The following is a 72,089-nucleotide window of genomic DNA, read 5'->3' on the forward strand; positions in this document are numbered from 1 at the left end:
GTCTGCTGCTACAACTACCAATGGCATCTTTGTCTTGGTCATGCATCAGACAGTAAAATTCAGCCTTTAACTTCTCGTGGCTTGTTGGGATCTACAAAGTTTGGGTTATTTGATTGTTTACATTGTCAACTTGTAAAACAACCTGCATTGTCTTTTAATCATAGTGATTCTATTTCAGATAGTCCCTTTAGCTTAAGTCATTTTGACATTTGGGGTCCTTCCCCTATTTCTGTTGAAACATGTGAGCTTGTCTTGGAAACAAGCACATGGTTTCCAGCAGTTTTCCATAGCTTGTAAGTCCCCATGTAGTATTTAATTTCTTGTTTGACTTTGTACAAGTTTCTATGTTAGTGGCATTGGGAACTACTAGCTTGTAAGTCCCCATGTAGTATTTAATTTCTTGTTTGACTTTGTACAAGTTTCTATGTTAGTGGCATTGGGAACTACAACTTTTGTAATCTCCTTCTCTATTTAAATCAAATGTTAAAGGCTGAAAATATAAGAAAAAAAAAACATATTTTCCAGCCATTTCCTCTCAATTTCTCTTCATCATTTCCATATTTCTTAAGAACTTGAGCTCAGATTTAGCTCAGTTTATAAGAACTTTAGCTCAAACCCAGCTAAGTTCTATTTCATTTCCGCATTTACAGTGGTATCAGAGCTCCTGTCCTACGGACTGTGAGGCTAAAAACAGAAAATCTAGAGAGTTAAACACGTGAGGGAGAGAAATACCGAGTGTTTGAAAGATTTGTGAGATTTTTTGAAAAAGAAAAAGAAGAACAAGAATAAGAACAAAACCAGAAAAATGGCTTCAAGTAGCTCATCAGCTCCAGCAGCTCCTACCTTCAACGGATCACTTTATCATTTGTGGTCGGTGAAAATGAAAACTTACCTCAAATCTCAAGATCTATGGAAAGTGGTTGAGACAGATGAAGATCCTCCTGCTCTCAGGCCAAATCCAACAGTAGCTCAGCTCAGAGACCATGAAGAACAGCTCATCAGGAAAGATAAAGCCTTGACTTGCATCCACTCAAGTTTGGCAGATCATGTTTTTACCAGCATCATGGACCTGGAAACACCCAAAGCTGTTTGGGATTACCTCAAAGAGAGCTTTGAAGGCACAGACCGAGTGAAAGCTGTGAAGCTCTTGACGCTCAAGAGAGAATTTGAGCTGCTCAAGATGAAGGATGACGAGCTAGTGAAAGATTATTCATCAAGAATGATGGATCTTGTAAACCAAATTAAGCTGTATGGTGAAGCTCTACCTGATCAGAGAGTGGTGGAGAAGATTATGGTCAGCGTACCAAGAAAATTTGAAGCTAAAATTTCAGCTATTGAAGAGTCATGTGATTTGCAGAGGCTAACAGTAGTTGAGCTAATTAGCAAATTAGTAGCTCAAGAACAAAGAAGCTCAATGAGAGATGAAGAGACAGCTGAAGGTACTTTCTTTGTTTCTCATAAAGGAAAGAAGCCAAACAGTAGAAATAGAAGAGGTACTAGCTACAAAAATCGAGCTCCAGAAAATTCGAGCTCAAAACAGGGCAAGCTTCCTCCTTGCTCCATTTGCAAGAAAACAAACCATGCTGATAAAGATTGTTGGTACAAAGATGGTGAAAAACCAAAGTACAAATGCAGCTTTGCAACAAGATTGGCCACACCGAAAAGTTTTGCAGAGCTAAGAAAGCTCAACAAGCTCAGACGCAAGCTCAAGAGCAGGTCGTTGCAGTTGAGGAGGAGAAATCACATCCAAGAGAGCATTTATTCATGGCTTCTCAAGCTAACAAAATAGCTCAGAATTACACTTGGCTCATAGACAGTGGATGTACTAGCCACATGACACCAGATACTACAAGTTTTACTAGCCTTGACGAGTCAATAACAACCAGAGTGAAGCTGGGAGATGTCTCAACGGTTCAAGCTAGAGGAAGAGGCTTAATTTCTATTTATTCTGTTTAGTATAATAAACAAATGTTCAACTTTATAACTATATTCTATATTCTATAATATATTCTATAATTATAAACACTAAGAAAGGTATCAAAGTTATCTCATATGTTCTTTACATACCTGAGCTCAATCAAAATTTGCTTAGTGTGCCTCAAATGATTAGAAAAGGTTATGGTGTCTATTTCAAAAATGCATGCTGCTATATTTTAAATACCTGTGGTGTTGAGATAGCTAAAGTCAAGATGATTGGTAATAGCTTTTATTTGAAGCTAGATGTTATTCAGACATGTGCATTTAGTGTAAAAGAGGATGATAGCTTGAGATGGCATAAGAGGCTAGGCCACTACAATTTTAGAACTTTAAAAGAGACGCATGATTTAGAGCTAGTTTTGAGTCTGCTTGAAATTGTAGCTCCAGAAGTAGAGTGTGAGGGCTGTAAGCTCGGAAAGTCACAAAGAACTCCTTTTCCAAAAGGCGGAGTCACTAGAGCTACTGAAAAGCTAGAAATTGTGCATTCAGATATTTGTGGTCCTATGGCAACACCTTCTTTGAGTGAAAACAGGTACTTTGTGCTCTTTATTGATGATTTTTCAAGGATGACTTGGGTGCACTTCCTCAAAACCAAGTCCTCAGTTTTTTCAATTTTCAAAAATTTCAAGAAGCTAGTGGAAACTCAAAGTAGCTGCAAGCTTAAGGTGTTGAGAACTGACAATGGTAGAGAGTACACTTCACAAGAATTCAGCTCCTTTTGCTAAGAAGAAGGCATCCTACACTAGCTCACGGTTCCATATTCTCCACAACAAAATGGAGTCTCAGAAAGAAAGAATAGAACTGTGATGAAAATGTCTAGAAGCATGTTGTTTGAGAAGAAGCTACCAAAGACTTTTTGGGCTGAAGCTGTAGCTACTTCAGTATATTTGTTGAATAGAATTGCAACGAAGGTAGTGGAAGGCAAGACCCCATATGAAGCTTGGAATGGTGTCAAGCCTTCAGTTGAGCATTTCAGAATTTTTGGCTTAATATACTATTTTCATATTCCTTCAGTTAAAAGAACGAAGCTAGATCAGAGAGCTATGAAGGGTATATTTGTAGGCTATTCAACAGAGTCCAAAGGCTACATAATTTTTGAGCTCAACAATAAAAGAATTGAGCTCAGTAGAGATGTGAGCTTTGATGAGAGCTCTTTTTGGAATTGGGATTCACATGAAGTCGAGAAGCATGAGCTCCCTTCCTTATTAGCTCCTACTTTTGAAGTGGAAGAAGAAGAGAACGTCAATGACGAGCTATTTGATGTGCACAACACTAGTGACACTCAAGTGCTCAGAACAAGACCGTTAGCTGAGGTGTATGAAAGATGCAATTTTGTCTTCGCTGAGCCAGCTAACTTTGATGAAGCTTCCAAGCATCCAGAATGGATTGAAGCTATGAAAGCTGAAATTCAAATGATAGAAAAGAACAACACTTGGCTGCTCACTGAGCTACCACAAAACAAGCAAGCTATAGGAGTCAAATGGGTGTTCAGAACCAAGTACAATCCTGATGGCTCAATCAACAAGCTCAAGGCCAGATTAGTTGTGAAGGGTTATGCTCAAGTTGCGGGTAGTGACTATGGAGATACCTTTGCTCCAGTAGCTAGACATGACACTATCAAGTTGTTATTGTCTTTTGCAGCTCAAATGGGTTGGAAAGTTTTCCATCTCGATGTGAAATCAGCATTCTTGAATGGTGAGCTCAAGGAAGAGCTCTACATAGAGCAACCAGAAGGTTTCCAAGTGAGAGAAAGAGAAGATGAGGTGTACAAGCTAAGAAAGGCTTTGTACGGGCTGAAGCAAGCTCCAAGAGCTTGGTACCAGAAAATTGATGCTCACTTGATGCAACAAGGGTTCAAGAGAAGTGATAATGAAGCCACTCTTTATTTGAAGCAAGAAGATGGAGAGCTCAAGATAGTGGTTTCATTATATGTTGATGACCTTCTTGTTACTGGTAGCCAAGAAGAAGCTGTTTCAGAACTCAAGAAGCAAATGGAAAGTGTTTTTGAGATGTCCAATTTGGGCTTAATGAACTATTTTCTTGGGATGAAAATTCATCAATGCTCCTCAGGAATTTTCATATCTCAAAGAAAGTATGCTCTTGATGTTTTGAAGAAGTTTAAGCTAGAAGCTTGTAAAGAAGTTGCAGCTCCAACAGCTCAGAATGAAAAGCTTTCGAAGAATGATGGAGAAAAGCTAGAAAACCCAACTGTGTACAGAAGCATTGTTGGCAATTTGTTGTATCTTTCAGCTACAAGACCTAACCTAATGTATCCAGCTAGCCTTCTTTCAAGATTCATGAGCTATCCTACGAGTGTGCATCTAGGAGTAGCTAAAAGAGTTCTCAAGTTCTTAAAGGGTACCGTGAAGGATGGTATTTGGTATCACAGGCTTGACCAAATTGAGCTACAAGGTTATGCTGATAGTGATTGGGCTGGAAGTGTGGATGACATGAAGAGCACCTCAGGCTATGTGTTCTCGCTAGGCTCAGGTGCAATTTGCTGGAACTCAAAGAAACAAGAAGTTGTAGCTCAATCAACAGCTGAAGCTGAGTATGTGTCGATTGCAGCTGCATCAAATCAAGCTATATGGCTTAGGAAGCTCTTGTCAGATTTGTGTGTTGAGCTAGACAAACCAACTACAATCTATTGTGACAACAAGTCAGCAATTGCTATAGCTAAAAATCCAGTTCAACATGGACGAACCAAGCACATCAATGTGAAGTTTCACTCCATTAGAGAAGCTGAGAAGAATTTGGAGATCAAGCTCCAGCATTGCTCTTCAGAAGAGCAGTTTGCTGATATCTTTACCAAACCATTATCAAGACCAAGAATTGATTTTTTGAAGAATCAGCTAGGAGCTTCCAAGACCAACCTCAAGGAGGAGTGTTGGAACATGTGAGCTTGTCTTGGAAATAAGCACATGGTTTCCAACAGTTTTCCATAGCTTGTAAGTCCTCATGTAGTATTTAATTTCTTGTTTGACTTTATACAAGTTCCTATGTTAGTGGCATTGGGAACTACTAGCTTGTAAGTCCCCATGTAGTATTTAATTTCTTGTTTGACTTTGTACAAGTTTCTATGTTAGTGGCATTGGGAACTACAACTTTTGTAATCTCCTTCTCTATTTAAATCAAATGTTAAAGGCTGAAAATATAAGAAAAAAAAAACATATTTTCCAGCCATTTCCTCTCAATTTCTCTTCATCATTTCCATATTTCTTAAGAACTTGAGCTCAGATTTAGCTCAGTTTATAAGAACTTTAGCTCAAACCCAGCTAAGTTCTATTTCATTTCCGCATTTACAATTTCTTCAATGAATGGTTTTCGTTATTTTGTGTTATTTATTGATGATTATTCTCGCTTTACATGGATTTATTTTTTGAAACATCGTTCCGACTTACTACAAATTTATATTTCATTTGCTATTATGATTAATACTCAATTCTCTTCTATTATTAAAATTCTTCGAATAGATAATGCTATAGAATATAGGGATTCTTCTTTGCTTCAATTTCTCAATCAACAAGGCACTGTGGTTCAACGTTCTTGTCCTCACACTTCCCAACAAAATGGATGAGCTGAACGAAAGCATCGTCATATACTTGATTCTGTTCGTGCTCTTCTTCTTTCTTCCTCTTGTCTAGAAAAGTTTTGGGGCGAGGCAGCTCTTACTGCTGTATATAACATTAATAGAGTTCCGACCTTAATTCTCCAAAATTTCTCTCCCTTTGAGCAATTATTTGGTAAGCCTCCTAATTATTCCATCCTTAAACCTTTTGGTTGTGCTTGTTTTGTTCTTTTACAACCCCATGTACGTACGAAATTAGAACCACGTGCTCGTTTATGTTGTTTTCTTGAGTATGGAATCGAACATAAAGGGTATCGTTGTTGGGATCCTATTACAAATAAACTACGCATCTCTCGTCACGTTACCTTTTGGGAAAATACCATGTTCTCATCTCTTTCTAAATTTCACCACTCTACCAGTATTGACTCTTTGTTTTTCACTGATTCCTCAATTGAGTTGTTTCCAAGTTCTGATACAGGAAATTCTGATATGGTCACTATTTGACCTTCCCCACCTGCTCCTATTGATCCTGCTCCAACTGTTGATCCTACATCTGTACCTACACCTACTCGACACCCCTCTTCGTCGTTCTACCCGGGTAAGAGAAACTCCGCATCACCTTACTGATTTTCATTGTTATTCTGCTATTTCAACCCTCCATGAGCCTCGCTCTTATCATGAGGCAAGTACTAACCCTCTTTGGCAGAAAGCTATGACTGAAGAAATCCAAGCTTTAGACAAGACTCATACCTGGGACTTGGTCGATCCCCCTCCTAACAAAACTCCCTACTAACCCTCGCTCATCACATTTTTTTGCCGTTCTTCAGATACTTCGATATATTAAAGGCACTCTTTTTCATGGCTTACATTTCTCTGCTCACTCCTATTTGGTGTTATCTGGCTATTCTGATGCTGATTGGACTGGTGATCCCACCGATCATCGCTCAACCACTGGTTATTGTTTTTTCTTAGGTGATTCCCTTATTTCTTGGCGTAGCAAAACACAAACAGTCGTTGCACGTTCCAGCATCTGACCCCGCATGTGTTCAGTCTGGTCAGGAGTTGTATCTTGATGATATGTCACCTGTTCATTAGAGGGAAACAGGCAGAAAAATTCCATCCAACCCCACTTTTCAAGGCTCAAAGGTCTTCTTGTAACCCTTCCCCCTCTAATAAGTCAAGGGTCAGTAACCTTGATATATATTGGAAGAGACAAATTTAATGTAGCTATTTGTTGAGAAAAAGAAAGGAAAAAACAAAGAAGCACCTTGTCTTTTCTTTTTTTGAGCAATCTTTCTAGGGTTTTAGAAACTTGTTTTTTTCCTATTTTCTTTTAAAACCCACTTACATTTGATTTTAAAAATAAGAAAGGGTAGCCACTTGAGGGCCAAAATCTCTTCTTTGTTTCGATTTCTTCATCTTTTTCACGTTTACTGCATTTCTTTCTTTTTAGTTTTTGCCTTTTGATTTTTATTTATTGTATCTCTTTATTTTCTGCCATTTTGGTTGAGAATCTATATTTTTCGTTTCATGATGTACGTCATCATTTCAAGGCTGATGGCACTTAAGCCACTGACCCTGAGTGAGGTCACCCCTCCGCACGCAAGGCTAGGTAGCCCTAGCTCAAAATGACGCCGTTGTTGCTCGAAATGATATTGTTTAGGGAGTTTCAGGTTCTGGACGCCTAAGCTCGCACGAGGTCAACCTCTACACGCGCGGTCCAAGAGCCAAATGATCCCAAACAGTGAGTTTCAAGTATTTTTTACTTTCTACCTTCAATTAAGGCACTATCCTTGCATGAACGGACCCTATACCCGCATGGGTTCAGTCCTAATTCTCAAACAAAAGCCTAAGCATCCTAAAAGGATGTTGTTTTCCTTCCGCGCATCCTAAGAGGACTACCCCCGCATGAGGTCATCCTCTACTCGCACGAGCTCACCCTTATGATGAGGCAAAAAATCAATTTCTTTAATTTTATATGTTTTATTTAATTTAATGCTACTTAAATTCTACCTTATTTTAATTCTTTCTTTTGTCTATTTTGTATTCTATTTCGTTTGTTCTTTTATTAACTATGTCATTTGTTGTATATTTTTGTTATATATTTTACATGCTAATTATATTTTGAGGTCATTTTAATACTAACCTTGAAAGTGCAAGATCAAGTATTTTTAGAGGAATCCTTTTAAAAATTAAACATGTTTCCCTATATAGGATTATTAATCTTTGCATTTATTATTCATATTAATTCCCTTAAGGCCATTATTTGTTTAAGCTCCTCATAAGTGCTAATAGCACTTACTATTGAGCTTTATTTTGTATTAATTTACACCTTTAATTGAGTTTTATTTATTTTTTCAATTTGTTTTTCAGTTCTTTTAGGCAATCTAAGGATTGTCGAGGAGTAAAAGAAATCGACAAGCAAAAAGCATATATATATATATATATATATATATATATATATAAGTCAAGTTGTAGTATCCGCATGGGCATGACACGGGAAGATACACCCTTGTGCCACAATAAGAAAGTGAGTTTGAAGTAGACAGAAACTCAGCAGACTCACACGGGGAGGCCACACCGTTGTGTCCCTTCCGTGTGAGTCACTTGTGGAATGGACAATTTAAGGCAGAAATTTGGCAGACTCACAGGGGAAGCCCACACCCCTGTATGGCTACTATATAATATAGGCAGAAAGTGGCAGAAACTTTGGAGTTCCACATGGGAAGCTTACATCACCATGTGAAGCTATCTTTACTTTACTATTTAAGGATTTTTTGTTTATTGCTAAGGGGATACAATTTTTACATAATTTTTAAAGAGAGAATAGCTTAGAGAATCATTCTTAGAGAGTTTTAGGGTTTTTTTTTTAAGATCTTAAAGGAAGAAACATCAAAATTTACATTTGTCTTCAAGAATCAAAGTGGAGGATTTCCATAGCTCTCATCCATTAATAGTTTGAGATCTTCTTTCCCTTATTCTTCTCTCGTTACTTCAATTTGTAGGAACTAATTCTTTTGTTATATGGGTGTTAATGAACCCTAAACCATTTTGTATGGATTGAATAAATTTTTATGCCATTAGATCATCTTTTGAGCTGTCTTATTTTTATGATTGCTTATTGTCTATTTCAATTGATAAGTCAAGTATTAATTGAATATTGCTTTTAAGAAATTGATTAGAGATCACTTTTTATGATTTGCTCACACTTAGAAATAGAGAATTAATTGAGATACTAAAGATAGATCTATAAGATTCTTTGGCATGATAATTTCCTAAACTTAATGCATGACCTACATGAATTAGCTAGAGAAGAGATTCCTTACTCTCCTCTTAGGAATTAGGGGTTTAATCACTTTAGAAAGATTTTTACTTAAAAATTTGAGAATGTCAATTCAACATTTGGGTTTGATTTAATTGCTATTTGATTTATGAAATATATAAATTATTAGGATAATTCAACACCTAAATAGACTTCTCTTTAATCAATCTTTTTATTTGCTTTAACTCTTGTTTTTAATTCGTTAACTTTTTAATGCCAACAATTCAAATAACATTTTGTTTGCTAAACATTAGTTAAAGTTTGAAAATAGTATTCACAATTGGTCTCTAGTGAAATGTAACTTGTACTCATTATTATATTACTTAATACGACCGGTGCACTTTTCCATGTGCGTAGCGCATATCGAATTTTTAGTGCTATTTTTTGGTACTATATTATGATAATATTAGTAATTAAAAAACTAGTGATTTAGCATTTTTAGTTTTATATTTATTTGATTATTCTTTACTTTGGTTTGTGGTTTGTGTTTTCTACAACTACTTTGCTCTATTCATCATTCGAGCTAGTTCTTTGAATCTACTCATGTACGACCCTGAATTGGAGAGAACTTTTGAGGAAGCAGCGAAAGAAAGAGAGAGAATGGGTTTTAGCTAAAATGGTGGTGGGTTTACAAGGTCAATAGGTTAATAATCAAGAGATTTTTGAGGACCTAAATCCAGGAGAGGAAAGGAACTGGGTTAGAATGACAGCTCCACCAAGGGAAAGAATCATTCAAGAGTATGCACACCCAACTTTAAATGGGGCTACCTCAAGTATTGCTATACCAAATGTGGCGGCAAAGAACTTTGAGATTGAGCCCACCCTTATTTAGATGGTGTAAAATAACAAAACCCTGTATGATTACTAAGAGTAGTTTAAGGATTTGTTGGGGAGTTGTCCACATCATGGTCTACCCCTATGGCTACAAATTCGTACATTCTTTAATGGACTGAATTACATAAGTAAATAGTCTATTATTGCATAGCAAATGGATCACTTTGGATTAGAAGCGGCTATCATAGTAGGAGAAAATCAGTTGATGGTCTACAGGGACTCCATGCTAGTAATTCAATAAGGCATCGAAGAATGGGACGTGAAGGAAGAGAGGTTCAAACTATATGTCAATTATCTTAGGACTTTAGTTTGAAACTTCTCCAAGTGTTCATTCATACATTTGCCTAAAGATGAAAACTAGATAGCAGACGCATTGGCTACTCTTTTGTCTATGTGGGACAACCCTGCACAACTCCTAATGAAGCCATTGGTGATTATAAAGTCTAGAGTGCATTATATTATAGAGAGCGGATAATGAAAGTCCAAATGGAACTAGAAGAGAAACCTTGTATTATGACTTGCAAAAGTTTGTGGAAAGCAAAGAGTATCCAGAGGAGGCGTCGACAAGGGATAGGTATGCATTATGGTTTCAAGCCAGGAACTATATCATCTATGAAGGGGTACTATACAGAAAAAAAAAGGCTTCTAGTATCCAACTCAAATGTCTGACTAAAGAGGAAACACAAGTGGTGATGGAAGAAATGCACAAAGGGGTATGTGGGCCTCCCATAAACGACATGTTTTGACCAAGAAGATCATGCAACAAGGTTACTATTGGTTAAGGAAGTGTCGTGAATGTCAGTTATACACCAATTTGAGTCCTTTGCTTCCTATTGAACTTCACAATCTAACATCTCCTTAGTCTTTTACAGCTTGGGGAATTACTGAGAAACCTACAGAAGTAAAAATATTGGAGAGATAAAGCCTCCTTCGAATGGGCAGAGATTCATAGTCGTGGCGATGGACTACTTCTCTATGTGGACTAAGGCTGAGTCGTTCACTATTGTGGGGGCAAAACAGATGCTTGGTTTATGGAGAGAAACTTGATCTGTAGTACGAGGTCCCACATCACGTTATGACGGAAAATAGCGTGCAGTTTATGGGTGAGACGATGGAATTGCTAAAGAAGTATAGTACAAAATCATAAAGGATTACCCTTCGTACTTTAGGCATATCGAACAACTGAGCGAATGTCAACAAGAAAAACTCCATACTCCATGATTTAAAGGACCAAAGCGGTCATACCAGTCGAGCTAGAGCTAAAGTCTTTAAGAGTTGTGCTGGATGATAAAATACCAAAGTATGAGTAGGTTGAGTGAAGACATCAGTAGTTGGCTTTGATGAAAAAATGATAAAAGCCTTATATCACATGCAGTTGTATCAGAAACGGATAGCCAAGGCATTCAATAAGAAAGTAAAACCGGGAAAGATCAAAGTTGGTGACTTGGTGTTAAGCACACGAGACTTACTGTATTTGATCCAAGAGGAAAGTCAAGCCTAATTGGGAAGGCTCATACCTTATGAAGAAAATCATGCCTAAAGATGCTGCCAAGATTCCAGACCTAGAAAGGAATGAATTCTTTGAGCCCATTAACTTGGATCGTCTCAAGATATTATGTGTAAAAATAAAAATAGAAAAATTATCTACTAATCAAAAAACCTGAAAATGCTGGTTAAGCAAAAGAGAAAATGTCCAGCTTAAAAATCTGAAAGAATTGGGTGATAACAAGAGTTGTAGTATGAGAAATCAAAGTGTACCCATTTGAATCTTTACTAAATGAATAAATTGTTTAAAACTTTTATTAAACATGTATTTGTCTTTTTGTTACTTTATGCACTACTAAAAGAAAAGGCAAAACTAAATCCTAAGTAAAATCAATAAGATTTAAAAATTAGAAGCATTTAACTCTCAAGTTCTCTTAAACCTTGAAAATCTAGGTGTAGTGGTAGTGTGAAGCTGAACTCAAGCTTTAAAGTTATCATCTGTGGTTAGATTGCCTTCAGCATCAATGTTGCGCTCCATAGTCCAATGGAGCCACAACCTCTCCATCTTGTCTATGAAGTCCTACCTCAAAGAAAACCTTCAAATTCGGAAAGGAATTCCAAGATCACTTGCTTTTGCTTGTATTAGCGCCAAAGCTTGGAAGGTGTGCAGAAAGTAGATGCTCGTAAACTACGTAAAGGAATGCAACCGCCATATACCAAGAGTTTGACATGCTTAATTCCCCATCAAATCTAATGGATGAGTGTGTGGAAAATGTCTTTCATCCAAAAAATCCAATTCTCGTGACCTCAAGGTGCAGCTATAAAGCGAGCTTGCACATACTTCGGCTCATACTTGTTAATGTCCCTTAGAATGGTCAATATTATAAGAAAATAAAAGCTAAGTTGAAAATCCAAAAGGATGGCTTAGGCAAAAATAGAGTTTGCTAAGTCAAAAACGTGAAAGGACGGCTTAGGCAAAAATAGAGTCCACACTTAAACAAAAGTAGAGTTTGCTAAGTCAAAAACCCCAAAAGGGCGCCTTAGGAAAAAATTAAGATAATAGCCTGCTATGTTGAAAATCCGGAAAGACAACTTAAGACAAAATTAAGACAAAGAATTTAAAGAAAAAAAGAGATTTGGTTGCATACATGGAGGAGAATAAGGCTGCTACCAAACTATTGGTGAGTTTATACATGTCCAACCCAATAATAGTTTCAAGTAAAATAACTAAAATTGGATCAGCTTCATGCTCTACTTAATCAATAATGTCTGCAATTCTAATATTTCCCTCTCTTTAAGGAGAAATCAATATAAAGGCAGAAGCTTAACATCCTAACCCAAACATGTGTACTCCTCTATTTCTTCTTACAGCAAAGGATTAAGTGATATATTCATTGATAAAATAAGAAAATACATAAGTTGGGGGCATAGAATAACTCTACCAATTTGCTAGGAAAATGCATCAATCTATTGGACACTAGAAGTTAACAGCCGAGTGAGTGAAGAAAGTTGTAGTCAAGCTTAGTATGTTGTATCCCTTTGAAAGTAGAAATGTAAAATTTTCCAAGTTTGATCCACTCATCACCTGTAAAGTCCTGATTTTGTACTTCTTTGCTTCATGGTTAGATCTAATTATTATATTCATGCAGTTAGGTTTCAAAAATCACTAAAAAAGAACCAAATCTCCTGTAAATTTATTTTTGATTGCTTTAAGATAAACTATTCTATACGTTATATCATGATTTATACACATAATAATCACATTTGATTTATTTTATGCATGTGAATTGAATTTCGAGCAAAAAAAAAAATCTCATGCAGAGTCAATCCGCTATATGTTAATCCTGCAGACTCTATGAGGTCACCAATTCACCATTCACCTCAGAATTGTTTTGTTTCATAATTTTCAGCCCAAATTATCATTTTTAGCCTTTTTAGACCTAATTTTAATTTTTTTAAGCTTTTTAATTGTAAAATTAGTTGTAATAATTTAAATCTACTGCTTTATTTTTACTTTATTTTTACATTATTATGTGAATGGATGCAAATATGTGATGCTTTATTGAAAATTAAAATTGAACACTCAAAAAATAAATTAAAAACAGACTCTACATATAAACTATAGCGTATTAGATTAAATATAAAAGGAAGATTTGGCATCAAATCTTAGGTCCAAAATTGAGAAAAAGACGATAACATGTCCATCATGTGGAAATATGATGGAACCCAAACATATCAGCTATTTAATCCTTAGTTACAAAGCCTTTTTCCCACCAATCGAGTCTTAAGCAAAAATCAATGACAAATTACGAATATGTAGATTCCCCTGCTAGGGTGCTGGGGTTAATAACATACCAATACCACCATAAAAAATTTCAACAAATTTCTCGGGCATCAGTATCAGTAGGAACTCGGCAAATTACTGGGGAATTAACATCGCAATCTTTAAGGATGACAATTTTTCAAAATAAAAACATTGTAGTAATTTCACATTGAGGGAAACACCTATAGAAGAAAACTTTGCAGCAGTATTTACCAGAGAGGTAGGAGTTCATCCTACACATTGTTATCTTAGGTCCCTGGGCAAGTGATACAAAGAAGACCTCTAATGCATCCAATAAATACATCGCATAAATACATCACAAAGTCAATATTCTTCACAACCAACTCCAGCAGGTATTGTAAGGCAGTACAAGTGGATGGATGTGTAATCATTATGAGAATATGCTCCACCAAAGTTTGGCAAGACAAAGTACACTTGTGCCTCAGACAAGTACTCCAGTTAATGCTAGTCAAACAGTTAATAAAACTGCACAAGCTTATGGACTGAGCACCCAATTTCATCCAACTAGATGAGGATTATTGTGTGCGAGTATAGATTTACAAGAACATTCAAAAGGAAAATCTGAACAAAGAAGAAGATCAAGACATGAGAGCAGAAGATATGAACCTAGAGCTGAAGATTGCGAATAGATTTAGAAGAACGTTCAAAAGGAAAATCTGAACAAAAGAGGAGAGGATCAAGAGATGAGTGTAGAAGATCTGAAACCTAGATTTGAAGATAGAGATTTTATTCCACTCAACACCTTAAGGACAAATATCCTACTCTAGTTCAAAGAAATAGAGGAGAAATAAAATACCCGACCTCTAGAGAGAGCAAAGTGCTGATGTCATGGATAAAGGAAAAAAATTTATAAGTTCCACAATGAGCATGGGCATAACACGGGCAGAACACAGAAGATTGCATCCACCTAAAGAGGAAAATTGAGAAGCTGATCCAACAGGCTAAATTGAAAGAATTTGTTGATCAAGAAAAGGATAAGAGTGAAAAGAGATGGAGACCGAGGAGAGAAAGGAGAAACATCGCCAAGGTCCTTTAAAAAGTAGGAAAAATGGGATAAGTAACCTCATTTAGGAGGAATCATGTTTGTAGCCAAGAGCACTAGAAGGCAATCAAAAAGAACAAAGTAATGGCTGCTAAACAACTAAAGCTCCAAAACATATTATTCAACAGAAAAGATGCAGGAGTGGAAATTCCCACTAAGATGCTTTTGTAATTTCAGGATACATAAAAAATTATTGGGTCTAAGTCACACAAGTTGTATAAGTATCCAGTTCGATATTCATACCTTGTTCAAGTGGGCCCTGATATATCAACAGAGCAAGATCACATAGACTAGCAAAATTTCAAAAGAAAATAAAAATATATATAATATATAATGTACAAGAAATGACGTTAAAGAGGAATTACCTGCAATACAGACGGTTGGCTAAATAGCTGTACTAGGGGATAGATTTGGATTTTCCTATTCCACTATACAAGTATAAATTAGAGATGCTTTATATAGAAAATTTTACATTAAAGAAGGCCAACCAGAACCCCTCAAGGTCGGATCATGAATCAGCTATGTACAACATTATACAATCAATATGATCGACTTCACCAGAAAGGACACCACCTGAAATAGGTAAAAGACAAAGGCAGCAACAATTAGAGACTAAAACTTCCAACATTTTGGGGCAAAGAAAGTATCAAGTGTTTCATTGGACCTCTATTTAATTATAGTTATGCATTATTAAATAGAATTTTCCAGCAAAGGAAAAAGATAAAATTTTTTGTCTCTGTATAACAAGAATTGACCTTAAAACTAGATGCCAGTCCAGAATAAATAGAAGCTGGGATTTGATCAACTCATTATAACACTAGAAATGGATATGAAACAAGAGGAACAAAAATTAAAGAAAGGTAAAGCTATAAGATCATACCCAACATAATTCTGGCACAAATTTTCATGTGAACTGGCTTGTATAATGAGCTTCTGAACTTGCAATTTAACAGATAATGCATGATCCACTTCACGAGTATCTCCTGAAATTAAGGAGCTATGGTCTACTGCATGTTGGATAGAGCTGGCAGAAATTGAAGATGATGGAGAGAAGTCACGTCCAGTGAGTTTATTACTCATTCTCGCCATAACAACCACAGCACGCTCATTCAAAACCTCATTAGCATCACCAAGCTGATTAACAGCCTGCACAAACCCAATTCCAATAGTGAACATCATAAAATAGCACCATGACAAACTTTCTGTTATTTCAGATATTGTGATACCAGAAGAAGTTCCCTTTCACGAGCACCGCGTTGAGGTTGCGGCAGCTCTCTGTTTGGAGCAGATTCCTCAGCATTTACAACAGCAGGAGCATGAGTGTTTGCAAACATTGACATTTGGGGAACTTCATTGAAGTTGAAAAGACGCCAATTGATGAGAGGATCATGGACAAATGCCTGAGAAAGACAAAACCAAGATTACATAATTTATTCACCCACTCTGGTAAACAAGTATATTTATCATAAACTTTCATTAGCCGAAGCATGGAGAACTAAAAACTCTGGTCAATGTTTTTCTAGAAAGAATGATGCAATCTCTGCATTTGTAGTGATTTTTAGCCAGTACCTATGTCACTTTCAAGGTTTGACCAATTATTGTATGTTGGCTCCTCCTAGTGACATGGCTTATAAAAGCATAAAATAGAATAAGCCACTTCAAATCCTACCTCCATCATGGCCATAACGCTATCCTTGTTTATCCGAAGAACTTGCATCACATTTTCACAAGTCGAGCGGAAATTGCCTTCTATACCACTAACCTCCATTGCTTTCACAAGCATTCTCGTCAAACGGAAAGGTACCTACATCAAAGAAATTCATACAACTTTACTTCATTTAAAAGCACAAGACATTAGGCCATAGTGAGCATCATTTTTAAAAACTGCACCTTTTCAGGGAACTTCTCCCGGTTCATTGAAGCTTCAAAACAGTCTCCAAAGTCAATGTGCAAGATCTTCCCACTGGAAAACAAAAAACATAAGATAAGATCCATAGATTAAAACTTACATGACATTCTTCTGATCACTACCTACCTATAGCGGTGAAGCATCAGGTTACTTGGGTGTCGATCTCCTAAGCCAAGAAGGTAACCCACCTGAAACAAAAACAATGTTTAAAGTAACCTATCAATGAAAGGAGTACAAAGAACTATGAAAGGAGTAAAAAGACAATGAAAGGAAGACTTATACAAGGCAAAGAACCCCTGATTTTCTCCATTGACCAGTACCTTGGACTGGGACAAGGGTGCAAGATGGTCACTACTATTTGACTAGGTAGGACCCAACTACTTATTCTATGTGCATTTTCATTCATCTCACAAATGCAACAGAAAGTATTCTAGAATTTTTTCTTCAGAATAATCCAACAACAGGGGTAGCTTATGATTTTGGATCATCAGAAGATGCTTAAGAATGCATGTACGGCAAAGAGTTAAAATGCTTCTAAACACAGGGCCAAACCCTTCAGCAGAGATTTGGTTATACCACAGGAAACAGCATTCTCATTTTCCTTTTTCATGTATTAGGTACAAAATTACATAAGATAACCAAAGGCTTATCAGCCCAGATTGTTGTATACTGAATATCACTGTAAGTTTCACAAAGCGATGGCCTTAAATTTCATCATAGAAGACGTGACAATATGAAATATAAACACTTACCATACTCATGACTGCTAAACTTCTTGTATAATTTGTCCTCCTCTCCAGCCATACCTCAGAAGTGCGACTCTTTAACCAAAGAACCTGACACAAAGCATGAAGATGTTACCTTGAACAACATTCATAGTGAAAGAAAAACAATAACAAAGGGATATATTCCCTTCCATACCCTTGCTAGGTCATTTCCTTCAGTATTTTGCAAAGCGTATTCAAACACTTCCACCTTAGCTATGAGTGGTAAATGATCATAATCTGGAGCAAAACTGAGCATATATTTGTGCTCTTGGTTCAAAGTAATCTGAAACCATTGGAACATATGTGAGTAAATTAATTATAGCTTCTTCAAACAACGAATAACAACAAAACCATCTACTTTATATAAGAATATACAATGGACCCATCCATTGGCAAGTAAGATCTTGCATACCTTCCTGGCATCCCTGTACTCTCGAATGAGTTGGTGTAGGGTGTCGCAGTGTGGAACCCATTCAATTAACCCACTATTTGGAGATAATGGAATGACATCATACCGTTGAATAGAGAGATCCTTCTCAGAAGTTTTTCTTGAATTCTCCAGAAGGGTATTTACCAAACCAAATAGCTGAAATATGTGGAAGTCCAGAAGTTTTATCCATCCAAAGGTATGAGTGGAAAATGGATGCAAGAGACATCAGCAACAGGAGCAAAAGAGTCTCATCTACCCACACAGTGCAGAAAAACAGTGAAAAGAGACTACCTGCATCACACGTTCATCTTGGCGCAGATCTTCATGTCCCTTCAGCAAAAAAGCATAATCTTCCCCATCACTCCCATGGATAGTCAACTTTCGGGGTCGCTGTTTAGATGTTATAACAACAAGCTGGCGTGCAAATGATGCAATTGTCACTACTGGTAAATCTGATATATGAACAGGGAGTTAAAATTAGTTTTAAAAATGCAAAGCAACCACTGAACATTCTCATGAAACAGTGAATTTAATCTTACCAGCACGATATGTCCCAGGAACAGCAAGCTCCAAATTACGGCATTCTAACAGCTCCGGAGAAACAGACTATTTTTTAAAGCAGCACAGTAAAGTTAGTTTCATTGTCAGACACTCAAGATAAAAACAAAAAACTAAAGATAAAACACAATCTTCTTACCTGCAGGTCCAGGGTAGTAAGGGTTTGAAGCTGCTTGTCTATCCGTCTGAAAACATGGTAATAAAGATCCCATGCCTAACCAAAACAGAATTCAAATAATTTATCACCTGATTCTCAATAATGATGTAACAGTAATATAAATTGATCTTCAACAATAAAAACACTTTCATTACTATCAAACTAACTACTAGGATACTCCTACAAATATTATAATTCATTTTGAAAATAACTTCTTTTATTCTTAAAATAATTAAAAATTACATGTTCATTTTATTTATTACGAGTTTATTACAGTTAGTATTATACTAAACCACTTAATAAATAATTTTAATATTAAAAATCCATGTTACATTGCTACAAGATCATAGAATTTAAAAATATTTGTTGGTAGGGCATTAAAGTGCAACAAATTGAAACCACATACCCCAAAATATCAAGAGAAAAACCATAGACCCTTACGTGAAAAGAGTCCAAGCACAATGCACTTTTTTGTAACTACCTCTTTATTTAATCCTATAAGCTGCAACATGCAGAGACCAATTGCCTCAGCTAAAAAGAAGTGCTTTTTCCTACCGGGATGAACCTAAATGTGGTGCACCATTCAGCCATTTTTAATGGAGGGTTATCACACAACTTTGCAGTAGACATTTAGTGGGTCATTGGACCGTAAATGTATCCATCGAATACAACCAGAAAAGAGAAATGAGCCCTAAAAAAGTAATAAGAAAGGGAAAAAAAAGAAGGAAGAATCGACTTCTAAACCAAGGGCAAGAACTTGTACAACTGTGCACACAAATATGTGACTGATCCCTTAAATGCTTGGACATGATGAGAAGTCCTTATAAAATGCAATTAGACATAAAGCTATTATCAAAGCATCCAAGGACTAAGTGGGAAACAATAAACACAAGAGGACAGATTCAAATGGCGCGCGTTCTTCCAATGACCACTGAGACCAAAACGAAAATGGCAGGAAAAGAGAGAAATAATGCAGTGCAATCAGGTACCTAACTCTGACATCCTTGAGCAGATGGATACAGGTCCATGCATTCATACACACACAATAAAAGAAGGTGCCACTATCTCTTCACCCTAGAAAAAGGGAACTTAAATAAAGAACCATCTACTGCAATTCATCAGGTTGCTATACCTGGGTAAGCTCAGCCTCCTTTACGGTTCTCCTGTAATTCATGCAACATTCCCAAGCCTCTAACAATTCATGTCGATATGCCTATAAAAACAAAACAAGAAACTGTTAGACTACCTTGTAAAATCACAGAGTTCTTTGAAATCATAGGTTAACAAAGAAAAACAGAAGATCCCAATTGACAAATGAATGTCCCACGAGGAGAAAGTTCTTTGAGACGAATCTCAAGGCGTGGAATTTTGGATTGGAGCATAGCACCATAGGGCCATAGATATAACAAAAAAGAAAAATAGGGAGCACAACATATCATGTCAAAGAGACTCAGATGAAGCAGAAGAAAGGGGTGACTGAAATAAATTAATCTGCAGGTCTGCCCTATTGACATGTTGAGAAGCCAAATATATGCAGGTAGAAACTAGATAATAGAAAGAAATAAAACGGTGCCTACAAAAATCTCTCGATGAGACCATATTAAATAAATAAATAAATCTCCTAAGTAATCCACACAGAATAGAAATCCTTGTTAACCAATAATCTTAAGATCTGAGGCTATCCTTGTTAATTGTTAGACGAAGACAGCTGGATCCAACACTTCATATTCAAATGATGGTTTATGATCCGAAATAGTTCCAAAGTAAGAAAAAGAAGATAACAGAACTAGTATAGGCATATGCATAAAACCTCGATGAATGCTCTCTCCTTTATGGTGGTATCCTCCCTCATAGCACCTTCCTCAAGCATTTCATGCAAAGGCTCCAAGACCTTCAGCATACCCTCAATGTTATGTTCACCAAAATACAAGCGACTGGCTTCTTCCAGTCCCTCATGCCACATTTCATGCCAAAGTATTGCAACCCTGATTAGTTCCTTTGATACAAGTTGTGCCTGCATCCAAAGGACTTGTAAGAAAAACAAAAGCACATCAAACAATCAATAAATATTAGAAGTTGACTAAGTGATTAACCTGATCCACAAGTACACCACTATGCTGCCTAACTTTGTCAACCACTTCTTGAGCAGCAGCTTTACGCAAATTGCTTATGGATTTACATGCTACAAGAAGAGGATACATAAGTGCCTGCAAAAGAATGTGCAATTTCAATGCATTTAGGAATTTCTTTCCTTGGATAACTGTTGTATATTGTTACAATTTACTGAAATTTACATTCAAAGGACAGAAGACAATATCTTACACTCGAAAGGAGAACAAACAATAATATAACATTTATGCTATGGAAAAGCATTATTATCATTTCATAATGCAAAATGCAGGACATGTATTTTTTTTACAGGATACCAGGGAATTCAAATTAGCGAACAAGTGATCTAAGTAAAACAAACAAAAAAATAAATAAAATAAATAATAACAAAGAGAGAAAGGTGTGGATAGTCTTGTTCATTCAACATTCAAATTGCATTACATCCTAATGCATAAAATTAAGATGTGCAGAACAGAATTCCAATAGGAATTTACAAAATTCAGACAAGCACAGTTCCAAAGCCCTACACACCTAACAGGAATGTTTATTTCAGTTCTTTCATCGAATCTTTCCACCTAAACCACTTAATATACTAAACTGGAGAACAGAAAATAACCTGGGGATGACTTTGCCCAATTCGCACCAAAAGTGATTGTATTAGTTCTCTCACAGCATGGTTATTTGAATGTATCCTGGCAATTATTTGAGGTAACACAACCAGCCATGTGTTGATATTAACATGCGCAAATCCTTTCTGCAGTGCCATTTGAACTTCTGCAGTAGCTCCATGGTTGAACCATAAAGTAAGAAGACGAAGTATATCCTGAAGCAGATAGCACAATTCAGAAGAGTGGATAATCACCATCTAAATAATAAAATAAGAAGCAACCAAATATGACAGGACAAACAATGGCTTAAATGATATGTGATATAGTGCACCACTTTCTACCACTATTAGAAGAAGATTACCCTCTCTGGTATCAATACAACTTCTATAAAAATATCAACCTCTAGAGCTCTCTTGCCTTTCAGGAAAATGACTTAAGAAATATGGGTCCCAAAGGAAAATAAACCAACATTTCCTTCCCTTTCTCTTGTTTATAATTTTCCCTTCTCTTCCCAGACAAGAAGAAACACTATTCCATTCTATTTTCCTAAAATATTTTCTTTCTCCAAATATTTTTCCTTTCCCAAAAACAGGCTGTATGTTAACATTTCTTTCTATCAAAGCATCCATATCTGTATCAAATTGGCTTGACATAAAATTAAAATCAAAGCTTGACATGAATCTCTGCTATTTTCAGATAGAAAATAAAACCTTAAGTTTCTATTGAGTTCTTATTTTTAAGAAAAAAAGTATTAAGGAAAAGAAATATAAGACTGCAGAAAAAAGTTCTACTAAAATAAATGACATGGCATTATTTTGGCTGCATCTATAAGAGTTTCAAGTAGCAAGCAGCTCCACATCCAAAGAAATCCTTTACCTGTAAGCTATCATCCACCCCTTTAGCATTTGCTGCACAAGCTATTGAATGAAAATACCCAGTGACAGCTGCAACAACAAATTGTGAAGCAACACTTGGAAACCCTCTAAGAGTATAATGAGACATCACTGCTGTATTGAATAAAGCCCAAGTATGCCATGCTTTGGCCCATTTTGTTGCACACTGTGTGGCATTCCTGAATGCAGCAAGGATTTCTACAACCAAAGTAAAGAAAGAAAAAAAAACCATGAGAAAGATTGAACTTTACTTGAGCATTTTTTTCCTCCATAGACAGAAACTTCTTCTTCATCATAACTTTGTTTAATTTTTTAAGGTGGAAAGGTTGAGAGGTTAACCACCTTGTATGGAATCATCATCCAGTCCAGGAGAAAGTGCCCACTGCCAGTTTCCAAGTTCAAGATAGACACGAGCAAGAAGGGGGACATTTGAACTTGTACCGCTCATTAAACCAGAAGGTGGAACAGAGTGAATATTTGGGGAACTCGAAAGCTCTATCGCCAAATTCTGTTGCAATATTTGACATCCAACAAAAATATGCAACTAAATCATAATAGATATCTCATCATACTAGTACCAGTGGATGCTCATGAAAACTGATGCACCAACTGAGAAATAAGGTATCCGTACCTGTAGTCTAGAAAATGCTTCTTTTCTCTTGTGATCTTCCCCAAGTGACCATTGATATTTCAAGTATGCGAGCATTACTTGAGGAGGCCCATGGTATCTCACATTTTCGGGACATTTCTCAGGGTCATACTGAATAGGCAAATGAAAAAAGAAACCCAATAAGGACAAGTGCGAATCAAGAAAAATAACTAACATCTTTGTTGGTTCCATCCAAAAGCACCACCATTGACCTGCAAGAGTTTAATCAAAGTTGATCTAGCCTGACTAATTCGATTATTTTTCCGACAAAGAGAAGCAAATTTGAGCCATGTGTCAATGTCTTCAGTTGGGGGAAGCACCAGTGCTCTTACAACCAAAAGAGTTTGCCAGACCTGAATATTTAATTATAATCAAGGTTATAAGCAACAATAGAAAGGACTTGAAAAATGAATATATTGATTGTACAAAATGGCTTAAAATAGAAGCACTTTACTAGAACAATTCTAAGAATGCTTAGCAATTATATTAATTGTGGTTCAAAAATTTGATAATTTTCATTGAAAGTAATTAGGGGTCTATATACAGGACTATACTCTATAGACCAGGAAATAAATCTTCACCTACCCTAATTTACATAAATCAAGCTAACAAAAATCTTGTGCAAGTTGGTGTGGTTCTATTTAAAGGACTTGTTTATCGAAGATTCACACATGGGAAAAAGAGAAAAGAAGCCTTAGAAGCAGAAGCATCTCAATGAAGAAAAATATATTATCATTCAGTTGCGTTGCGTCATCTTAGTTGCTCACATGTTTGTTATTGTCATGCATTTTAACTTTTCTTCTTGTTGGTCTATGTAAATATGTATCAAGTTGTTATTTCATTATTTTGGGAAGAAACTTCTTTGGTCCTATAAACAAGGGAGTGAATAGGAGTTAGTGGGAAGTTTGTTGGAATAGGGAATATTGACCTAGCTGTAAATATAGGAATTCTAGGCTACATTAAAGGAGATTAGGCAAATCATTAGGCAGATTTCTTATATAGCTGTGATTATGTTCTTTCTTTATTTAGATGATGTTTGTACCTATATATATATACACAATGTAATACATGTAAATTAAGAAGCAATACAACCTATCTTTTCTATTTATTTGCATGGTAGTAGAGCCATCCGAAAAAAAAAAAAAAATCCCTAGCCTCCTCAAAGAAAAATCTAGCCACTGGAATTCCACCATGCCTGCAACTCCATCTGATGGGTCAGTCACTAATCCTACTTCTGAAATACCTACTTCATCCAATCAACAAAAAATCTTAGCCACATCTGATTCTCATTCAGTCCAAATAACTACTGTTAGGCTGAATGGAGAGAATTTTCTACGCTGGTCTCAGTCTGTGCGTATGTATATTCGAGGTAGAGGGAAGAGTGGATACTTAACTGGTGAGAAGAAAGAACCTGACATGGATGACCCATCCTATTCTTCTTGGAATGCAGAAAATTCCATGGTTATGACATGGCTAGTCAACTCCATGGAGGAAGACATAAGTTCCAATTACATGTGTTATCAAACAGCAAAGGAACTTTGGGATAATGTCAATTTAATGTATTCAGATCTAGGAAATCAGTCTCAGATATATGAAATCATGCTAAAACTAGGGGAAATCCATCACGGTGAGGATAGTGTCACCAAATATTTTAATTCTCTGAAACGTCTATGGCAAGACTTGGACTTGTTTAACTTTTATGAATGGAAATCCACTGATGATTGCAATCATTACAAAAAATAGGTAGAAGATGATCGCATTTTCAAATTCCTCATGGGACTTAATGTGGAGTTTGATGAAGTGAGAGGGCGAATCATTGGGAGACAGCCCCTTCCATCTATTGGCGAGGTATTTGCTGAGGTTCGACATGAGGAAAGTCGCAGGCTGGTTATGTTGGGGAAAAAAGGCTCAAACAGCAGCACTGAAAATTCTGCATTAGCAGCAGCTGAATCCTATGCAAGAAAAGTGAAGAAATTTGATGAAAAGCCCCGTGATTGGTGTGACCACTGCAACAAACCAAAGCATACACGTGAAAATTGCTGGAAACTTCATGGAAAACCAGCTAACTGGAAGGGAAAACATTAAGGCAAGTTCAATCGGACTCCTTCTGCGAATGAAGTTGAAGTTGTCCCCTTCACTCCACAACAAGTTGATCAAATACTAAAGCTGCTGAAATCTAATTTTGGATCATCTGGTGCTCCTAATGCTTCCTTGGCACAAACAGGTAGAAATTTAAATGCCTTATCCTTTATGAGTCTAACTGCTCCATGGATCATAGATTTTGGAGCATCTGACCATATGACAAGTGTCTCAAGTTTATTTCATACTTATGTTCCTTGTTCTGGTCATGAAAAAATTCGTATAGCAGATGGTTCTTACACACCAATTGCTGGTAAAGGTACAATCAGTTTGTCAAAAACCTTGACTCTTAAATCTGTCCTCCATGTACCTAAACTTGCATGTAATTTATTATCTGTCAGTAAACTGTCTAAAGATTCCAATTGCCGTGTCATTTTTTGTGACTCCTATTGTGTGTTTCAGGACCAAAATTCGGGGAGGAAGATTGGCAATGCTAGGATGATAGATGGGCTCTACCATTTTGAAGCTGCAGCCTCCAAAGATGAAAAAAACCTCATGGACTAAGTAGTGTTAGTTCTATCTTTGTTAAAGATAAAATCATGCTTTGGCATTATAGATTAGGGAATCCTAGTTTTTTCTACCTTAAAAGGTTGTTTCCTACTTTATTTAAAGGAATAGATTGTTCTTGTTTTCATTGTGAACATTGCATTTTATTAAAAAGTCATAAGCACATTTATCATTCAAAGCCTTATCAACCCTCAAGGCCTTTTTATTTAATTCGCAGTGATGTGTAGGGTCCATCACGGATCCATACTTATTCGGAAAAAAAATGGTTTGTCACATTTATCAATGATCATACTCGATTGTGTTGGGTTTTTTTAATGACTAACAAGTCTGATGTTAAGACAATCTTTCAAAATTTTTACGCTATGATTGAAAATCAATTTCAAACTAAAATCAGTACCCTACATACTGATAATAGTACCGAGTATTTCAATGAAACGCTTGGGAAGTTTTTAAAAGACAAAGGTATTCAACATAAATCTACTTATGTTGATACGCCCCAACAAAATGGTATAACTGAGCACAAAAATAGACACTTATTGGAAGTGGCTTGTGCTATTATGTTCTCTATGTATGTACCTAATTATATATGGGGAGAAGCTATTTTAACTGCATCATATTTGATTAATAGAATGCCTACCCGTGTTCTTGATTTTACTACTCCCCTTGAATGTTTTCAACGTTACTTCCCACAACATCGTCTTTCATCCAATTTACCTCTTAAGATTTTTGGTTGCACAGCCTATGTCCATTTATCTAGCAACAAGGATGAATCCAAACTAGATCCAAAGACTGAGAAATATGTTTTTGTTGGTTATGGATCAAATAAGAAGGGGTATCAGTTTTTTAATCCCCACAATAAAAAGGTCATAATTTCTATGGATGTTATCTTTCTTGAAAATCAGCCTTATTTCAACAGGAATTTTCTTCAGGGGGAGCAATTAGAGGAAGAAAATAAATGGGACAGCATTGTTTTACCCAAAATTGTGGCTTCAAATATTTTTAAAGATAAAACTTCTATTTTGTCAAGCAATATTGAATCTATGACAGAAAAAGAAACACTTCCAAATAATGAGCGTGAGGTTCTTGTATATACAAGGAGAAAGGATCACAAAAAAGGTAGAGAACTCATCATCTCCTCAGCACCTAGTCAATCCACTCCGAATTCAGGTACTTAAGATTCTCCTCAAAATAATGGTTCTTTTGATAATCCTCAAAAATCACATGAATATTGTGATCTTGATGTCCCTATTGCACTTAGAAAAGGAACCCGTTCTTGTACTAATCATCCAATTGTAAATCATTTATCTTATAATAAACTCTCCAAGAGTCATGGCATTTGTGTCAAAAATCTCAAATCTGTTTATTCCAAGAAATATTCGGGAAGCACTTGATGATCCAAATTGGAGGATGGCAGTAATGGAAGAAATGGGTGCGTTGAAAAGGAATGGGACATGGTAAGTGGTAGAACTCCCCAAAGATCAAAAAACTGTTGGTTGCAAATGGGTTTTTACTGTAAAATGTAAAGTAGATGGCAATGTGGAGAGATACAAGACTAGGCTGGTGGCTAAGGGGTTTACTCAAACTTATGGTATCGATTACCAAGAGACCTTCGCTCCAGTAGCCAAAATTAACTCTATACGTGTTTTATTGTCTCTCGCAGTTAATTTCAGCTGGCCACTACACCAACTAGATGTGAAAAATGCCTTTCTCAATGGTGATTTAGAAGAGGAACTGTTCATGAGTCCACCTCCTGGATTTGAAAAATCTGTTGGCAAAAACAAAGTTTGCAGACTTAAGAAATCTTTATATGGCCACAAGCAATCCTCAAGAGCATGGTTTGAACGATTCGGGAAAACAATGAAAAAATATGGATACAATCAAAGTCAAACACACCACACCAGGTTTTATAAACATTGTAAGGAAGATAAAACAGCAGTATTGGTTGTGTATGTTGATGATATGATTTTAACTGGTGATGATGAGGATGAATTAGCTAGTTTAAAGAAAAAGCTAAGTCGGGATTTTGAGATCAAAGACCTAGGGGCATTAAAGTATTTTCTAGGCATGGAGTTCGCAAGATCACGAGAAGGAATTTTTGTGAATCAAAGGAAATATATCCTTGATCTACTAAATGAAACAGGTCTTCTAGGTTGCAAAAGGCAGCTGAAACTCCAACGGAGGTGAATCTCAAATTAAATCCTGCAAAACCAGAGGACATAACTGAAAAGGAGAGGTTTCAGCGTTTAGTGGGCAGACTTATATATTTGTCACATACTCGTCCTGATATAGCATTTGTAGTAAGCATGATTAGCCAATTTATGCACTCAGCAGGCCAAGAACACTTTGAAGCTACCTATAGGATACTTAGATATCTAAAGGGAACACCTGGAAAAGGACTGATGTTTAAAAAATCTGGTCATTTGCAAGTGGAAGTCTATAGCGATGTTGATTGGGCAGGTAGCACTGCAGATAGAAGGTCAACATCAGGGTATTGCACTTTTATTGGAGGAAATCTTGTTTCCTGGAGGAGCAAAAAACAAAATGTTGTAGCACGTAGTAGTCATTTGAATTCAGATCTCTTGCACATGGAATTTGTGAAGCAATGTGGATTAAAAGGTTACTAGAAGATTTGGAACTACTTATTTCCCTCCCCATGAAAGTCTATTGTGACAACAAAGCTGCTTGTTCCATTGCATATAATCCAGTTCATCATGATCGGACTAAGCATGTTGAAGTTGACAAGCACTTTATCAAAGAGAAAATTGAAAGTTGACTGATTTGTATTCCTTATATTCCTATATCTCAACAAATAGCTGATATTTTTACCAAAGGACTACTGAAAAGACAATTTGATTTTCTAGTAAGCAAGCTGTCAATGGGAGATATTTTTCAGCCAGCTTGAGGGGGAGTGTTGGAATAGGGAATATTGACCTAGCTGTAAATATAGGAATTCTAGGCTACATTAAAGGAGATTAGGCAAATCATTAGGCAGATTTCTTATATAGGCAGATTTCTTATATAGCTGTGATTATGTTCTTTCTTTATTTAGGTGATGTTTGTACCTATATATATATATACAATATAATACATGTAAATTAAGAAGCAATACAACCTATCTTTTCTATTTATTTGCAAAGTTTCTTAATTTGGAGTATGATTTTGTACTGGAAACTGATATTTAAATAATGAAAGAGAGAGAAGCAGTATGATTATGTTTTCCAAATTAAGGGTTAACATTTGAGATCGAGAAGTTTATAGTAAATCATACATAGAAAAAGAAGAAAACCAAATAAACCAGAATCTCTGTTGGACTTTATAGTAAATCGTCTAATTACTCGATCCATTAGCAGGGGCCATGAAAAAGATGATGCATGTGAGGAACCAGCAATCTCAATTCACGCAATATATAGAGTTCATCTTCAACAAACCATGCAAGTTGAAGGAGTAATAAATGGGATTTCTTTTAATGTGTTAATTGATTCAGGAAGTACTCATAGCTTTGCTGACAGCATGTTGTTTGAGCGTTTGAGATTGGCCAAAGAGAATAAAGAGGAGTTACAAGTGATGGTGGCAAATGGGGAAAAGCTTCTCAGTCTGGGTTTATCAAAGCAATTCCATTGTGTTTGGAAACACAATTTTTTCAGCCAGATTTATTCTTGTTACCACTTAGGGGGTTTGGAGTGGTATTGGTTGTTAATTGGCTTAAACCGTTGTTGGGACACATTTCTTGGAATTTTAATGAGATGAAAATGTCTTTTAATTGGAAAGTAAGAACAGAATTGGTGGGCAAACAACATTCTAAAGATCACGTTATTAACCACTTGGCCATTGAGGTGGTGGAGAGGGACAGAGCTTGAACGAGTTTTAACTGAATCTGACAGCATTTTTAAGGAACCAGATAGCGCCTCCTCAAAGTGCTTGTGATCATAGAATTCCATTACTTCTAGGAACTTCGCCGATGGTGGTTCAGCCATACAAGTACCCTCATTTCCAAAAAGATGAAATTGAGAGGCAGCGCCAAGTAATGCTAGACAAAGGAATCATCAAAAGCAGTCATTCTCCTTACTCTTCACCGGTGCTTTTGGTTAAGAAAAGGGATGGTACATGGCGATTTTGTGTGGACTACAGAGTGTTGAATACAATAGCAACAGTGGAAGACAAATTTCCAATACCAGTGGCTGAGGAATTATTAGAGGAACTCTATGGAGCCAAGTTCTTCACCAAGTTGGATCTTTGTTCTGGCTACCATTAAATATTTGTGTTTCTTACTAATACTGAAAAGACAGCCTTTCGCACTCACCATGGCCATTTCGAGTTTTGGGTCATGCCATTTGACCTATCCAACGCACCATCAATTTTCCAGGCTCTAATGAATGAGGTATTTCAGTCATATCTCTACAAGTTTGTTCTGGTTTTCTTTTTACGACATACTCATATATAGTATGTCATGGGATGAGCATCTTTATCATTAGCGGTTGGTGTTTTCAGTGTTACGCACTCATAGTTTGTTGCTTAAGAGATCAAAGTGTTTAATTGCCCAACAAAAGGAACAGGTCTATTGACAAGTGACATGATACACTAACAAATCATCATCTTCTGTAGTACCTACAGGAGAAGATGGAATAAAAAAGAAAAAAACAAGCTCATGAAATGTAATATCAACAAATACCAATTACCTATTAAGACTAGGACAATAACATCTATACCTCTTCTATAGACGAGAGTACCCCAGAAAAACACAGTTTAGTGACTTCAAGTCTAATTTAGTGATACGTTGACGAACATCACGAACAAAAACAAGTGCTACCAAAAATGCAAGGGTCAATAGGGAACAGTGTTTAAAGGGAAGATTGTATTGTAAGGCGTCTGACCATGAAGAACTGAAGAAGGCATGCAATTAATTAAGAAACATGCGGTTGACACAGCAGCAGCCCAAAACTATTTGGATACATGGGTTTGAAAGAGAAGAGCCCTAGCTATCTCAAGAAGATGTATGTTCTTCCTTTTCGCAACCCATTTTGGGAAGGAGCGTCAATACAAAATAATTGAAGAAGTATGCTATTACTACGCATAGAAGTCTGGAAAGGATGAGAAAAATATTCCTTAGCAGTATCACTTCGTACTATTTTGACAGAAGCATTAAATTGTGCTTTAACCTCAGCACATAAGGCAATAAAATGTGATAACTCAGAACAGACTTTCATTAGATAAAGCAAAGTCATACGAGAAAAGTCATTAACAAAGTTTACAAAATATTTGAACCTAGTTTTGGACATAACATAACAGACCCCAAATATCATAATGAACTAGCTCAAATGTTGTACTAACCCTTTTATTGGCACGAGGAATAGAAGATACACAATGATGTTTAGCAAATTGACATGCTTCGCACTCTAAAAACGATACATGTGCAAACTGAGGACACAACTTATTTAACAAAGGTAATGAGGGATGAGGAAATCGACAATATGCTTCAAGAGGCAACATTGGAGTAGGCAACAGGCCAAGGTATCTGAACATTCAAAATATAGAGACCTAATTCTTGTCCTTTACCAATAACCCACTTCGTTATAAGATCTTGAAAAAGGCAAAAATAAAGAAAATATAAGATGGAGCAATTAAGAGACTTAGTAATTCTGCTAACAAACACTAGATTAAAGGAGAACATTGGTAGACTTAAGACAGACGTTAAATAACGTGTTGAAGTGGGATTACAAGTGCCAGAACTAAGAACAAAGGAAGTAGAACCATTAACTAATGTAAAGTAGAGTTGTGTGGTTGAAAAGTAGAAAGAGCGTAGGATTACCTATCATATAATCTGTAGCACCTGAATCAATAACCCACTGGGTGGAAGAAGAAAGAAGACACGTGTTTGATTTACCTAACTCGGCAATGGCAGAGATGGACTGAGATGAATTCCTGAGTGCTTCCTGAGACTGGATTAATTTTGCATATTCATTGGCTGAAATGGTAACAGTCTTATCAAATACAGATTCCGGAACTACAGTGATAGCCGCTAGACTGCCGGATTTTGACTTCTAAATTTTTCCTTTGGAGCTTTCGACACTCACATTTAGTATGCCTAGGCTCATGGCAGTAATAACAGACAACTCCCTCTGACTTCTGATTCCCAACATCACGACTGTTATTACATCCTCCTTTACTTGTCTAAGGGTTTGAACGACTAGTCTCAATCCCATTGTTACGATTTACAAGAGCACTGGGTTGCTGAACCTGAATGGCCATTGAGTTGGTATATGTACAAAGCACTCTCGTAAAGGTTTCATGTAATGAGGAGATTTCAGCACTAGCAAGAACCTGGGATTTTGCTCCTTCAAACTGAGAATCAAGACCAGCCAGAAACTCATAACTGCCATCTGGTCACATTGAGTCTGCTAAACTTTTACATCAAGGCTAAATGGCAATATTGCATTCAACTCTTAATAGGTCCTAAAATTCATGAAATAAGCCTGAAGTGGCTGGCCATGTTGCTCAGCATGATAAAACCCCTTACAAACGTCATAAATACAGGAAAGATTCCCTTTGTCAGAGTATAGAAACTCCAAGTACTCCATTAACTCTTTGACGGTCCCACAGTGAGTAAATAAATTAATCACCTCGGCATCAATAGAATTTCTAATTTGCAAAAATAAACATGCATCAGTTCGAATCCATTCCTGGCAAGTATCATCTTTAGGAGGATCGTTAGGAAGATGATCATCCTGAGATATACTTGATCTTCTTTAGTTTGGTGCACCACTGTGGCAGCACTGTTCTTGCAGAACAGTCTAAGTGAAATCCAATACACAAAATACACGAAATAATTTGATCTATGGACAGCATCGTTGTGGTAAAGGCCGTAACGCCAGAGGAATCATTACCGCAAGGCATAGAGGGGGAGGTCATAAGCGTTTATACCGTAAAATCAGTTTGATACTTAATAATAAGTTCAAGGATCAAATTAGAGTAAAATCTTGTTTTTAGCACACATTAGTTTGTGTCTAATTAAAATTCTTTTACTTGTTTATATCTTCAATATTTTAGCATAATTTAGTCCAAAAATAATTTAAACGTATTAAAATTAATATTATTAAATTACTATGTAGTTAAATTTAATTTTTTAAATAAAATAAAAAGTTGTTATTTTTATTAGACATTAAAATCAAACTATACTAAAAATAAAAAATTTACTCGTATTAATCTAATTTGAAAAAAGCTCCATTTTTAACATACAAGATTATCATGATATTCTTCATTGATAGTGGACTGGTCAACTCGATGTCTAGATTATTTCGCTAGATTAAGATATGAATGTTTAATTTAATTTTTACTTTTGTATAGTTTAACTATAATATATAATAAAAATAATAATAAAATGATATTTTTTAACTACAAATGTTTATTTTATATTAATAACTAAGACTAAATTATATAATAATTTAATAATATTATTGTAAATATAAGTAGTTTTAAAACGTTTAAATTTGCTTGAATTAAATTGTATTAAAAATAAAAAATTAGATCAAGGAAAAGAATATTAGATTTATTATTTTAATTAGACACTAAAACTAACTTTTAATAAAAATGAGATTTTACTCTACTTGGATAATAAAATTAATTTAGACGAGTTTGATACTTGATATAAAGTTTAAGAGTTAAATTATGCACTTAAATTACCAGTTTAGTCTTTCGATTAACACGAAATGAATTAGTAGTTAGTTTTATTAAAACTTAAAGGGATTTTAATGTAATAAGAAAATTGCAAAGACCGACTTGTGTAGCCAAACCACAAAAGGTAAATAGTATTAAACCCATATTTTTATAAGAACTTTCCACTAGATAATTCCAAGATAACTATAACTAGGAATTGATTAATTTTTCATCATGAAGTTCAGCAATTTTGTTTGTGTTTGCTTCCTTCTTTACATCAGCTCCCGACTCCATGGAATTACTTAACCTTTCCCGGGTCTTGACTGTTTACCCTTCAAGCTTTTACAATTCAAGAGGCAAGAAGAGATGTTCTACGGCACCTATATCTGTTCTGATATTCTCATGGTAGAGTGAAGAGATCTGAGATCTGAAAATATCAATTTCTGAAATGGTAACATATTCCACCTATCTTTACTGTATAGAATAATTAGTTTTATTTGGATCTACTTTTGGTTGAATCTTACCCTTAAAATAATCATATACCTAAAATAAGGCTGTATCTAAACCAAAAATCTAGTGTTTATGATTGAAAACTAAAAGCTTGTACGCAAAAGCTATCATATTTTACCATGCATATTATACCCTACCTCTTCAAAGTTAACATCACTATAATATTTCCACACTAATACCCTCATTTATACCTCGCTAATCTTCTCTGCATGCTTGTTCACCAACCAATGCTCACTTCTGTACTTTATAGCCAAAGAATGAGGATCTTATAAAGCTTTCCATTCAACTTAAATATTTTTTTGCAAACACATAAAACTTCTTCTAGCGGTTCTTCATTTTATTTATCCTGGTTTAATACTCTAATCCATTTTCCTTACTTCAACTGTCTTGTTATATAATAAAGAGTAGGTATCAGAAATGTGTGCAATGGGGGATTTCACCAACCAATGCTCACTTCTGTACATTATAGCCAAAGAATGAGGATCTTATAAAACTTTCCATTCAACTTAATTATTTCTTTGCAAACACATAAAACTTGTTGTAGCGGTTCTTCATTTTATTTATCCTGGTTTAATACTCTAATCCATTTTCCTTACTTCAACTGTCTTGTTATATAATAAAGAGTAGGTATCAGAAATGTGTGCAATGAGGGATCTCTGAACCATCCGAGCTCAACCGCCATTATTGACTTCCTTGTTATTGCAACAACTTGCAGTATATATAATTCTAATTCCAAAATCACTTAATTCTACAATCAAAATTGCTAACATTGTCATGGCAACATCATTCTTCAAATATGAATATAACCATCATGCTGCTAACTAAAGATTAAACTAACTTCAATTTGTCTGAAGAGAGTGTAGTAAGAATATATCATATCTACCTCAACATTACGTTTTGCTCCTTGAATTCGCTCAGTCCACATATTGCGAATAAGGGCCCGTCGTCCTTCAGCCACTGGATTTCCCACAGGAAGAGTACAATAGTCAATTACCTGTAAGGACACATGTTACAGCTCCATATCATATAACTTTCTGTATATAAAAGAAAGTACAACAAAGAACAAAAAATAGCATCTAAACCTCCTCCAGTTCTGACAACTGCTGAACTCGGACCATATTACTGTAGGCACGTTCATAGCTCTCTAAAACCTGAGAAAGATAATGCATGAAGACATCAGGAGTTGAATGCAGTGGGCATTCACGTCAAATTATGGGGGTAGGGGAAATAGGGAGAAGGGAAAAGTTGCACTCATAAGTGCAAAAGAGAAGTTATACTTTATTATACTCCCGAACCTGTCCCGGGTATCGTTTCATGTGTGTACTGTATTGACATTTTTAATTTTACATTTTAATGTAGATAAGAGTAAAACAAAACTTTAAAATGAGAAAGGAAATAAGAAAAGGACAAGTAGGGACATAGATCCCAGTGGGGATTGAGATTAGCTCGAGTCCTATTGCCTCTCCGAATTAAACAATTTAGAGGGAAATGGGTCAAAATAACATACCAAAGCAGCAAGTTCTGTTGCTAAGCACTTTCTAGCTCTCTCAACATACTCCCGAGCTTCATCATACTATAACAAACCATGATACCAGAACAAAGTAAAATAGTGCCCAAATAACTCAATACAACAAAACAAAATCTAGGTAAGGTACTAAGCATACCTTTCCTCTACGAACTAATAAAACAGCCCTGAAGAATGTACCACTGCTACTTCCATCACCAGTAGCAGCAGTATTACCCAAACCCCGGAGTTTAGTTTCATCACCATCATCCAACCGATAAACATATTCTGCCATTTGATCCCACTCTCCCATGTTCCAAGCAGCATTAGCAGCCTGGGCCAACCACATGAAAATATAAGCATATGTGCATGGATATTTATTCAACTGCATAAGAACCAGAAACTACCATTGGTGCCATTTCTAATCGGGCAGATGGCTCTGCTGGAGTCCAATATTCCTTGCATAGGTTGTTAAGCTCTTCCCACCGAGCTAGTGCAGCAAGACATCGCATCCTTCCTACAAACACACTGCGATGATAAATATCTAGACTCTTCATATTCCATGTGAACTTCTAAAACACAACGAAAATGCAAAATAAAGATTTTTCTTGCTCCATATGATTTTAGGAGAATCAGAAGGGGAGAAGAAAAGAAGGAAAAAAATTATTAACTAAGTTGGAAAAGCAATCCAACATCTAAAATAGATTTAAATGATGAGCTCATTAACTTGAAGCTGCATATGGCTATATGAGACCAAGCTGCAGGATGTTTACAGAACTAGTGGTGTTCTACATAATTAGAGAACTTGATTTGTCGATTACATTACACCAGCAATTTACAGCTAATTTAACTGCAGCAAGATATTTCACCATCATGACAATGTTGCCAACAGTGGTGGATAACAGCACATGAAGCTTCTCACATTGTGGAAAACGGCAAGGTTACTGACAGATATCACAGCACAAAAATACTCGAAGCAATTCAGGCTTGAAACATACAGGTAGACCAAAGTTACTTTTTGTTTTATCTATAACACATCAAGTTAACAGTCCGAAACATCTCAAACAAGAATATACCTTTCAATGGTTCAACAAGAAGGGTTAACTAGCTGCCATTTGTAACCAAGATTATGTCTAGAAGCAAAAACCTAAAAATAATACCAAAGTGGGGTTAAGGATAACTAAAGCAAAACAGTTTTCAACTCGTTTGATGACATGAATTCCAGATCCCAGTACAAAATACTAAAAAGGGCACTTTGATGATTGACTCCAACTTGACATCTTGTCAGGCTGTTCCGGGGCCTATGTAGAGAGGGATAATTCATGTCCAAGCACACAGCCCATACACAACTCTAGATACAGCAACTTATGTTAATTCTGAGAAGGTTCTTATAATTAATTACAGCACAACAAATCAATAAGCTAATTACAGCAGGAAAAGAAATAAAAAAAAAGCAACAATAACAGCTATTAGGACCTAGTTAATACAGACCTAGTGTAGCTTCCAAGACAAGATGAGGACTTGATGCTTGAGCAGCTTTTGCAGTGTATGCTTTGAGAGCATCATCCCACCGCTGCAATTTCTCATACCTGAATAAGAACAGAAAGAGAATAATAATAACTTTTTCTTTTTGACCTATAGCTGCCGCTAGTAATTTAGGACAGAAGGAAAAAAATTTCCTTCAATTGAATCAGTACCAGGACTCCTTCAATTGGACATCAAGATTTTGTTGGGCATATGTTAGTATTCCAACAGCAGCCTAAGAATCACCAATGGACCAACATAGAAATGATCAGAGATAACAGAAGTGGAAATTATCAGAAGTAAAAGCCGCGAGAATAAATCATTTAAACTTAATTTCTGAAAGAAAACCTCATGCTGATGCAACTGATTATTTATATGTATAAGAGCTTCAACTACAGCAACAGGATTAGCATCCATCTTCTTTGAGCGAGCACCTTCAAACTCCATTTCTTTGTAATGCAGAGCCTTTGCAAATGCACGACACTGTAATGAACCAAATGTATCAGTAAAGTTCTTAATGCACAACCAAAGACAACAAAAGCATCAGGATTCTGCAACTGCAGAAGTAGTGTACGGAGAAACAAAACCTTTTCTGCAAGAGCACCAAGCAGACGGATATCAATTGGAAGAGGCTTCTCGTCATGCTCCATAAACTCTGCCTACAAGGAGAAAAAATATATAAACTCGTCTGAAACAAACAGGACTGGCCCAAATAAATGTCAAGAATAATCCAGATGAAGATCAGGTGTACCAAGTTAAGAAGTGTTGCTAGAATTTCAGGAGGAATATTTGGAGATGAAAATGCCATCTCCAAACTTCGAACCAACTGTTTCTGACTACCCTCATTCAGTTGTGCCCAACAGCTAACGAAACCAGCAGCAAACAACTCCCGCCCAAGAAAAGGCTGTGGAATCAGTGAATTAGAATGACAAGTAAGAGAGGAGAAGCATACATGACCACTTTACCTGTAGTTGTGCAAGCCTGGCACAAGTTCGTAATGCTGGAGATGGTGACTCCTTTAGAAGTTCAATGCTGAAATGCCTCATCCATTCTGCCCAATCTTCCTTGGTACTGCGCTGAGAAGCCTCTCCAGCTGTGCGCAACCGACCATCATTGACCTGGAAATAAGTTCTGCTATCAGAAAACTATATAGCCAAGACAAAGCAACAAGTAATTCAATAGAAAAAGCAAAATTTCAATTTATTGCAGAAGTTAGCTACTACTTTATTTCCTACAAAGTAAGCACTAAAATGTTATATATTATTACATTTAGGAACACTTCTTTATCCAGATTATTGGGGTCATTACATGAAAATATAGTGGTAATTCTTTTAAAGCTATGTTGCAAGGGCCAATATCTGCAGGAGCAGTTCAAAAAACATAAAATGTCCACCAAGCCAAATTGTTTATTTTCTCGGACGGAAGACCACTTTACACGAAACAAGTAGCCAAAAAGAAATAGTTATCCGGCTTTACGCTTGTAAAAGAAATGGGGAAACATTAAATTATTGCTGTAGCCGTTCCAGTTTCATCCAGGACGCAGTATATGTTTCCTCTTCATTTCTTCATGCCAAATTTTTTATCATGTGCAAAGGATGTCTGAGGGTGATCGATGAATGTGGTTTAATGGCCTAAAGAGCTGGGCCATTATGTGTTCGACAGAAATATATTATCATGAACAGTCAGATAATTCTAGTTACCGAATGATCAATTCTAAAGGTACATCCAATATATACTTTCACCACATTCTTGGCTCTGCTATACAGTCTAAAAGTTCTCTGGTTGTTTTTCTAGATTTAGTATTTTCTTTTCTTTGTTCCAAATTATTTTATTTCAAAATGCCTCTCTTACGTACAGCGCATATGTGCTGCCTTCAGAATTTTCACAATAACTATTCAATTAATATGAGAGAAATGATCATCTACAAAATGCTAGTTCGTTATGTTAGATTTGAACCAACACTATGTTACAGTGCAAGGGCCATGTGTTGAATCATCTCTCTCACAAATTAGTGATTGCATCATTGCATTTCCCTTTCATACGTCACATCATAGGCAATGCAACTCATATCTCTAGTAAAAGCTCCTTTTCATAACTCACGCCAAAGACGACACTCAAAACTATGATAAGAAGTAATTAACCAAAACTATGCAATATATATCCCAATTTTACAAAATTACTAGCCAAAACTCTGTGCATATATCATGTTTGGCATACTATGTGCACAGCTTGGGTTAAGGAAAAAGATCCTGACGTAGCAACCTAGTTTTCTCCATGATTCTCCACAGGACAGCATGACTTGGTAGTTAACTACACATCTATAGAGGTAAGGTACACTCAACAGCATTAATAGAACTCCCTATACCTCAACCAAGAGAAGAAGAAAAAAATTACCTGATGTCCTCTAAGTTGCCTTTGTCCATCGGTCCCATCTTCGTAAGGATCATTGTCTGCATCATTTAAGGGGTCACTTACAACCTCCACTGGAAGTCGTCGGCTCAATCTTTGTGCAGCTGTGCTCCCCAAGATCAGAGGTTCACGCCTCCGTAAACGTCCTTCAAATTCTTCAAATTCTTTATGCTGAAAATCCAATAACATATTAATTTATAGTACGAACTGCCCAGCAAAAAAGAGAAACCAATAGAAGGGAAGACAAAGAAGAAGATGAGATAATAAGTGTTCTAAATGCAGACCCGTAATCGATGCTTCAACAAAAGTTTGTGAATTGATGGGATGAAAATGGTGAAGTCTTCCCCAAGAGCATGTGCTAAACAACAAAGTGCATCAACAGCGTCTTTCCTGATCTCATCATTCTTCCTGTTAATTAAAAATTTACATTTACGAATTCATGAAGCAAAAAAAATATTTTAAGAAGGAAAAAGTGGGGATTCCAAAATCCGAAAGTTCTACTATCTTTCTAACGTAGCAGTCAAAACATTTTTGATAAGCTTATCCAAATTATCAAGTATATAGAACCACAGAAAATATCAGCAGGCAAGAGAGAGAGAGATTTGCAGATTTAGAAAGGGACCACTGTTTCCCTTTTCCTGTCAATATTAGAAGGTGGTTAACCTTAAGAATACAAGGAAAAAAATCATTATACAGTGGCACCTAATGGCTTTTCTTTTTCCCATAAATGGATTACAAAAAAAAGAAAAAAATCTCTCAGAAGTGAAGAAAATTTGAAAAAGAACAGAAAAATGAAAGCAAAGCAATTTACTTCTTCAAATCCACCTTTCATTCATACATTCCAAGACCTTCTCTTATTGTCAGGGACGATACAATCTATGATTAATCGCAACATAATTGCGAAGCATGGTTAAAAATCAAAAACTTTGACACTAGTTAGGGGTAATATCAAACTGGAATACTCTAGGAAGTGACAGACCACAAATCAACTAAAAGAAAATCAGTTATGACTGAAAACAAGTGAAAATGAAAAATTAAGTTGTCTCGGTCCCTATTTATTCAGAGGTCTTACTGTATAGAGTTTCCTTTGCTGTTTAAGATGATTAAATCATACAGCAGCCCTCCTATGACATCACTCCCACAAGGTAAAGCAATAGCAGATTTAGGTAAAACTATAATTTAATTAGGTGTATAGTAATAGGCTAATGGCAGGAACAGGCCAATAGTCAAATATGCACAAATAGAAAACAGCCACATAACTTGGAAGTATAAGAAAATCTCAAGGGAGAAAAGCAATTAAAGATAGTTTTATTATAAAGCTTAAAAGACTCTGTTTAAGTAGAAATCACATAATTTGACACGAAAGTTTCTAGCAAAAGATGAGCAGTAACAGGATTGAATGGAAAAGAAACATGGTTGATTTCAGGCATTTACTAAAAAAGCGGTTTCAAAAATGCAATTACACATGACGAGAAGCAATTTTCTGAACACGCAGGGGAAGTAGAGACCTACCCATCCAGGACCAGCTTCAGGTGATGCACAAGAGCAGAAATATGACCAGTAACCTGATGAAGAAATAGGCAAGAAAGATTATCTACTGGTTACCAAGAAGATGTATGTGCATAGTAGTTCTTTTATTTATGCAAAAAAGAATTTCAATTTTGTCCAACAGTACGACAAATATGCCATATCTTGATTGGATCTTTTCATCAAATATTGCAAACCAATGATTTAGATAACAGTTCAATAGTTATCGACAATACAGGTTAAAAGCTGAAAATAAAACAAAAGGGCTAACTGAACCAAAAACAGAAAACAGAAATAACAGCAGAAATAGAAGAACATTCTAAAATCTATTTGACTGAGAAAACCTGAGGACCCACCTGTACCCGAGGTATCAATCTTGTCAATGTTTTGATAGCAGCACGTCTTATATCCACAGAAGCATCCACTTTAAACAACCGAATAAGTGCAGGAAGAAGTAGATGCATATGCTCATCCAACGTCCCTACATTATTTAATTGTGATGAGAAAGTCTTAAAGGCCGCAGCATAAAAGTCTAGAAGAACAATTCTTTTCTAGTAACTTGACCTCCAATGGCTGCAAGGAATTCTCCTATCTTTTCCCTTCTATCAAGTACATTATAAAAGATAACAGTGCCTCCCTAGGAACCAAATATAAATTCCATGAATCCACAAAACATAAGTTAATGGAGTCAAGATCATAAGTTGGCAGCCAATCTATCTGCACATGGTATTCTTATAATTTTTCATCACATGTGCCTGTCCACGAGTTCAAGCATGCGAAAATCTATTATATACATCTTTGTTGTCAAAAGTCTCGAAACAGACCTTCCACGAGAAATCAAATGCTAGTAACTTCAGGAACATCCCCAAGAAAATATATGATAGCACTAATTCAAAAGCAAACACCATCAATCTGAGTTGACAGGCCAGTAATCAACAGATCTTCATAATTAAAACTCCTGCCTGATTGTGGCAATTTTCATGTGAGGCTTTCTTTACATGAAAAGGTGAGTTTATTTTCTCAATGCTCTACTTAGTTTGGGGTTACTTCATTAAGTGATTCTATAAAGGACAACAGATGTCACTTATGCTCTGGTGTTCATTTCTTGATTGATCTTATCCCAAATCCCTTCCCATTAAATTCTGGAATTGGGTCTGTTCTTTTGTTGGGAATATAATAATAGAAGTAAAAGTTGCGAAAAATTTGTATGATTCAACTGTTTCTTAGATAATTGAATATGAGATTTTAGATTTGTAAGAATTTAAATTTGAGAAAGATAAATTCACATATGTAAGAAAGATAAGTCCTAAAAGCTTCTTAGCTATAAGACTTTTTAACAAAAGAACATTACTCTAAGAATTCAAAAGAGAAGATTTAAAGTCATATATTCAAATTGAAGATCTTAGCCGATTAATCTTTTAAGCGGGTAAAAGAAAAATAGAGCGCCAATTTTCACTTTTAATTCATGTGATTTTAATATGGATATTTAAATTTAAAAACTAAGATAATAGCACGTTTCATGACATTAAGCATATATAAAACAATCATTCTAATTCATCATGAAATTCGTATATACTTCCTAATAAGAAATGAACAATGGAGTTTCAAATATGGGAAATAAACTTTCAAAAATCCACCTATCAAGAAAAATAAACTTTAAATTCTCAGGAATTAAAAAGCTTAAAAATTGTAAGTTGTAAGACTTTAAGTTCTCAAGATTTTAAATTCCCACAATAAGAGTAGACCCTAAAGAATAAGAAACACCAAGTATTCTCCACATTCTCATTTCAATGAAGAGCTTTTGCAGTTCCTACAAATAAACACACAATATCCCAAGAAAGGTACTAACCACCAAAAACTTCAAGCGTATGTAGTATGTCAAGAACATAGGTGTAGTCGTTACACCGTTCTGCATCGCCTAGAACCTGAATACAGCATGGAAGAATAACTGGAAGATGTGTCCTAAACTCATCATTGAGAGCCAAGCAAAGTTGTTCCACTAGATGCAGAACCTGACAAAACAAAGTGTCTTTATTAGAGCAAGGGAGAAAGGAACAGTTAGGACAATCATACAAAGCACAAAGGAATGGCCTCAACACAATAGATTATTGTATCTAGAAAAAGAAAGCAAGAAGGAAAATGATTAACGTACTGGAAAACCACGTGCAGGACGAATAGTAGCAGGCAAGCTAAAGGATGCCCACAATTCAGATATCAGAGACAGCAATTCCGGAAGATATTTTCGAATATGCTGCACAAACACATCACTCCATATATTGTCATAAACATCTCTAACAAGGCAGTAGATATCTAACAATTTTACAAAATTGTAAATCACCTGGCGCACTATAGACACCAGAGTTCCAAGCTTCCAGGTTATAAAATCCTTGAGATAATCATCGCAGGTACGAATAGTGTGAAAGAGATCAGGCAAAACCTACAGAAGAAAATGGATAAAATTAGCTCATATTTTGATCGAAATTGTATGACATGTTGAAGAAACTATTGCTGAAAGAGAAAGAAGAAAATGAAGCAACAATGGCTGTTACAGACAAGTAATTTTCTTTTTTTCCTTTGTTCACTTTGGGACAATTATTGCCTATAATCTACAGATACATTGCAATGTCCTGGTATTTATATTTTCAATGAATTTCAGGATTTTTCAAACTAAAAGCATGCATTCTTCAACTTGTTACTCCTAAAGAAATTATAAAGAATATTTGAAGCAGAAGTTCAACGGAACATGAAATGCAAATATCAAAGTTTAATGTAACTATTTCCAGTTAGATCAACATATGAGACAACTAAGAAATTTAAATCAAACTCTTGAGGCTTATAACCTGTATTGTAATTACAGAAATGTAGCATGAAACCAAAAATAGCTAAATGAGCTTTGTACTAACAGAGTAAAAAATGCTGAATGCAATATGGATAAAATATAAACTCAAAAGAAGTATTAAGAATTATTAATAAAGTTTGATGTTTGTCCATTACTTTGTGCAATGGGTTATTTTGTAGGTGCCTGAAACTTAAGGCATGTTTAGTTGTAGAAAACTAACACTATTTTCCGAAAATTATTCTAAGAAAACTGGAAAAAAAAGTTAGATGTAAAGTTTAAACAATCTTCCTAAAGCAATAGCAACTCTCTCTTTCTCAAACAAATGCACAAGTTCACGCAAAAAAAAAAAAAAATTCAGACCATTCAAGGTATCGCCAGCTACTTTCATGTATTATTATCATTTTCTATCTCGTTTTGTTGAATTACTGCTGCCTAATCTAATTACCAAATGAATTGCTCGATTTCCACAAACATTAATATGCTCCCTCAGTTTTTCATTCTGCCATAAGAGATTTTTAAGAATTAATTAAATAAGTTTGTGGTACTTTGTTTACATTAGAGTTATAAGTGTCCCCATTATCAACACCATGTAAAACCCTTTTTTTTATTTAAATTAAGAAACTGTTTGGTAATGACTTTGTACCCTATAAAATCACTTTGAAAGTTAAATGTAAATTTGAAACCATTTGGGGAAAGTTTTTTAACAGAGTTTTTGTAGATATGAATTCTTAAAAATTGTGTTTCAAAGCTGTGTCTTTTATGCCCCCAAACTCCCCAAAAGAAAACACTTTTACCAATGCAAACACGCAACCTCACCATAATATTAAAGGGACCCTAAGTACATTGGACATTTATGATAAAGTTCAAGTTATTACCACAAAGATATCCTTGCTTCTCTATCTTTTCTTCATCTTTGCTTTTTTTATTTATAAATGAATTAATTTTTTATAAAATTTCTTGAGAAACTAATATTCTCTTTTAAGTGACAAAAAAGATAAATCTACAATATTACATTCAAATGATTTTTCCTTTTTCATATAAGAGTTTCTTTATAACAAAATTGAAGTCACAAACAAATTTTACAAAGGAAAAAAGAAATTTAGAAAAATGAAGAAAAGAATGTGGTTTCAGTTTCTCATTTGGAAAATGAAAACTGGAAAACCTGGGAGCCAAGAAGAAAACAGGAGAATGAACAAAGAAAAGAAAAAAGTAACTATTTTCCATGACTAAACAGCCCCTTAAGAGTATTATAGTTCATTCACAATGTTTTGAGGATCTAACTGGAAATGTGTTAGGCTGTTGGTCAATTAAATTTCTTTTTCTTTTTGCTGAAAAACTTCAAAGAGAAACATCAAATAAACCATAATAGCTCTGTGGTTACAGTTTGACTCAACAAGAAAAACAGAGATTAAAACAGCAGCATAAATTCCATCTGCAGCTGTGTGGTCAGAATCTGATTCTGCAAATCCAAGAAGACCAGAGCTTAATATAACCACTTTAAATTCCATGATTCAGAAAATTTTCAAGTTTTGGATCAGTAATTGACATCCACATTTAAGACATCTTCATCTTAGTATCATCATAGTTTTAAATTCCACAATCTGCTTGTAGAATAAAACATCAGGTTTCAATCTTGACTTGACGAAAGCAGAACATGATGATAACTTAAGAAACAAGGTAGCAATTGCAACCTGGTGCAAAATAACAGGATGAACTTTTCATACACGGGCCAACACTATAGCATCAAGTGGTATGCAATACGTGGGATAAATAAAATCCTTTTAAGAATAACGTAATACAGACGTGTATGCAGGCAAACAGAGACCAAATAGAGACAGAAGGATGGAAGGGAGTGATTTCACATAGTATTTAATCCTTCAAAAGTGAATACCTAACTTTCCTGCGTAAGAAGCACAAAGAATAGGTTGGAGAAGAGCAAGTACCACGTCCAAGCATGCACAAAATACAGAGAGACAGGGGATGGGAGAAAGCAATTCAAATGGTATTTCATCTTTAACAAATATAAAACTAAGTATTTTGCAGAAGGAGAAAGTATGCGAACAGAGAGAGAAATATAGCTAAAATTGAATAAATACACTAACCTTCGGTAAATATGGAACACAGGCAAGATCCATTGACTAACCTCGCAGAGCAAAGAAACAAGATAAAGGAAATTGGAATAAACAGAGACAAAGAGAAACGAAAGCAGATAACCCATTGAAAATATAGTAAGTCATGCAAGAAACTAAGTATAAAATTAATGTTAATTTACCTTAAATATGAACATGAGAGACCCTACCACCTTCTGGTGGTAACTAGCAAGTGAAGGATCCCTAAGAATTCGCATCAGAGAATTGATAGCAACCTGAACGCATCAGGCAGAATTTATTATAATAAGCAACAAGGAGAAGAATGACAATTGCAGTTTTAAATACTACCGTAGAATAATAATCTTCGGATGTAGCAAAAGATGGCCAAAGGTCCAAAGGTAGTTCGTCCACTGATGGAATGTGTTGGCCAGAATCACTGGCTGCACGGGCAACCTCCCCATGTGATCCAGGCAAGCTTTGCTGGTTTCGCTTATGCGCATGAGGATCCAAGGCTCCCATGATTCCTAGAACCTGGTTAGAAAATACATGCATCTAGCATCAACAACATCTAGACGATATTACCAAGCACTTTGATTTGCCTAGCATTACCTTTAAGACTTCACGCCTAGTGGACCACATTAGCTCACCGTTCAACAGTTTCAGGAGCAAACCAAGTAACTGTGGATACTCATTATATGGAGTAATGACATACCTGTCAGTAAAAAGTATTACGCTAAGCCCCATTTCCTGACACTTGAAATTAAACTTAATGAAATTGTAACCTAAACAATCAGGTTTCTACTGAATAGGTTTGCATGCCAAACAATTGGAAATTGGAAATAAATCTCAATATATTTCAAGGAAGGAATAATATAGCACCATCATTACTACGATCCACATCCAAATCAAGAAGTGCAAACATATTTAATCGCTAATTTTGATCAGAAAGCAACACGACTAATAATTACAGACCCAGTGCTCTGAACAACTTGACCAAGTGTTGCAACAGCCACTTCACGTTTTGTAGCAGCAGCTCCATCCAATAAAGCTTCAACAATTAAAGGCATGAGTTCCGGAATGTATTGCCTCATAGCAAAACCGCCCTAAATAAGTACCACAACCCAAATTAACTAAATAAAATAACATAGTAAGAAATAAACACATGCTATAATCATATAGCAACCAAGCTGAGATACTTGACAACATTCATGAGACAACAACCAGAAAGTAAAATTGCAGGCACTTGCTTAAATTCCAGCTTGTACATTTGCCAAATAGATTGATGTTGTGGATTTTTGACAAAAATATTCACATTTGGAAAAGATTTCAAACAAAAACCCCAATAAAACAAGCATGAACATATGCATGCAGGTCCACCCATGCAGCTGTGCAGATCAATTCCCATTCCAAGATCCAGTGGAACATCCAGAAGCTGTCTAGTGTGCTAATATCTGCAACTACTTAGAGCATACAAACATGTGTATGCCTGAGACAGAGGGACAGCCTAAGATGACTTTTAACTAGCTTATTGAAGCTTCTTATTGATGTTAACAATAGAAAGTACTAAAAGAGCTTAAAAATTTTCTTGTTAGAAATTATAACAGAAACAGCAAGAAATCATTACTTGGTCAACAACAAAAGACTAGCATATGAACAAATAAAAATAAAAAAATGGAGCTCAACTACTATATAAACCAGTTGGTATCAATAATGTATATTCTTCTCAAGCAAACATTTCAGATATGAATATGTAAATAAACCTAGAAATTCCTTATACATCCAATCTTTAAGGAAAAAAAAAACAGAAAAGAAGAAGAAGAAGAAAGGCCCTTCAGTCAAAAATCAAAGCACAAAACACATTATGTGGGAAAAATTTAAAATCTAGGAATTTACACACCACTCTAGCAAGATCTCCAACAGTTACTAGAACTCCAGTAATAATGCCATTATTTGCATTAACTCCAGTGCCCTCAATAAGTCTTGCCACAAGTGCCTGAAGAAAATTTAGACATAGCCATAGTAATAAGATACAGAGTATATATGTATATATGTATACATTTATATACAATATCTAATACAACATAATATAATATATAAATATATTAACGAAAATTGAACCTTGTGGACTGGTGCAATGTACGGAAGTATTAGTCTTTCACAGTTACGTATTAAGCAACCCAGTAACTTTGAACTCTCTTCTCTGCATTTGTTATCTGCACTGCTGACATTGCAAGAAAATCCAAATATCAGATACTTCTACATCAAGTAGAAAGCAGTGTAGTTAAAAGTGAAAGGCGCATTCAAGGTAATATGCCCTCTTATCGCCTTGAAGCGCAAAGCGCAAAAAAAAGCGCTCACCTGAATTAAGCAAGGTGCAAAGAAATTAAAAATATATATGCAAAAAACATAAATCTTTAGCAAACATAACTGTAGTGATAATCAAATTTTGTAAAAAGTAACTTCACATAGAAAAAGTAAAACATATCACATTAAAAAAATCTATGGAAATTATTCGCAATTCTAATACTTTAAACTAATGATAGAAATAGCATAAAATACCTATTTAACAGACTTCCAGCAGATAGTATAGAGTAGAGACAAAGAGTCAAAGAAAGAATAAAAAAGAAAAGAAAGGCTATCCCTGTTAAAGTAATCTCTCATGTTATATTAAGTTATTAAATAAACTATGTTTAAAAGGATCATTTTATCCAAGTTATGTATTGCCCTAAAACACCAAATAAAAAAAACTTGTCGGTTTAAACCTGTCAAAGAAAACAAAAGCTGCCACTTCTTTAATCACTTTAAAAAAAAAAAAAACTTAAATCTATCGCTTCTTCAAAGAAGTGCAAAATAGAACATATAAAGCGACAGGTCTTTTTCAGTGCCTCGCCTGGTCGCTTAAGCGCACCAGGCGCGCGCTTTCAACCACACTGGTAGAAAGAGAAGACTAGTTCTTTCATCCAAATCAAAAACCTTAGATTTCAAATTAACTGCAAGTTATTATGTGGCAGGAAATAGCCAAGACTACACCTTTGATCAAGATATGTCAACAATTGTATCAGGTGACGACGAAGCGCTGGAAGAACATATGCAGGATTTTTCTCTGATAATCTCCCAGCCACTGAGATTGCATACTCTCTAACATCAAAATCCTGATACAGTAAATATTTTTTAAAATTTTCACAAACCAATACATAAGGATACCAAGAATGGGGATAACAAAGAAAACATAATCCAGTAAAGCATCACTCAACAACAGAAACATACACTTCCAACTTCATAGAGCAGGTTGCACAAAGTACAACCAAACAAAACACCTCAAATGCAGAATGTCCAAATATTTATCTACAGATATGCATTTTACAAAGACAAGCACGAACAGCCAAATACATGTCAGTTGTGGAACTGAGACATCTTAAGCTGCACAAGCATGAAGAAAAGAGAAATAATCTAGTGTCAATTTTAAATTCTTTCACAGTGGATTTGGAAAACATGTGAAACAGTGGGAACAGGCATTTCTGGACAGCTAAAAATGGTTATGCATACGAGGAGAGAAATAGGCTTCTAAAATAAGAGACCTAGTCATGCAAAAATCTGACTGATTTCCATTATCACATTCTACTAATACCACTGAACTTAAATGCAATCAGGCAAAATAGAACACTTATCATCGAGGAAAGAAACCACTCAACATTGAATCAACAGGGATAATTGCAAAAGTTGTCACTAGAAACCTAAGGCAATTCTCAAAATCCAATATACTTCCTCCAACAGAAAAATCTTTAACGCATGAATATAAATTAGCTGATATACTGATTGTATCTATTATAAAACAAACTCTTGATCGCATTATAATATCTCAAAGATGTCGATATGTACCTCATCATTTAAAGCAGCAAAAACTGCACTGAGGCTGTCAGCCTGTGCCAGAAAATCATCAAAACCTCGATTCCCATGAAGAGAGGAAAAAATAGAATGGCGAACAGTGACATCAGCATCTGCAACGGCTGCAATGAGAAGCTTTTCCACAAGCTGCAAAGCGTGCAGAATTAGTTTTCATGCAAGAACATGCATCTCAAATCATCAAACATATCAATAAAACATTGAGGCAACAAGTTAATACAAGAAATTTGACACTCTAAAAGAAAACATGCCTACTCTTGTACCACCGTATTGTGCTGTCAGATTGCGTCGACATTAGTAAACAGGAGACCAAACAGGGCTCTCTCAACTACTACTGCTACAATATTTTATCCCTCACATATGCCTTGATATCATGATAGGTTAAAAGGTTTGTAACAACTTTTCCATTTTTACCCGTGTTTCTGTGGCGTACTTCCTGAATGCTCTTGGACGTCAGTCCTTTATGAACAACTTCAATTCATGTCTTATTTGATCCAGGGATAGCCTTTCCTTAATAAAGAAATATTTGTCTGATGACACAATTATGTAATGCTGCCCCACACATCAGAGACCATAAAACACAAGCACATTGCAAAAAATTACCCAAGACGAGCAAATCCATGCCTCCTGTTTTCAGGGCTTTTGTTCTCATGGAGGGTCCATCCTCCATAATAATTGATCTAGAAAACCACCTAAGCACTTGCACTTTAAGTAACATGTTTACAAAGTAAGTTTTAATAATTCAGTACAACTTCAACCACAAGACCAGATATGATGTTAACTAGAGTTCTTTTCTAAGGGATCAAAAGAAAAGAAAAGGAAAAAATTGACTCTACAGAGTCTACAAATAATATTGTTGCTTGCATAGTTAAAGAAGTTTATTCTGTAACATTGTCCTGTGTGTCAAAGTTATCCACACACAAAATGGAAAGGAAGAAACAGGCTGCAGCATATAATTAACAAATCAGGAAAATACTCATGCAATGACAGAAGTGTTACTAAGAGCCCCTATCAGTAGATAAAATGAAAAGAGAACCAAACCTCCTCAATAAGACGCCGTTGCTTTCCCCCAGTACGATTGGACCTACTAGAACCAAACTGCGTAGACGTGATGCCAGAAAAAGAATTTGCAATTAATTTGCAACAACAAAGTGCAGCATCTTTCCGTGTGCCTCCATCTTCATCATCCAAGTATATAACAACAGATTCTCTTGCAAACTCGAGGAGTTCATGACCCTAGATCAAAACTAGCTTCAGAGGAAAATTAAAGATGCAGCCAAGCTTCAAATGGAACATGTATTTTCACGAACCTTAAAATTAAAACGAGCTAGCGTCTGTAAAGCAAGTTGCACTAAAGCCGAACCACTGAGGTCTGAAACTCTTTGAGGTATATTCACTGTGCTCCCTCGAGCCATTGAAGCTGCTGGCCTTGCTTGAGAATAATGGGACTTTGAAAGGACTAATGAAATGGAGTCGAGCAACCGGTCCTGAATAGTCGGCAAGAGTGATGGAATGCTGAAGTAGCACAGATTAAAATTCTTAACAGAAAAATTACAAGAATTAATAAAAATATTCTTTAAGTTGATATCACAGACTTACCTAATGGTTATTTGTTCAAGGGCTTCAACCAATGTGGAGGAAAGACCAGCAGAGAACATAACTTCCAAAAGATTACGTACATGTTGTTCCATGTGAGGACCCATGGCTTTAGCGATGTTTCCAACACAGGCCAAAGCCTCAAGTGAGGGCCTATCTCTACGTGGAGCAATCTACAAGAAGGTGGAGAGAACAGTCATTATTTATAACCCCACAAAATACATAGCATAGATCAGTAAGATCTCCGAACTTCATAGAAGATGAAACAGAATGAAATCCAAAATCTACATAGAAGAATATATCAGCTGCGTATCAGGTTGCTTACAGCATCACGTATGTGAGTCATAATTGTAGGCAAATAGTTGACAAGCTCCCCATCCAAAGCACCAGCCATCTCCCCTAGGGCAATGAATCCACTTCCGCGTTCAGCTGGCAGTTTCAGCACCGCAAGAATGTGATTCATGCATATCTGCGAGATATCAGCAACAGGTTGCTCATATAGAAGTAACAAATTGATAGTACTTGTAAGTGGAGTAACTTGCTTGCTTCCAAAAAGATGTTATGCTGGTTATCTATTATGAAAAAATAGGGAAGTCAAGGTTCACAAACCGTTAAATAGTTTGTAACAAATCGATCCCGCAAGAAATGAGCAATGCGAGGTAGCAGTGAAGTTATGCTAAGACGAACAAGCCGATCCCGGTGCTCTAAGTATCTCAGAACAATCTCAGCAACCTCTCTGTACCTGGACATCATGAACTCACCAGTATTCCTGCCCAAATGATGTTCCAATTGCATCATCAGCAGAAGCTGAAAGCAAAAAAAATAATAATATCCAATTCCCTTTACATTAGCCTATATCCATAACAAATCAATATCCTAAGGCCCTAACATCTAACCAAGTCGAGCGAGAAAGACCGAAGTAGGCTATAAGACTTACCTGCAAACCTTACAGGTCAAATGAAACTAATATACTTTCAGGAGCCCCAAAAAGGTAAATGTACCTAATTCTTAGACCTAGATCCTCACACATTAAAACAACAATTATTTATAGCATACAGATGAAATCTTAAAGCATGACAGCATTAGTAGAAATCTTCGAAATAACTTCCCTAAGGATCCTTCCTGTACAGGGATCACCAAGATCCTGCACAATTCCATACAAGAACTCATGAAGGCCAACAATGGTAATTGTCCCCTCTATGCCACTCAATCTCCCACCAAAAGAGTAACTATGAGAACTAGCCAGCTCCTACAATTTTTTCTCTCCCTTCTTTTAGCAAACATTTGATAAGAAATTTCTAGCATAATTTTTTTCCTAGAAGACTATTTATTCGAGCTGAGATTCATGAAGCTTGTACGCTTTCTTACTTCTTCACGTTGTCCAACGCCAGTTTACTCATTCAATTATTTCATAAGCAAAAGTTGTTTCAAGAAAAGAAAGAAATCTAGACATATTCACTGACCTCAAAAGCTCTCCAACTGCAAGTAAAGAACCATGTATGCTGTGAACGGGAGCATTTTTTCCCAAGCCATCTTGTGTAGCCTCAAACATACGATAATACCTGTCAAACGCACAACAAAAAATGTTACTAACTTTAGATAAATAGATAATAATGATGATGATGATGTAATAAATGATAATAATAATAATGAAGGCATAAAACCAAAATAAAGGACTCGATGGATCTGAAACATGAAGTAAAATCCACAGGAATACAGCACTGATCACGAAAAGGACAGGCTTACCAATTTTACCCATTCTCTCATAAGACTGATCATATAAGGGTTAAGAAAAGCAAAACAACAACTTTTACTAGTTTCCCGCAATCACAAATAACCTCTTTCATTCATCTTTCATCATGCAATTCTCTCTTGTTCAGCCTCCAGCGGAAAACTTTGCAGATCTTACATGCTCATATCTATGGTCTTCCTCATTAAAGAAAAAAATACAATTGTTTTAATATGTTCTAAATGTCACTATATGAAGTACTTTATACATCATAAATGGAGCCAAAAGGTCCCCTTTCTTTTATGAATATGCATATGATGTTTTGTGCAACACAAGTAAAGACTAGAGTCCAAAGTAATGACCGTCAAAAATTTTGCACTATTGAAATGACGTTACTGCAAAAGAAATTCACATAATCAAATTGGGAGCTTGTTTGGTTAAGCTGTTCCCGATAGCTAATAGCTAGTAGTTGGTAGCTGATTGATATTAAGTGTTTGGTATATCATTATTAGTTATTGCTAATAAAATATCTAATTACCAATATATTATTTTAATTTTATAAAAAAATTAAAAATATTTAATTTCTATTGTTTAAAAATTTTAAATTAGTATTTTTAAGAGATAACTTAATTTGTTATTTTTTGTAACAATATTCAAATTAAGTTACTATAAATTAAAACTAAAAAAGAAATAAATAAGGTTAAAAAAAATACAAGTTAATTTAGTCTATTCATTTTAAAACTATGAGCTAGTTGGTGAAAAGCTCCAAAACAGAGCTGTCATGAAATGAAGCTGCTCAATGTCCTAACAGTTACCAATCGTTAATCTGACAGATTAACCAAACACCTTGACATAGTCATTTGAAATTGAAATGCTATTAGCTATTCCCCAACAACTATGCTAGATACCCTCAGAAAAAAGGAAAAAAATCCATTTTGAAAGCTAAGAGTTCCAATGTGCATCGCTCAATACATAATCTAATACCCAAGTTTTAAAACCATGAAGCATTACAAGGAGAGTGAGCAAAACCACTCATTGTCCTCTATAGTATAATTAACCCCTATCATAAATAACAAATTTTTTCCTTTTCAATCATATATCTCCATAACCAGTTCTGAAAGATAGTTATGTTGATAACTGATGTGCCTGATATTGATCCTTAATCTAGGTTTCTGTATAGAAAGAGGAACCACCTCCCATTTAGCTAAATGATATCAAAATTCATTCCCTTGCTCCAAAACAACCCTCTTCAAATGAATTCAAACCTCTCAGCCACCAAAACAGAACCCAACTAAATTCCACTATGTAAATAGGAAAAATATTAGAGTAGTCCTCATTAAAGTTATTTACCATATTTTGACAAGAATTGCCTCTTCCAAATATTATCATCTTTCTTATTTCTTCCAATCTTCTTTTGTTCTTGTATTTTGCCCCTAATGGGAGGCAAATGGAGTAGCATAAATTAACTAATATATTAGCAAGCCTCTTATGGTTTTCACAAAAAATTCTAGTTTCTTGATAACCAATTTATCTACTCCCATCAAATTAAAATCTTTCGAAAGACAAAGGGTACTGACCATTGCACACGCCAACGCGTCTCACGCTTTTCAACAACACGAAGGCAAGCACGCAATGCCTCCACTGCCCGCTCTCTGACCTCTAATGTTGGATGCCTCAGAGCAACCCAAATAGCATCGACAAATTCAGGTACATGAACATTAAATACCGTGGAAGCATTTTCAGCCATTTCCTGCCATGGTCAAAATGCAAAGAACTCGCCTAACAAATAAAAATCTTTAAAACTACTTTAAAACAAACTGAATTTCCCAAGGATGGAACAAGCTAGTTCACTGAATTATGTTAATGGACAATGAACATCACTTAAAAGAAAAATTGCCAATAATTTGTGAGAAAAGAAAAAAAAAATCATACTTTCAAGATTAGCACAGCAGCAAAAAGGCGATACTCCACTTTATCATTGCTGCGAAGCCAATCTAGTGCCATTTTCACCTATTGGAAACAAGAAAAATCCGATGATGTAAAGCAACAATTGAAGAAATAAAAGGTAAACATAATTTAAAAAGAAAAAAAAAAACCTGAAATTCCACTTCATCAGCGGTCATTGCCCCACCAGCCCTAGCCAAATGGCCAAGTACTCTACTAGCAAGGGTTAATACATCACGATCCCGCTTGACTTCAAACACATTCCTCATGTAAATAGAAAACTTAGAGACCTTGGAGGCATTCTCACCAAGAGCCACATCTATCAACTCATCAATAGCTCTTAAAGCTCCCATGTTTTCAGCAACTTCATTACTTTCTAAGAGACACGAAATTCTTTCATACAGTTGATCCATAAACCGCGAAAAAGCTTCTCCACCAAGATCCCTTGCTTGTTCCTCTAAATGCTTTCTCAAAGCCAAAGTTGCACCTTCCTGCCATAATATAGAACAATTAAATTTCTCTATCAAAGCCAGTAAACCTAACATTTCTAAATGGATCAGCTCAAAAGAAGATAGCTTCTTTAACGATTTAAAATTTCGAGTGTTAACGCAATCAATTGAACACAATACCACGACAAGCAAAAAAAATTTAAAACAGTAGTAATATATACCTTAGGGTTGCCACGGGTGCAGAGGTCTGAAAGTATGCGATTAAGAGCGTCGAAACTGCCGCCACCGGGGCCCGCCGAGGGAGGCCCCAAAAAGCGTAGTGATTGAGAGGCGGAAGCCATTGTAATTGAGACTGTAATAAACTGGAAAAAATTCTTTTTAGTTTGAGAGGAAGTAAAAGAGACAGAATTTAAATGGAGAAATCTGGGGAATTGAACTAATCCCAAAACTTACCTTTTACCGAATTGTCATATCCCGCCTTTCAGACAATATAAAACCCAAGACCAAAACAGTCTTGGGAAGACGTCTCTGTACAAGAGCTTTCCTTTTTAACTGCTATTAGTAGAGAGAGAAAGCTTGGAGTTATAGAGAGGGAAAGTCGAGTTGGAGGAGACAGAAAGGAGGAATGGGAGAGGGAAGGAATTGCTGCTAACATTAAACAGTGAATTTTTTAATTAGGTTGGTAAGTGGGGGAAAGGGGGAGCATAGACAAAAGCGGCGGTGTCTCGCTTAGACGCCATTTTTATTAAGAAGTATATTACTTTTTGAGTTGGCGTTTTTCTTTTTCCTGATTTAAAAGATGGGATGGGACCTCTGAGGAGAAGCAGAATTAGTAAAAGGATATTAATGATTATTTAATTAATTGAGTTTAAATTAATTTTTATTTTCAATTATTAGAATTATTTAATTCTATTGAAATATAGATTTAGTCGACAATATTACTATTAAATAGCAATCTAGTATTGTTTCTAAGTTTAAAAAAATAAAATGCTTTATGTGATAAAAATTAAATACTATAATTCTATTATAATTTTTTCAAATTCTATTTTTAGCTAATGTGAGTCTTTTATTTTTATTATTATTATAATATTAATACTAATTAATATAATACTAGTATCGATAATATATGAACTATTAATTTAATAGTTATTTTAATTTTTTATTATATAAATAATAATAAGTTAAATTATTAATATTCGCGTACATAGCATTTTAATATTAATTTTTTAATTAAAATATATAGTGTGAATTTATATTTTAATTTATTCATGTATTAACTTAATTTAAAAATATATAATATCTACAACTAATAATTCATTTAATATAAATTTATTTATAAGTCTGATTCTATTATAATTTTAAATAGATTTAATTACATAAAAATATACGACCTTTAGCACTTTATTTTTTTAATTGTAGCATTGTCATACACCACTTTTAATATTTTTGCAATTCGATACACCAAAAAGGATTCCAGTGAAATTAATATGATGTGGCAATCGAAGTTTTGGTGACTTAAACACCTATGACCCATATAAAGACAGAATAGAAGCAGTGCATTTTGAGACCAAATAAGTGTTGATATAAATTTTCTAATTTTGTAATAGCTTAAATCAACTAGTTCCCTTCTTCTTCTCCATTCGAAACCCTAATTTTCTATGGACAGAGAGTAATAATGTTTGCCAACTGGAGTTCTTCGTGGAAACGCTCTTGTGCTTCATATACGAGCTCACTCATGAGAAAACAATGTCTACACGATATGGATGCTAATTTGCTGACCTCGTGGACACCTTTAAATCCTGAAAGGAGGTATTGGTGTTGCCATGTTAGACATGTAAGGGATTCAGATAATAGATTTAATATGTTATCTAGTTACTTCCTTTCATTGGTTATACATGACATGTTGATTTAATGTTTGATTTTTTTTTTCTCATGAAGCATGATGACTGTAAGTTTTTTGAATGGATTGATGCTGACATACCATGCCACCAAAAGGGGGTTATTAATCAGCTAAAGGTCCAAATAGACTCACTTGAAGGGCAAATGAAGTTAAAATCTGAAATGGAGAAATTGATGGTTAACATAATGATAGTTACTGAAAGGAAAAATGAACAGTATGAAAAACTCTTGAAATGTGTTGAAGAGCTAAAGTCTGAAAATTCCAAATTGGTGGAGGAGGTTGAGAATCTTACATCTTTTAATGCACTGCTTATTGCTGAGAAAAGGAAGTTGAAGGATAATGTCTTACTATGAAAAAAGTGCCACTATTGGGTTAGAAAATGTCTGTGTTGTGCTGCTCATAATCATTGTTGTAATTTTTGTTGCTATAGTTGTTAAATATTCATCAAATGCTTCTCTCAAACAACAGAAAATGGTGACTTATATGTAGGCATATCTGGTTTGTTAGTTAGGATATTTTTGTAAGTTAGGACTTTAGTTTGTTATCCCTGAAATGTTGTCATGCTTTATATATAAGGATCGACCATGTTAAGTGAAATTAATATATTATGTTACTCAATCTTGAGCTTACGCCTATGTGTATTTGAAACTTGCAAATATGTTGTGCTTAACTAGTAAACCGAATTACTTAAAAATAAATTGAAGAACAATAAAAATGTAATAAACTAATTAGCATTATACACATCAATGTGCCAAAAACATTAAAGGCAGCTTAATCATTATACCAAAAAGACTGTATCATTGTACCAACTATGATACATAAACTTTCCCTGTATGCAACCAAAAACACTAGCTAACAACACTAAATAAGCTAAAATATGTCCAAAAGCCTATACTAGAGTAGCAAACCAAGTTTCATTTTCAGTATTACATTTGTTTAGCTACACTCTCCTCACTACCAACACATTGAGTAACATCACTACTTAATCTAGATTGGGTTGCCATAGTGCCATATTTGCCACCTCTACCTCCCTTCTCTACCAACAATTGCAGTTTTACCTCCTCTACCACCAGTTGTACCTTGAATTGAAGTAGTTGGCATTGCATAACTTGGGACCTGAATTGTAGGAACATTTGGTGTCATTGCTGCTTTACCAGCTGCCTTTGAACCAGTTACAAACTTGATTCTCTTATTCTCAGGCATCTATGCAGAGGTGCATAACATAATAATTACATATGGAATTCAAATAAGTCACAATCAATCTCAAGAACATTAAAATATCAAAGATGCCTACCTTCATATATATATTACCACTTTCTTCAAAAATTCTTACCCTGTATCCTTGTCTAGTCTGTAATTTGTATATCATTAAAAGAAATCAATAACCAAGCTTATAGAACTCACTTAAGTAACAAAATCGAAGCAGTTACAGTACACTTAACATCCTTTTTTCTATTTTAATTGTTTCAATATTAATGGCAGACATTTGAGCAGACTTTCCCTTGGTTAATTTTCTACCTCTCTTAATACTTGTTTGTCATATTGGAAGTTGTAGAATTTAAAACAATTTGACTAGCTATAGCACTATTCACATCAACTCCAATCATTTTATGTGGTCTTCCTCTTCTTACCTGTACAAGAATACTCATATTCAAAAGAACTATCCAATGCAGTTAAAAATGACAAATTCATAGTAATGCACATTTATTGGCAGTTTTGGGGGCCTTTGGAAAGTAGGATCATATTTCATTTGACAACTTCTTTTGTTATGTACAAATTACACCATAAATTGTACAAGCCATTTGAATTTCATGTCTAAACAGCTTTTCTGGATTCTTTGGGTCCTCAAAAATATCATTTCTTTTATTTTTTTTTGTATTCCAAGCATTTTTTTTAATACAGGAGGCTTGATTGGAAGGCCTTCAGCTTGTGACCATATTTTCTTCCCATTAAGTGGCTCTAAAGCATGTTGGTAAGTGTCAATGTAGGGCTGAACACTAAAAAAAGAGTCCACATATGTTGTAGAATCCATATTCATCCAGTGTATACTTGAGTGCATGCATGTAATCCCTAAAATTTTTCATGCCCTACAACTACAAGTTCTCTTACTCAAATCAACTACAAATTGGTCTTCCCCTATGTGCACTTGAAACTTTCCACCAACAAGTAGTTTACATGTGCATAACCTATTGTTATACTTGATCTCCTCTAGCTTAGTCCTAATTCTTGGGCAAATAGAGTCTGTAAGACCACTAGCATGCATTAACTTTGTATGCATCCTCTCCATCAAAACACCCCTAATCTCCTCTAGCATATCTATGACTGGTCTACTTTTAGCTTTGACTATATAACCATTAAAGGTCTCACTCACATTATTATCAATTATGTCACACTTGGAGATCTCACACATTAAGGACTTACAAAACTTAGAAGGATTTCTTTTAAGAAAATTGATATAAGTTGCCTCATTTTCACCCTTAATTTCATCAACTACTTCTCTATATATAGCTTCATTAGTGGCCCTAGCTGCTCTCCAGAACATGTTTTTCAGAACTTGTCCCTTGTATTCTTTCTTCTAGTTGTAGTATGCATGGCGTGCACAATTTCTATGTTCAGCACAAGGTGACAAGTTAATGATAACATTAATTAACCCTTGTGTTTGAACAAATAAAATCATATATAAATAGAATAAAAAGAACTTGGTAATTGACAAAATGAAAATAATTAAGGTTAAAAGGCAGTTTACCTTCTGTTGATAAAAAATGAAGGTGCAACCTAGTCTTTGCTTAATTTTTAACTCCTCTAGCACAATATTTAAAAACTAAGTCCAGTAATATTTATTTTCAGATTCAACCACATCCCAAAAGATGGAGAACATTTGAGTGTTCCCATCTTTCGCCACGGCACATAACAATGCACCACCTAAGAAAGTCTTTAAAAAGCACCCATTAAATCCAATAATGGGCCTGCAACCTTTTGGAAAACCTTCCCTCAATGCATTAAAACCAATAAAAAAGCCTTTGAAAGTTTGGTAATCTTCAAGCAAAAAATCAAATCTGCCATGTTTATCAACCCTCATTAATTCAGCCTTGTAAGATCTCAATTATGCATAGTGTTCATGGATAGATCCTCTAAGCATATGCAATGTCTTCCACTTAGCCCTGTAGCACTTAGATTTAGAAACTGAAACACAAAACTTATCAAGTAAATCATCTTCCAAATCCTTCACACTCCAGTTAGCATTTCTTCGAAATCTGTGAACATATTCCTTAGCTATCCATGCAGAAGTTGCTTGTCTATTCTTCATCACCCTACTACATCTGTGCTCAGGATTAAGTGACTTAATGGCAAATGTTTTTTCACTCTTAATCATGCTGCCATATAGTCTCCATATGCAGCTCTTGTCACACCTCATCTCTAATTATTACTTGCTACTCCTCATTAGTTGCACATTATGTCCATTAATTATTACCCACTTCTGTACTGTTATTTTGCACTAGTGTGCATCTTTAAAACGCATGCCAAAGATAAGCTGTAAGTATTTATGATCACACCTTGGATCATAAACCACCCTCCTTTTTCTCTTAATTTTTCCCTCTTCCAAATCATCTTCATCACTACAAATAGAGTTCACATCACTCTAGAAGTCCTCATATTGACTTATAAAATTAGATTCTTCCCCAACCACATCATTTTCTGCCCTATTACCAGTACAAGCAGTTTGTTTTCTAAATTGCAAACTAATGTTGCTATGTAGTCTATCAGTAACCTCATCAACTGGTATATAATCCCTGTACTTTGCTCTATTTTGTCTCGCTTTAATATATTCTTCATCATCTAAAAGTTTATTATCCTCAAGGCCATCATCAGTGTCACTCTCATAAACTGGTTGATAGTCAGAATCTTCCTTTTCCTCACTAACATCCACACCCAAATTATGTACATGAACTTCATGTTCAATACTTACATCAAAAACATTATTCATACAGTCATCACCATCATTTTCAGACTCAGGTCCATCTAAGTTAATCTCACCCACTTCATTATTTTCACTCATAACACTCAATCCAGGTCCCTCAATGTTTCCAATACCTAAGACTTCATTACCCTTATTAGTGCTAGGTATTGATTCCATATATAGTTGTATAACCCTATCGCCAGTATATTGCATCATTTCCATTAACTTTGTATCATCTAGCATGGTCCTCAAACCATCATTTAAGCTTAAACCATATACTTTGTAGCTCAACTTAGCCCTAGAGAATCCTAGTTTTTCAATTTCATCCTCAAGGTTTAGACATCCTATCTTTTCTGGATCTATGTCATGTTTAGGTTTAAATAAGCCTTAAAGAGAGTAAAAGAGTCATTTAGACCCCTAGCCATTAGAATTTGCATTTTAGTCCCTAAATATTGAAATCCAACATGAGCTCCCAGAAGGCACATGGAGGGCTAGTTTGCATCCTAATGCGGAAACTGTCGAAAAATTACGAGTTTGGTCCCTAACCCATAAAAAATTATGCTTTAGTACCTGTTAGCGGCCGACTTTTTCATGGGTTTCTTGATTGCTGGTCTGGGCTCCGCTCTTCGTACTAGGCCCATTTCGAAGTGAGCCATTTAGTCAAGGCCCTAAGGGATTACGAGATGGCCTTAAGACCATTCAGAGAAGAAGTCGCCACCTGATGAGATTGGACAGTTTGGGAGTGAGGATGGCGGCTTTATAACCCTCGCGGAGAGACTAAGTTTCCCCCTCCCTAAAATCAGAGATTCTAGGTTCAGAAAGTTAGGTACGAATAGGGAAGGTTCTTTCAAAGCACCCATATCCTCCTGGTGCAGTGTAGCCTAGCCTCCACTAGAGTAGATGAGCCTTTGCTGATCCTAATAAAATTATCTTAGCATAGGTTTACCCTATATTCATTTTATTCATCAATCTTTTCTTATCTTTCTTAACATGTGATGTGAGCAACCAAGAATTTAGACTAAGGCGAGGGTACTTTGGTACCTCAATTAGTCCTAGATGGGAGGTATATTAGTACTTTTACTAATCTTAGTCGGGAGGTGTAACACCCGGAATTTTTTTTTTAATATATATTTAATAGTGAGTTTTTATTTAAGTTAATTTTAGCTTTATTTTTATTCAAGTAAACTATTTGAGAAATGATTATATTTTGGTTATTCAAATTTTCCCAAATGCATATTTATAGCAATAAAATTATATATTGGAAAATTATGATAGAAATTGTAAGGGATGTTTTTATAAAAGAATTTTGAGAAAATTGGTATTATAATTGATTAGTAGTATTAAATTTTGAGTTGGAAATTGATTATTTAATTTAATTGTGTGTAGGATTTAATTGGAGGATTATTTTGGAATAAGGCTTAAAAGTATAATGTTATTTTTATGGGGTTTTAATGGAAATTTGTGAGTTTGGTATTTTCGTAAATAAATATGTCGTTCAGGGGTATTTTTGTAATTGTGTATTTTCAATAATTCGGTTTTGGCCCAAATTAAATAGTTAGGGGCTTAATTGAAAGGCTAAAAAGAAGTTTGGGGGTCAAATTGGAATTCTACAGGATGAAATTGTAAGTAATTAAGAAAGTTGAGGGACTAAATTGTAATAAAGAAAAGTTCAGGGGTCAAATGTCGATATTGAAGGGAAAGAAATCGGGAAGAGAGAAAGTAGATCGGAGAGAGAGAGAGGGCGATGGCCAAGAAGAAGGGAGGAAGGCGGCTGGGCGGCCGGGGCGTGGAGCTGGTCGACGGAGGCAGCAGCAAGCAATGAAGCTTGTTGGCGGCCGAGTGGGTGGCGATCGGCCTCTACGAGAGCTTTCTTTAGCGTGGTGGCCGGAGACGGAAGATCCGGTGGAGAGAGAAAGTAGGGGGCAGCCGCGTTTTTGGGCTTTTTCGGCGAGCTCCGGCAGAGGATGGATGATCGGAGGACATATCCCGACTCTCCTCATCTCAAGCTTCGCGATGGCACCGATTTCGTGGCGATCGGGCCGTTTGCAAATCGACCTACCGTGATCGTCAGAATCTCTCCGGATGGTCGGGTGTCGGATCAGAAAATCGGGCGAGGGATCGTCATCGGCCGTTGTGAGTCCGATGGTGTGTTCGGATCGCCGATCGGCCGAAGTCGACCGAGCGATCGAGCGCCCTAGAATTATCTTTGGCCCGTTAATTTTAGAAATTCTTGGTTTAATTGTGTCTAATGGGTTATATTGTGTATTTGATGATTTTTGTGAGTAAAAATAATTGTCCGCCTCGATTTTGTCTTTGTATGGCCTGAAATAGTGAAGTTTGGGGACCCGACTCCCGTTGTTTAAATTGTTGGATATTTGGAGTGTTTTTCCGCGTGTCCCGGACTCGTTTTTACGGGGGGTAATGTTCGTGTTGTAGGGGAGGTTCACGAATTTCTGTAGTTCCCGAGTCGAGATTCTTGCATACCCTAGGATTAAAGATCGATTGTTTGAAAGATTTTGATAAATTGTTTTCCGTGATTAGATCTGTCTGTTTGGCTCGCTCCAACCGAGGCACCGGAGCGACCTAGGAGGTCGCCTAACTCGTGAGTTAAAGTCATTTAATCTTTCGCGCTATTGCTAGTCCGATTTTAATATGCTATTTAGAATTTGTGCTTAATATGATTATTAGTATCGCAAGATAAATGATTTCACTTGATTATTAATATTTGAAATAATATAAATATTATTATTAGTATGTTATAATAAGATAAGCGTTATTATTTTTCCCTCACAAATTGCACGTTGTTTTACCTTAAATCTTTAATCTTTATTTCCGAGTATGTGTTGGTTGAGTTCATCGGATAATGATATTTATTATATGTGATGATTGCGAATTGGGAAATGTGGCTTGTAGAACATGCCGCTCGATGGGTTACATCAGACCGCGCGCACGGTAATGATCATGGATATAAGGTTATTATGGATTTGTCCGCCTGATCGAGCTTGCTCTCCGGTCGAGTTCGATTGATTGCCGGAGTTAAGGTCCCCGATCGAGCGATGCTCTCTGGCCGGCTTATTTGGAATTCAAGTGTTCAGGCCGAGGTAAGGACCCTGATCGAGCTTGCTCTCCGGGCTTGCACTGTTGGATTAAGAGAGCCGAAAGGCTATTAGAATTGGGGTTAGGGTTCTACCGAGCCACTCGTCCTGTAAAAGTAAAAATATATTTTATTTATTTATTTATTTATTTATTTATTATGGTATGATTATAATATGGATTGTATTTACGTGCATGGTTGATATTTTGATTCGAATGATTAATATTTTATGTGAAGGAAATAGTAGGGTATGATTATAGTATGGTTTGATATACTGATTTGAATAATCTATGTTTTCTGAGAAGAAGCAATAGTCCCTAGATTATTTGATTTTAACTCACTCTAGACCTCATTTTTTACCGCTTTTCAGATTTGTGACTGTTAGTTCTCCCGCGACTCTTATTCAGTAACCCGACTCCTTCATCATCGGGTGATGTATTTGATTTGGTATGTAAATTAGTAAATCTTAGATTCTCCGCAGTAGTAATTAGTAGATGTATCAGTTGTAAATTTTCTGAGCTTCGGGTCTCGCTTAGTTTTTCTGGTAGACCGAAGTAATTTTGTAAAGTGTAACTATTAAGATAATTTATGGTTTTAATAATATTAATTTGAGATGAGATTTGTTTAAATCAGTGAGTGTCAGGCTTACTACGGGTTTCGGTGGCCTTAAGCCTACCCATTCCCTAGTGCCGGTCACGGGCCCACGTGTGGGGTCGTGACAAAGTTGGTATCAGAGCTTAGGTTTAGATTTCCTTCGACCTAAGTTAAGATTTTTCTTGGTACTGCAGAGTTAGGATCATGTCTATCTTGTTGCTTTCATTGACTCCAGTGTCTCAGCCTTCACTGTTAGTGAGTCAGTCCTTCCTTTCTTGTAAGCTTGTCCTTGGTGCTGTGCTGAGAATGTGCCTTGTAGCGATGGGAAGATCCGAAGCGCGATAGACTCGTGCTGTTTCTTCAAGTGATTAGTGCAGTCCGCCTTTAGGAGCTTTGATTGTGGTTTCGATGGTGGGCACCGCAGTCAGTTTTAGTGTAGAGCGTGGTTGTAGTCGTGTCATGGACTGCCTCGTCATCGCATCAGGCATCGCCTTATTGAGTAGCGCTTAAGGTAGTGCCTGGGAAGTCGAGCGGATGTCAGCTATTATGGTTGAGTTTTGTGGTTGTAAGAAGCTTAAGAAAGGTGGCAGGAGTGTTTTCGGATGCTCGAAAATCCAGAGAAACTTAAGCGAACATTATTTATTTTTCTAAGTAGAACAAGTGTTTTAAAATACAATATTGCGCCCAGTCCCGTAAGAATGCATTATGGCATTTCACTGTTAGGCATGCATAAATTCATTGTAGGACATGCATCATACATTGTGCATTGCAACCCTTGGTGATAGGGGCATCATCACCCTGGTGCGCGATATTGTAGAATTTTATATAAAGAGAAATGGCTGGAGATTTTATGATTTTACAAAAGTGTTTTTCCAAGATAATAAAGCTTTTATTAGTGATGATTATAAAGTAAATAAATAAGTAAAATTTTCAAAGTAAATAGTATTAGCTTGAGAATTCTCTGGATGACGAGCTGAGTTGTTGAGAGAGTAAGTCTGTGGAGCTGTAGGCCCCATGTTAGATTATAAGGGAGGCTTTTGGATTTTAGTCAAAGAGGAATCTTGTGTCAGGATGGCATGGTTTATATCGGTTGATGCGATCAAATGGATGTTATATCGAGGATAATGTGATGTAGATATTAAGGATTTTTCTGTACGTGCAAGGGGCACGTCATCAGGAAGGAAATTTGGTGAGTGAATTTTTGGCAGGATCAGAATTGGCCCTTCTTGTGTGGAAACCCTTGGTTTTGTCGGCAGGTTGGTGAGGTGGCATGTAAGTTGGACTTGCCGCCAAGTATTAGTAATGTTCTCTGAGGTTAAATCCAGTTGTTTGTAAGTTTGAGCTGAGGAAGTGTATTTTCGATCTTTGCTCGTGTTGGATCCTCAGTGTGCGAAAGCAAGTGAAGATTTGGTTTCGGGGTTTTATCGATGAGTCTTGTGGTTTAGTTTAGTTTCCGCCAGGAAAAGTTTCCGAAGCTGGAGATGAGAGGTTCCTAATTAGTTTCTTAGAGTGTAGCCCTTTTCTTTTAAAATTCGAGGTCGAATTTTTTTTAAGGGGGGAGAATGTAACTTTGAATTTTTTTTTTAATATATATTTAATAGTGAGTTTTTATTTAAGTTAATTTTAGCTTTATTTTTATTCAAGTAAACTATTTGAGAAATGATTATATTTTGGTTATTCAAATTTTCCCAAATGCATATTTATATTAATAAAATTATATATTGGAAAATTATGATAGAAATTGTAAGGGATGTTTTTATAAAAGAATTTTGAGAAAATTGGTATTATAATTGATTAGTAGTATTAAATTTTGAGTTGGAAATTGATTATTTAATTTAATTGTGTGTAGGATTTAATTGGAGGATTATTTTGGAATAAGGATTAAAAGTATAATGTTATTTTTATGGGGTTTTAATGGAAATTTGTGAGTTTGGTATTTTCGTAAATAAATATGTCGGTCAGGGGTATTTTTGTAATTGTGTATTTTCAATAATTCGATTTTGGCCCAAATTAAATAGTTAGGGGCTTAATTGAAAGGTTAAAAAGAAGTTTGGGGGTCAAATTGGAATTCTGCAGGATGAAATTGTAAGTAATTAAGAAAGTTGAGGGACTAAATTGTAATAAGGAAAAGTTCAAGGGTCAAATGTCGATATTGAAGGGAAAGAAATCGGGGAGAGAGAAAGTAGATTGGGAGAGAGAGAGAGGGCGATGGCCAAGAAGAAGGGGAGGAAGGCTGAGCGGCAAGAGCTGGCGTGGCCGCTTGTTGGCGGCCGAGTTGGGTGGCGATCGGCTCTAGAGCTTTCTTTGGCGCTGTGGTGGCCGGAGACGGAAGATCCGGAGAGAGAAAGTAGGGGGCGGTCGCATTTTGGGCTTTTCCGGCGAGCTCCGGCCGGATGATGGATGATCGGAGGACATATCCCGACTCTCCTCATCTCAAGCTTCGCGATGGCACCGGGCCGTGGCGATCGGGCTTCGTTTGCAAATCGACTACCGTGATCGTCAGAAATCTCTCCGGATGGTCGGGTGTCGATCGAAAATCGAAGCGTGGATCGCCATCGCCGTCAGGAGTCCGATGGTGTGTTCGGATCGTCGATCGGACTCCGAAGTAGTCGACCGAGCGATCGAGCGTCTCGGTAATTATCTTTGGCCCGTTAATTTTAGAAATTCTTGGTTTAATTGTGTCTAATGGGTTATATTGTGTATTTGATGATTTTTGTGAGTAAAAATAATTCTGTCGGTTTGCCTCGTATTTTGTCTTTGTGGCCTGGAAATAGTGAAGTTTGGGGACCCGACTCCGTTGTTTAAATTGTTGGATATTTGGAGTGTTTTTCTGGCAGGTCCTGGACTCGTTTTTACGGGGGGTAATGTTCGTGTTGTAGGGGAGGTTCAATTTCTGTAGTTCCCGAGTCGAGATTCTTGCATGTAGGATTAAAGATCGATTGTTTCAGCATTTTGATAAATTGTTTTCCGTGATTAGATCTGTCTGTTTGGCTCGCTCCAACCGAGGCACCGGAGCAGACCTAGGAGGTCGCCCAATCCTGTGAGTTAAAGTCATTTAATCTTTGCGCTATTGCTAGTCTGATTTTAATATGCTATTTAGAATTTGTGCTTAATATGATTATTAGTATCGCAAGATAAATGATTTCACTTGATTATTAATATTTGAAATAATATAAATATTATTATTAGTATGTTATAATAAGATAAGCGTTATTATTTTTTCCCTCACAAATTGCACGTTGTTTTACCTTAAATCTTTAATCTTTATTTCGATATGTGTTGGTTGAGTTCATCAGATAATGATATTTATTATATGTGATGATTGCGAATTGGGAAATGTGGCTTGTAGAACATGCCGCTCGATGGGTTACATCAGATCGCGCGCACTTAATGATCATGGATATAAGGTTATTATGGATTTGTCTGCCCTGATCGAGCTTGCTCTCTGGGCTGAGTTCAGTTGATTGCCGGAGTTAAGGTCCCTGATCGAGCGATGCTCTCTGGGCGCCGGCTTATTTGGAATTCAAGTGTTCAGGCTGGAGGTAAGGACCCTGATCGAGCTTGCTCTCTGGGCGCCAGACCTGTTGGATTAAGAGAGCCGAAAGGCTATTAGAATTTGGGGTTAGGGTTCTACCGAGCCACTCGTCCTGTAAAAGTAAAAATATATTTTATTTATTTATTTATTTATTTATTTATTATGGTATGATTATAATATGGATTGTATTTACGTGCATGGTTGATATTTTGATTCGAATGATTAATATTTTATGTGAAGGAAATAGTAGGGTATGATTATAGTATGGTTTGATATACTGATTTGAATAATCTATGTTTTCTGAGAAGAAGCAATAGTCCCTAGATTATTTGATTTTAACTCACTCTCGAGACTGACAGTCTCATTTTTACTGTTTTTCAGATTTGTGACTGTTAGTTCTCCCGCGACTCTTATTCAGTAACCCGACTCCTTCATCATCGGGTGATGTATTTGATTTGGTATGTAAATTAGTAAATCTTAGATTCTCCGCAGTAGTAATTAGTAGATGTATCAGTTGTAAATTTTCTGAGCTTCGGGTCTCGCTTAGTTTTTCTGGTAGACCGAAGTAATTTTGTAAAGTGTAACTATTAAGATAATTTATGGTTTTAATAATATTAATTTGAGATGAGATTTGTTTAAATCAGTGAGTGTCAGGCTTACTACGGGTTTCGGTGGCCTTAAGCCTACCCATTCCCTAGTGCCGGTCACGGGCCCACGGGTGGGGTCGTGACAGGAGGCACTTTGGTGCCTTAGGTTTTATCTTAATGTGTCATATTGTCCATATTATTTGTAATCCTTATTATCCTAATCTAGGTGACGAATTTATTTTAGCATTAGCATTTGAAGTGAAAGCATGCAAGATGTGGGGGGTTTACTTTGGTAAGCTTCCATTTTATTATTTTTGCATGTGGGGTGATCACATCATTTACTATGTCTAATTTTATTCTTTATTTACATATGAGGTGATCCTAAGCATAAAATTAAACATACATAGAAAGGGATTAAGAGAGATCGGGGCGGTTAGGGGAGATTATTACAACCACAACCTTTAGGGCCTCGAAATAGTTGAATAGATATGCAATTATGAAAGAGAAAAATAATGATGCATAAGGCTATAAAGGTCGAACTCGTGCGAGCAGGGGCTAAGCCGCAGGAGTTCAAGCTTCTAGAAGCTAATAGTGCCAAATGATTGCGTTATACAATAATGATTTATATCCGAAGGGTCTGGGTTAAACCCACGCGAGCATAAGGTTGAGTCTGCACGTGTTCAATTCACAAAGAGCAGAGTAAATGGGTCTTGCACCCCAAAAAATAAAAGCGAAGAGTAAAATTTTTAAAAAACTAAATATATATCAAATATCAAATAAAATAAAATTTGACCCTCAAGTAAAGAATTTGAATATAAAATCAAAATAATTTTTTAAAATAAAAAATAGTGTAAAACCTTTAAAAATACTTTTTAGGACCTTTTTGGGAATGAATATAGTTGGATTGATTTTTTATGTTTGGAGGAGGAGTGTAGAGAGAGAGAGGTTTTTATGTGTAGAGAGAGAGGTTCTTATGTGTAATAGATCATATTACCCTAATCCTTCTAATTGTCATATTGAAAACCCAACACATTCATACTATTAGATTCAAAACCCATGACATTCATGTTATGATATTCAAAACCTAATATCACAAATCAAGTTAATTCGTATGAAATCTTAATCTAATCATATAAATCATATAAACCATTCAAAAATCAACCTAATCATGTTTCTAGAATCATAAAAATAAAAGAACCAGTAAAGGGAAAAGAGATGTTGATGATGCTCAATGTAGGGGAACCCTGATGTTGTCACCATAGATTATTGATCTGTGAGTCTCTAGAGATGATGAAGCGATTGAATTGAAGATCAGATCAGAATCTAGTATTGTCTAAGGTTGAGAAAATCTCTTGTCGTTCAATAAAAAAAACCTTTCCTAATTTAGTTCTTTCTTAATGACTTATATCTATATTTACCAAAAACCTTTCTGTTTTGATGAACATAGGCTTTTTATCAACTGTTATTAATTGGTAAGAGTTGCTAAAAATTGGTGAAAATTGATAAGAATTGGTATTTTTAGAATTAGGATTTAACGATGTATTTATAAAGCTAGGATTTTAGGAAACCCTAGAGCCACAAATAAGCCTATATCCATTTTGAAATTTAAAGAAAATAATTCTTTTATCGGTCAATAATATTTAATAAAATAAAATAAAAATATTTTAATATCCTAATAATTATTGTAAAAAACTTTCTAAAATATGTTTTTGTTATTTTAGGCGTTTTTAAGTCAAAGTTTGTATAAAATGACATCAAATTCAGAAAATCAACCAATTGGAACTGTATAGAGTGAATCGACTTTGCACAGAACCGATTCAACTCTATGCTAAGCCGATCGGCTCTGTACAGTTGAGTAGGATGTCCACAAAGACGAAATAATTGGTACCCATGAATACAATATAGAAATTAAATTCCAGAAAATTAAGTCTAACTATTAAACTCCTCTTATAATTAAGAAATTGAAAGAAAAATACCTAAAACTAAATTACAATGTATCAAATAGATTGAAATTGCATAAAAATCTGAAACTGGAAAAATATTATGTAAAGCCAACCTGCACAGGTCACAGAGGTAGTTGGCTCTAGGGCTTGATTAGGCTGGTTCTGTAATTTTCCTTCAAATTCTCACACCCATGAGCTAATTTTAGCTGCCTTCCTTCAAGGTTCACTCTAAGTACTAGTACTCATGTAAGTTATATTCTTTTGGTACTTTGCATCTTCTCTTTCCCCTAAAATGTTAGTAATACAAGTAATCATACAGGTCTAAAGGGATCAGTTCAAGCATGTATGTCAGCTGGTCGGAGCTACAAGGAGACAGTTCTTTGTTCTTGGTGAGGACTAGCGAGTAAGAACCGACCCAAAAATAAATTATATAATACAAAATGTATGCATGTATGTTATAAAATGCAAAAGCTAACTCCTTTGGGTTTTTTTCAAAAGGGCCACGAGGACATGCAAGGGCAGATAGATGACCACCAGTGCCAGATCGAGGCCTAGCAGCACAGGATTGACACTTTGACGCTTCAACTATCTATTCTATAGACTCAGGAAATGGATACTGACTTAGATGACAAATGAGGGATTCAAGATAGAGCCTTGACTTTTGACTTTAACTTCACTTTCTATATTTTTCTTTTTTTTGCTACTTTTCTGTATAACTTCATCTTTTAAGATAAAAGATTATGAATTTTAAGGTTTAAATCCATGTTTGGCATCAATTTTTGCCTTAAATATCACGTATATAGGTCCTGCACATGACCGGGGCTGAGAAAATGCCCACAATCCAAGAAAAGCTAGAGAATCCAAGTGATGACATTACATAGTCGATCCAATTGTGCTAAGCTGTCACGATCCAATCTGTGGGCCCGTGGCCAGCGTTAGAGAATGGGTAAGCATATAACCACCAAAACCTGTAGCAAGCCTGACTAATCACTAACTCAATCAAATTATAATCTTATCTATTATAACAATATTTTATTTCTAATTTTCAACCACCCAAATACTACATATTTAAATCAGTTTATCAGCACAATTAGGTAATATCTCCTTGGTTGGTTTAACATGCAAAAAAAAAAAAAAAAATTAGAATCACTACTGCGGAGGATCTAGAATTCTAATAATAAAACATACAAATAAAATTAGTTACATTAACCCGAATATGAAGAAAGCCGGGGTGCCAAAAAAGAACTGCAGAAAACCTAACAGACACCTGAAAAAATAAAATTTGAAACTATCAGTCTCCATAATGAGTTAAAATATAATCCAAAAATAAATACAACCATCTCAATAAAATATTTATTTAATCAGAATAGAGTATTATATCATATTAAAACGTGTGTCATGTAATGATTCAGAAAAATACAATTTAAATGTTTATAGGACGAGTACCTCAGTAGAACCCTAAACTTCAATCTTATTAGCCATTCGACTCTTTTATTCCAATAAGAC

General features: G+C 35.6%; 1 protein-coding gene and 1 long non-coding RNA gene across 5 annotated transcripts in view; both read right to left on the reverse strand.

The window, feature by feature from the left end:
• Positions 1-14,871: 14,871 nt before the first annotated feature.
• LOC8258060 (serine/threonine-protein kinase TOR) lies at positions 14,872-55,737 on the reverse strand. Of its 3 annotated transcripts, none has more exons than XM_048372054.1 (58): positions 55,426-55,737; positions 55,194-55,334; positions 54,676-55,014; positions 54,512-54,589; positions 54,157-54,329; positions 52,314-52,412; positions 51,460-51,619; positions 51,176-51,319; positions 50,854-51,023; positions 50,565-50,769; positions 50,296-50,490; positions 49,231-49,383; positions 48,382-48,503; positions 47,470-47,569; positions 47,249-47,344; positions 46,324-46,454; positions 45,961-46,063; positions 45,700-45,882; positions 45,534-45,626; positions 45,364-45,399; positions 42,761-42,859; positions 42,575-42,673; positions 42,272-42,434; positions 40,779-40,903; positions 40,408-40,460; positions 39,180-39,303; positions 38,881-39,066; positions 37,452-37,604; positions 37,238-37,390; positions 37,074-37,145; positions 36,835-36,969; positions 36,660-36,721; positions 36,454-36,551; positions 35,370-35,479; positions 35,123-35,296; positions 34,966-35,031; positions 34,541-34,609; positions 34,342-34,452; positions 22,865-23,005; positions 22,635-22,763; positions 22,346-22,511; positions 21,987-22,201; positions 21,119-21,325; positions 20,487-20,600; positions 20,204-20,407; positions 19,526-19,606; positions 18,376-18,450; positions 18,218-18,284; positions 17,970-18,130; positions 17,661-17,834; positions 17,403-17,531; positions 17,234-17,317; positions 16,608-16,669; positions 16,463-16,535; positions 16,242-16,376; positions 15,799-15,972; positions 15,453-15,718; positions 14,872-15,145 (listed from the first exon to the last, which is right to left on the reverse strand). In XM_048372054.1, exons 2-58 carry the CDS (start codon positions 55,311-55,313, stop codon positions 15,127-15,129), a joined length of 7,428 nt encoding a protein of 2,475 aa, XP_048228011.1. In that variant the 5' UTR covers positions 55,314-55,334; positions 55,426-55,737; the 3' UTR covers positions 14,872-15,126. The 3 variants fall into 3 exon arrangements, with proteins under 3 accessions (XP_048228011.1, XP_048228010.1, XP_048228012.1); XM_048372053.1 differs by having other exon boundaries at positions 47,470-47,572; XM_048372055.1 differs by lacking the exons at positions 51,176-51,319; positions 51,460-51,619; positions 52,314-52,412; ... (3 more) ...; positions 55,194-55,334; positions 55,426-55,737 and having other exon boundaries at positions 47,470-47,572; positions 50,565-50,741; positions 50,854-50,994.
• Positions 55,738-70,399: 14,662 nt separating this feature from the next.
• LOC107261188 overlaps positions 70,400-72,089 on the reverse strand; it is a 3,351-nt gene continuing 1,661 nt past the window's right edge. Inside the window, exons 1-2 of one of the 2 annotated variants that reach the window (XR_007215272.1) lie at positions 71,788-72,089; positions 70,400-71,551 (exon numbers count right to left, since the gene is read on the reverse strand). The exon at positions 71,788-72,089 is cut by the window's right edge and continues 1,661 nt beyond it. This is a non-coding gene — a long non-coding RNA (uncharacterized LOC107261188). Of the gene's footprint in view, positions 71,552-71,578; positions 71,688-71,787 lie in introns of those variants that run through there. The other variant, XR_001535175.3, reaches the window with a different exon arrangement.

This window comes from Ricinus communis, chromosome 3 (genome assembly GCF_019578655.1).
Source record: "Ricinus communis isolate WT05 ecotype wild-type chromosome 3, ASM1957865v1, whole genome shotgun sequence".
NCBI lineage: Eukaryota > Viridiplantae > Streptophyta > Magnoliopsida > Malpighiales > Euphorbiaceae > Ricinus > Ricinus communis.

Excerpts from the sequence above, each read along its gene's own strand:
- LOC8258060 (XM_048372053.1), bottom strand. The coding sequence starts at position 55,313 with ATGGCTTCCGCCTCTCAATCACTACGCTTTTTGGGGCCTCCCTCGGCG. Across the intron at positions 50,491-50,564 it reads TAGCTCGTTTTAATTTTAAG|GGTCATGAACTCCTCGAGTT; the intron begins GTTCGTGAAAAT and ends GTTTTGATCTAG. Across the intron at positions 42,674-42,760 it reads TGGTGTCTATAGTGCGCCAG|CATATTCGAAAATATCTTCC; the intron begins GTGATTTACAAT and ends GTGTTTGTGCAG.